The 71,193-nt window shown below is 41.3% G+C and overlaps 3 protein-coding genes and 1 long non-coding RNA gene across 9 annotated transcripts in view; 3 read left to right on the top strand and 1 right to left on the bottom strand.

Annotated features, from left to right (window-relative positions):
- Positions 1–2,892, top strand: part of GMFB (glia maturation factor beta) — a 15,137-nt gene extending 12,245 nt beyond the window's left edge. For both annotated transcript variants that reach the window (XM_019800096.2, XM_011225503.3), the window contains exon 7: positions 1–2,892. This exon is cut by the window's left edge and continues 823 nt beyond it. The gene's annotated coding sequence lies outside the window, so the exon portion shown is untranslated.
- Positions 2,893–13,811: 10,919 nt separating this feature from the next.
- On the top strand, positions 13,812–27,384 carry CNIH1 (cornichon family AMPA receptor auxiliary protein 1). Its single transcript, XM_002919646.4, has 5 exons — positions 13,812–14,023; positions 18,479–18,547; positions 22,756–22,868; positions 24,102–24,245; positions 26,464–27,384. Exons 1-5 carry the CDS (start codon positions 13,943–13,945, stop codon positions 26,489–26,491), a joined length of 435 nt encoding a protein of 144 aa, XP_002919692.1. The 5' UTR covers positions 13,812–13,942; the 3' UTR covers positions 26,492–27,384.
- A 4,928-nt stretch (positions 27,385–32,312) lies between these two features.
- Positions 32,313–47,627, bottom strand: CDKN3 (cyclin dependent kinase inhibitor 3). 5 transcript variants are annotated; one of them, XM_034648356.1, is made up of 8 exons: positions 47,525–47,627; positions 45,107–45,189; positions 43,487–43,542; positions 42,926–42,970; positions 40,207–40,429; positions 36,283–36,314; positions 34,573–34,676; positions 32,313–32,618 (listed from the first exon to the last, which is right to left on the bottom strand). In XM_034648356.1, exons 1-8 carry the CDS (start codon positions 47,531–47,533, stop codon positions 32,583–32,585), a joined length of 588 nt encoding a protein of 195 aa, XP_034504247.1. In that variant the 5' UTR covers positions 47,534–47,627; the 3' UTR covers positions 32,313–32,582. The 5 variants fall into 5 exon arrangements, with proteins under 5 accessions (XP_034504247.1, XP_034504246.1, XP_002919690.1 ...); XM_034648355.1 differs by lacking the exon at positions 32,313–32,618 and adding an exon at positions 32,642–32,879 and having other exon boundaries at positions 34,573–34,673; XM_002919644.4 differs by lacking the exon at positions 32,313–32,618 and adding an exon at positions 32,642–32,879 and having other exon boundaries at positions 47,525–47,626.
- Positions 47,628–47,724: 97 nt separating this feature from the next.
- LOC117797224 lies at positions 47,725–58,376 on the top strand. Its single transcript, XR_004622143.1, has 4 exons — positions 47,725–47,949; positions 49,538–49,737; positions 52,661–52,808; positions 53,289–58,376. It is a non-coding gene; the product is annotated as an uncharacterized LOC117797224 (long non-coding RNA).
- Positions 58,377–71,193: the final 12,817 nt, after the last annotated feature.

The raw sequence follows: 71,193 nt of genomic DNA, 5'->3' as shown, positions 1-71,193 counted from the left end.
ACCTCTTAATGTTGTCCTGTGAACACAAGTTATTTTAAATGTGTTAATACTGTGCCTTTGATTTGTTAGCTTTAAGGTTAGTTTAAGACTTTTACACTGCCAGTATTCCAGATTTGGTGAAATTAATACTTTTGTAAAGGGTCCAAGTAAAACAATTTTCTAATGTGTGTATCTGAAATTTGTAATAAAATCAACTTCATATTTTTAAAAATTCCAACTATCTGCTTGCACTGGTGAATATATGGCAGTTGAGAGTTATAATTTGGGGTGTATTTATGATGATTACCTTTGTGCCATAGGAAAAATTACTTATCTTAAAACCTTGGCCAGAGTTAATAACGTTAACATATTAATAGAAATTGCATCTTATATCCTAAATGTCAGGAGATATTCCGAACTGGATATCTGTCTTGTTGGCATCCTTGGCATAAAGCAAGGATTCTAATTTATAGTGTACTTTAAGAACACCATATAAGTAACTATTTAACATTAATTTGACAAAAGGTCTTGATACTGTAAAGACTAACCAAATTTGGTGAGCAAATTCTTATATTAAGAGTATCTTAGTCATTTCAAAACTAGAAAGGCATTATTTTATGTTGGCGTATTTTTCATTTATATATTCTTTGCATTTTTTTGAGGTTTCTGTGCCAACACTAATAAAGAGGTAAAGATAGTTGGAATTTTCACGATATTAAATCTTCTGTTGCCAACACTGTTTGGCTTCGCTAATTTAAAAAACAGGAAGCAATAGGAAGTTAGTTGGAGATGAGGAAGTGCTAGAGTGGGCATTTGTTTTGGTTAATGAATGGGAAGGATTCTTTATTCCAATTTCCAGAGAGAGAGATAGAGAGAACTTCACCCAGGAAGTTTACGAATTCTTTAAACAGCTATTTTGATATTGGAGAATAATGCTTATAATTCTATGGAAATGCAAATATAACCCAAGTGAACGCGGAGTGTTTTTAATGTTTTTAAATGAAGGAAATGCGATTTCATGTCACCATGTTTGCAGCAATAAGAGAAACTAGTGCTGCAAGAATGTATTTTTTAATGAGGTTCCTTATTTTGTCTTGCATGTTTTAGTTGTTTTGTTTCGTTTTTAAATTTGAAAGTCCTTCATATTGTCAGATGACACTGACTTCCATAAACAGAACTTAGTTCCCCTGTTGTCTAACAGGGACAAAGAGCTGTGATAAATCATGCTTTTTTGAGCTTGTTTGACTCCTTATCAATAACATGTATTTTGCAAGACAATAGATTACGATTGGGGAATCAGGAGAACATGTTTTGACTCCCTCTGTCCTATTGGGAGACTTACAAATCCTATGCTGTAGAGTGTTCTCAGACTTTTATATAAATTTCCCTTCCAGTAATCAAATTTTGCACTGTTCTTTTCAAGTATAAGTTCAGTTTGCTCTCTTTTTCTGCCTTCTCTGAAATAGTAACTCCAGATTGGATAATTCCAGTTTTTACATTCCATAGCTTTCTGGTGCAGCCATTCCCATTCATATCTTAATCTTTCCCTTTTGACATCAGCTTTTTTCCTGGGAACCTCCTTCATGGTCTTCTAAGTCAGCATTTGTTTTGAAATTGTTGGCCTTGGATACGTTCTGCATAGCATCTAATGTTGTCACAATAGAGCCGACTAGTAATCCTAGCATGTTTTTAGTATGGTTTTTGTGGCAACATAAATGACATATGAAGAAAACTGTTCTCAGGTTACTATGCTGAAATCCCAAAATGTCAGAGTTTTGAATAGTCTTCACTTTGTTCTGGTATTGAAGCAGTCATGTTAGTAGAAAGGTTGTTAGATTGTTTTTGTTTAATTGACTTCTAAAAGAAATGTTCAACTTGTCTATTTCTAAAAAGTTTACCATATTCCTAGTGCAGTTAAACATACTCTTGTTTAAGAGGGTGTTGCTAAATTTTTTATTATCATTACTAAATCATCTTTGTAGCAAAATGTCTGTCAGCCCTTTTCTCTCCCCTTTTATCTCCTATTTTCAGGAGTCAAAGGTAGCCATAAACTGTATCCTGGTCTGACACTTTAACTAAAAATTTCCATTTAGAGGAGTTTATTGCCAAATTAAATTTGGCTGTCTTTATTACCCACCTATATAGATAGTAAGGAAGGTATACTTTAAAAAATGTTTGGACTACTTTAAAACCTGAGCAATGTCATTAATCCATAACGTGGACTAGTGATGAATAGATATTTTCATAAGAGTTTAAATGCTGATATTTGGTGGAAGTAGAGAGTAACTTGTATTCTATCAATTCAAATATTCTTAGTATGGTTGCTTTCCCTATTTGTTCAATATACTGATAATACTGGAATCTATAGAATTTGAGCCTTTACAACTTATGTGAAGAAGTGTCTCAAACATTTCTGGACAAATCTTACTTTGTATTTCTGGAAGAATGTAAATATTCTTAGGCCACTTAACACCACTGGTCTCAAGTTGAATATTCTTGAGGAATTTGTTTCTTGTTGTGCCATTTGACATTTCAAATCAGTGACCATGTTCCTGTAATATTCAAAACAACTGTGTTAAGGTTGTGATAGAAACTGTGTTTTCTTGCTTTTTGGAATATAATTCATACACATATATTACTTGAATGTTGTTTGAGATCACTAACTTGCCAGGGCAGTTCCCGCTTATCTGGATGGTCCAATAGAATCTCATTCAGGAGGCTTGAAACAGTAATGGTTTAGTCTTGTGAATTTTAACAGTTCCCTGTCCTCGTTTAACAAACTCAACAACTGGCCCAACTTCTTAAGCTGTGATTTCAGGCTCTGCTAGTTCATACTCTGCATGTTTACTTTGGACAGTCTTCTGTTAAGCATGGTGCTTGTACTGGTTTAAATAAAATGTTAACATGAAAGGACTTCTGACTTTTCATTTTTTTCTCACCTCCTCTCCCTTTTTGGAGTTGCTGTTACCTGCCTGGCTCAGTTGTGGCCTTTTCGTGAGCCACACGGATTCAGCAGTTTATTTTCTCTGGAAAAACTGAGAGGCAAAATAAACAGGAATCACTTGGCAAAGATAGGATTGGGTGAGGGAGAATGTTAACAAGATTATAAAAATTCCTCAAGCTTGTTCTGAGGCTAAAATAATTTGTTCGTAGGGGCAGAGGGCATTATCTCAAATGAACCCTTGCTCTCAAAGGGAAAACCGTAAGTTAGAGGGGCTGTGTTCTTCCTAAGAAATCAAATTGAAGGATCTTTTATTGAATATAGTATGTCACTGTTTATTAAACATACATTGAAGACCCATCTTGCTTTTGTTTTAGGCTATTCTGTGTGATTTGTGTTTCCTAGCTATCTATCGAATGAATACAAGTCACCACTACTTAATTTTTAGAGTCTACCATACACTTCTTGTGATTGAATACGTGATAAAAGTCACGATTTGTTCATGTTTGTGAAAGGAGTAGTTTCTTGCCTTCTTGTCTTCATGAATCTCACAAGGAGAGTTGGCCAGAGCTTAGAAACATGTCTTATTTCTCAAATTTGTTCATTTACCTATTCAAAACAGCCAGCTCCTAAATTTTTTCATGTATATATATAAAAAATTTTTTTTGGTCCTTTTCAGCAGCAAAAAGCATTTCTAACCACTGAGTGTCACAGGGTGGGCCCATTCTCATTTGCAGGAGGACACACCCTGAGTGATATTGGATCCTTTCCGGTGATCTTTTAGTTTTCACATCGTCTCTTGTTCTTTGAGATCTGTCCCCAGGTGACATGGTAAACCCCTTCTCCAGTTACAGGAAAGAAAGCAGAATGCCTGTGTTGCATCGAAAAGCCATGCTGTAGTCCCCAGAGAAAGCGTGTGTACATGTGTGAGAGAGCGCGTGCGCGAGCGAGACGCTCCTTGTCACTACCACCTACATAATTAAGCACAGATTCTCTTCCTAGAATGTAAGGCCCTCAACGTCTTGGCCCACTGCTCACCTGTGGCGGACAGTCAAGCCTGGATGTGATGCAGCCCTTCGTTAGGTAGAAATGCCCCAGCCACTGCTCCTTGGCCTTGAGTCGCCGTGATTTGTCCCACATGGCTGTACTTGCCCGTCCTCAGCCCCTCCCCAGCCTCAATACACACAGGACCCTCGCTGCCAGCACCCCCTGGTTGAACTCTAGAGCCTCTCCTCTAAGATGTTTGCGACTGGTACCAAACAATGAGCTGGGCCCATCTCTCCCAGTGTCAGGCACCAAGAGGTGCTTCACAGTTCAGTTCTTGACGTTGGAAAGAGGAGCCCGTTCTCATGAAGTGGGAACTGAGCTCGGAAGAATGCCATTAGGTGGAGAAGAGGGAGAGGAGATGGGGGCTGGGGCCGAGTAGAAGCAGGCATGCCCAGCAGCCGAAGCACGCTAAAGGCGGAGCTCCACGCTGAAGAGCCACACACCCGCCCCATCCGTTCCGAGGGCCTCCTCTGACCCAGGGCCCCTCCTCATAGTTCCCTCTTTCTGAGGCCTGGTTGGTTGCTTTCTGGGTTCCTCTGCATGTCTACCCAGCCCCCCCCCCCGAAATTAAGTCAATGTGAACATGTCTGTTTACTTGGATGCCAGAGAAGCTAATTCTAGTAGGACCTCTGGTTTTACCTGCCACCATCCCCTACATTTACACCCCAGCCTAACTGAACACCCTTCTTTCATGCAAGCATGCTCTGGGCCTCATGGCTACAGACAGAAACACACTCCCCAGGTGGGTGCTGCCTGTCAAAATCAAGTCTTCAATAATTACCTCAAATGCCATTTATACCATGAAGTCCATTGTTAGTTGAGCTAAATATAGAAAAAAACCCACAAAACTTCTATTAAACCAGTGTCATTAGAGAAAAATCAGAAAATACAGACAAGCAAAAGGAAGAACATGTCTACTGCCCCAAGAAATCCATTGGGACGTTTTTGGTTATCTCTTTCCCCGTCTGTGGAGGAATTCTCCATCCCCATAGCTTTTTTAGGCACCCTAAAGAATAATGGAGTTACAATCATTTTTGCAGGTAATAAAAATTCCAACCTAGTCAAATGTCAAAACTTCAATATCTTACTTCGTTTAAGGCTCCCTCCCTCATCTCCCTCTTTCCTCTCACTCCACTTCCATCAAATCCACTTCAGGCTGGGAACCCACCATGGGGATGGGGATGGGGTGTGGTCTGTCCCTCATTATCCCCCTCCTGCCTTGCTCCTCCATTCACTAGTTGTCTCTAGGCCCTCTGGAATTGGCGAAGGGGGGCAATGTAAGGGAGCAGGAAAAGACTCATTAACCTGGTACAGATGTAATCTGGAGTGGGTGCCCTCTGGGCTGTGGCTGATGTCAAGTCTCAATTCTTCTTCCTCATTGCATGCTTCCATGAGTTCCTTGCCAATTCCCACTGGGGATTTTGGCTGGAAGCCCCTTGACATGGGTCATGTCTTCTACGGCTAGTGGCTTTACAAACACCCCTCCCAGCTCTTGGCTTCGGCTCGTCAGCTCTGTCACAGGCACCTCACTTCTGCAGACTGGCGTCTTGAGCTGTGTTCCCCGTTCAGCTCCCTGCCTCAGGGTTCATACTGGCCCACAAGAAGCATGCGTCTTTGCTTTGCTGCCATCAAGGAGGGGACAGTTTACTTCCTCTGCCATCGGGGGCAGCTCTCAGATCTAGCCGCTGCGTACTTCTCTGAACTCATTTTGGCCTATTCTCCTAGCCCACTACACCTGAGCCATGCTGGCCTTAACCTTGTTCTTTAAACACACCAAGCTGGGGAGTTCTCACTAGCTGTAGCTTCTTCCTGGGAAGATTGCCCACTTTCCCTTTTCCGCACCCACGTCCCCAGTGTTGGTTTGGCTGGCTCCTTTGTTCTGAACTGATCTTTAATATTGCCTCTCACAGAGGCTTTCCCTGATCACTCGTCCTACGGTAGCAACACCTTCACCGTCACACCCCCTCTGTTCGAATTCTCTGCCGAGCACTGACCACCATCCGATAGCTCTCTATTATGTCACTGGTCTGAAGAAGGACTCCCAGAAGGAATCGTGTAAAAACAATTTTGGGGTTGTTTTTCCGAAAGTGCTACCTCTGTTCCCCATCGAACCTCTCTTTTTTTCCTCCAGCTAAAAGGCTTCCTTGGTGATCTACCTCCGTAATAGTTCAGTCACTTACTTGTTACAAGTGACTTTTCCTGTTACTAAGATTCAGGTCTGTTCATTTTTAAAAATCCAGTCTCCTATTTGACTCAAACCTCTTCCCTCCTTCAGCACACTTGTGGCGACACAGTACGCAGCCAAACTTTGTGGCTCTGGGAGGGGCAGGAGGGAGCACTTGTCCTCAAGTTCTGCTGTCTTGTCTTGCCACTGGCGCTTTCCCGCCTGGTGCTTGGGACGCAAGGGCAAGACAGGAAAGACGTTAGCTTCTGTGCCTGCCCATGGCCAGGAGCCGCTAACCTCCCAGATTGGTTTCCTTTCTTGCATGTGCACGTGCTGCTGGTAGGTAGGCTGCTGTTTTCTGTGTGTCATTGCTTCTCTGTTGAACCCTGGGCCCCGAGTTCCCAGAGTAGGGCAAGACTTCAAACACTGGTTCTTTCCTAAAAGTCATCTTCTGTGTCTTTGGATGGCTTTGTAGGGTTTCTTCATGATTACCCTTTCTATAACTTTAGTTTTACTTGAATTAATAATGGTCTTTTGTCCCCATTTTCTTAGTTTTCAACTAGTTATTGTTTTTCCCCCCAAATACCTCCCCAAATACTCAAATGCCTAGCAATTCTTCCAAATGCTTCAACAAATAAGAAAATCTGCCTGTTCCAAAAGATTTCAAATAAGGAAGGAAAGTTGAAATTACATACATTTCCGTAATTTGTAGTTAAATAATAATTCTCAGTGAAAAGTAGAAAAGAAAATCTATCAGGTTTTCTTTCTTTCTTTTTTTTTTTCCTTCCTGGAGACCTCCTTCCCCAGCTTCCGTCCTCCCTCTAAAGTCTGTAATGACGCTCTGTAGGCATGAGTGTGTCATCCCGAAGCTGTCCTCGCTTGCTTCTCAGTTGGAGCCCCTTGGTTGGATCCCATGTGTTCCCCATTTTGTTAACCCATTTTGCTGAAGCCCATGGTATGTATTAAGCTTTCGTATTTTGGAAAATGTTTTTACTCCATACTCACAGTTGGCCTGTGGTTTGGCCGCTGTGCTGGGCGTCTTCTGTTTGCCTCTCCAGAATCACTCTCCACCCTTCTCCACCCCGGTCCCTGCCCCCAGGAGGCTGAGCTTTAGGCACTACATCAACCGGCTCCCTTGCCTCCTGGTTTCTTCTTGAGGTCAGCCAATCTCTAGGGAGGATGGAGAGGAAAGACAGGTACTTATTCTGTTTATCACCCCGTTAGGGGCTCAGCAGGCTATGGCCCTCCATTGAAAGCCATTCATCCACTCGAGACAGTCTTCCCTTTCTGAGCCACCCAGGCGCCCCTAAAAACCATACAAGTTTTATTAGTAAGATCGAACAGTAAACAAGGAAAACAAAATTTCTTCATAGTCTATAAAATATTTTATAAACACGTCATATCTTAACACAGGACTTTTATCTGGGAATAGGCAACGAACAGCAGTTCTACAATTAAATATTTTATAAATACATTTTAAAAGAAACTACAGGCGGTTAAGCCTTGGACTCTTGATTTTGGCTCAGGTCATGATCTCAGAGTTGTGAGATCAAGCCCTGCATTGGGCTCTGCCCTGGGAATGGAGCCTGCTTGAGATTCTCTTTCTCCCTCTTCTACTGCCCCTCCCCCACTCTCTCTCTCGCAAAAAAAAAAGTAAAAATAAATTTAAAAAATAAAAGAAATAAAAAATTAAAATGACACAATTGTGCATGGTTTAAAAAAAAACGTACTACAGTTGACTCAACAACACAGGTATGAAATGTGTGGGTCCATTTATACGTGGATTTTTTTTTTAATACAACACAGTACTATAAATGTATTTTCTCTTCCTTATGATTTTCTTAATATTTTCTTTTCTCCAGTTTATTGTAAGAATACAGTATATAATCCATGTACAATATGTGTTAGTTAACTGTTTATGGTATCAGTAAGGCTTCCAGTCAACAATAGGCTATTAGTAGTTAACTTTTGGGGGGAGTCAAAAGTTATACATGGATTTTTGACTGGGCAGGGGGTCTAACCTCCATGTTGGTCAAGGGTGAACTCTGTATTTGTGTATCAAATCATCCTGTTGTTCACCTTAATCTTACATGTTGTGTATCAATAATATCTCAATAAAACTGGAAAAAACATTTTATTTTATTTTTTTTTAAAGATTTTATTTATTTATTTGACAGAGACAGCCAGCGAGAGAGGGAACACAAGCAGAGGGAGTGGGAGAGGAAGAAGCAGGCTCCTAGCAGAGGAGCCTGATGTGGGGCTCGATCCCAGAATGCTGGGACCACGCCCTGAGCTGAAGGCAGACGCTTAACGACTGTGCCACCCAGGCGCCCTGGAAAAAACATTTTAATATATATTAATTTCCTTTCAGTCTATCTCCACATATAGAAGATAATTGTATATGTTATGTATCCAATTTTATGAGTAAGAAAATATATACATTCTTTATTTTTAAAAACTATTCATAAATGTAGCTTCATAATATTTTCCTGAGTGCATATATCATGGTTTACTCAATTCCCTTGTTGTTGGATATTTTGGTTGTTTCCAAAATTCCTGTTAAAGATATTTTTGTGCAAAAGAATTTTTCCATGCTTTGGATAAATTTTAAGAGGGTTATTATACTGAACCAGACTCCCAGCAGGTACGAACAAGGGAACCTTGCCAACGTTGAATACTTTTATTTATTTAAAGTACTGTCTTTTTAAATGAAACTTTTTAAACTAAAAAGCAGTGAGTTACATCACACACACACACACGTGCGTGCATGTGCACGCACGCGAAACCCCACCCAATCAACAGATTAAACATTGCAAATAAATAAATAAATAAATAAATTTTAAGACCATAAAATTAATAAAAGAGGAAACAAATATTCCCAGCAAAAAAAAAGGACAAAGGATTAATAAGTATATTGAAAACTCACTAAAATCAATTCTAAAAAACCAGCCGATAAATGGACAAAAGATAGGATCACACAATATACAGTTGCAGTTGATTAAAAAAAATATGAGAAAATATTCACGTCTCTCTAGTAATCAAGAAGAGCAAATTTAAAAATAAAGATAACCACTTTGTAAATTAAATTAGACAGTACTTTAAATAAATAAAAGTATTCAATGTTGGCAAGGTTCCCTTGTCCGTACCTGCTGGGAGTCCAGTTCAGTATAATAACCAGAGTGCATAATTTTGTCTAAGATCATTGTGCACTGAATGTGAGTACATTTTATTTTTTGTAATTCATACTTTAATAAAGTTGTTTTTAAAAAATGAAGGAATTATTGATGCATGCAGCAATGTGGAAGAATCTCAAAGAGAAAAGCCCCAAAACATTATGCTGAGCCAAAAAAGCAGACACACTTCAGCTCAGGGCGTGATCCCAGAGTCCCGGGATCGAGCCCCACATCAGGCTCCTCTGCTGGGAGCCTGCTTCTTCCTCTTCCACTCTCCCTGCTGTGTTCCCTCTCTCGCTGGCTGTCTCTCTGTCAAAAATATTAAATAAATAAATAAATAAAAAACAAAAACACAGACACAAAGAATGCATATGCTTCTATTTAATGAAATTCAAGAACAGGTGAACCTAATCTGTGGTACTGGAAAGCAGAATGGGTTGTGCCTGTGGTGGTGAGCATGAGGGAATTATGTGGGGTGATGGCAATGTTCTGTGTCTTGTGTGGGGACGGTTATCACATGGACTTATGCGTGTATTGAAAGTCCTCATACTCTTAAAATCTTTGTGTTTCACCATCTTTAAATCTTACCTTTATGTGATTAAAAAAAAAAAAAGACATGTGAGTAAAGGACAAGAACAATAAAGACATATTTTGCACACATGAAATTGTTGAGCTAGTCATTTCTGTACATGGATTCTTCTTGTAAATGGTTGTGTAACAGGTGTTTCCAGGGCAAAGGGCAAGCTGGATGCCACAGCCACCTGACACTGAGAAGCCACATCCTGCTGGACACTCCAGGGCTCTCTATCTGCACGCAGCTCTAACCCAACGTTCTAGAAATGTGTATAGTGAATGAAAAATAACACTGATAGCCATCAGCTCTGCTCTGTATGGAAAGCAACTAGGAGTCAGACATCACTGTGGAGGGCCAGGAGCTGCGTATTCCCTAAACCTTGTACTGGGAAGGGCTCCTCTTCTGAGCACATGGCATGGGGGGGTGGGCATGAACCCCAGACAAACCCCTGAGCTCCGCCACCAAGAAAGAAGTGGGCTGGCTTTGGGGGCGACCTATACTTCCTGCCACACCTCCCATTCCTCCCAGCTCCATAGTTATTCTTTCCAAGTCCCATTGTTGATGTCCAGATCCATGTGCCACCCGCAACCACCAGGTGAAATTGGTTTTCCTTCAAATGTGCAAACCTCTTCTGGAAGATTGAGAACCGTTGGCCTACAATTTTCTGTGCTCAGGGTTCTATCCTCTTGGAAGTGCCTCCTTACTCAAGGCCAGGGCCCAGATCCTCCCAAAGCGTTATGGGTACCATATGATCTATGTAACTAGGATTACAGTTCACCTATTTTCCCACATCTGTGGGAGAGCTCAAGCTGGTTGAGTGCAAAATCACGATAGTCCAGGAGCTTTCCCTGTTATGTTACCACCATATCTTTAAGTATCCTTCTTACTGCTCCCCATTGGGGAAGGGTGTGTGGTTTATGAGTTTCCTTGGCCATAGAAAGAGGACTGTCTCCCTGGCATGGGCTGGATAGGGTGCTGAACAGAGTGGCAAACATGACTACCACTTGGATGATGGATGTGTGAAGATGGCCTGCTGCTGTCTGGCAGTTCTCAACAGATACGGTGAGAAAGCAAGCTGAGCTCAGGGGCAAGGCCAAGCTGCTCCCTGGAGATGGACAAGGCTGAGCTTGATCCTGTGGAGGCTTGGAGATGTCTTGAGCTCACATTCTCTTAACTGCTCAGCACCTCCCCTTCCCCTTTCCCACTGCTGGCTTTCTTTATCTAGTCTAGGGGGCTGGAAAGTCCTTTCAGGTGTGTATCTGAACTTTTTGGGTCCCATTCTTAGACTGCATGCTTTGTATTTGTGGATTTTGTTTGCTAGTTCTCCAGTGGCTGACCTGTGCCTAGCTATTTCGGTTGGGGGCATGGGCAGTAGGTGGAGTGGGAGAAAACTGATGGAAAGATAAGTTGAACAAAGGCAGTCTGAGTGGGAGAAGGGGGGTGCAGGAGAGAGAGAGAGAGAACATAAGATTAATATTTCTTTGCCATATCATCCAGCCCCAGCCATATATACACGTAGAAGCAGGAGCTTAATTCAGTATGTACTACAAAATTACTCCCATGAAGTAAAAGGGCTAATGCAACTTCCAAAGAATACTGGAATTGATCGAATGAGGATGGTATAGATTACTCACTGCTTGTAATGGTTCTCCAAAATGCCAAGGTAAACCCATTATCTTCCTCACCAACTGCCTTGTCTATAGTCCGTTGATCTAATTAGCCCTTTGCGCTCACTAAAATGGGTGTATTCTCTCATCAATTACAGCTGTATAATCTTGTCTAAAGCAGTGCGAACAGCACTTCCTGCAATGACGGAAATCGTCTAGGTCTACGTCGTCCATTCTAATAGCCACCAGCCACAGGAGGCTAGTGAGCATTTGAAATATGGCTAGTATAGCCGAGGCACTGAATTTGTAGTTTTATTTAATTTTATCCAGTTTAAATTTAAATAGCCACATGTGACTAAATTGCTCCTGTACTGGACAATGCAGGTCTGCAATTTACCTGTGTGTTCTGGTAAAATGTGAAAGGGCTTCATACTGCCCCAGCTTCCTAGTGAATTGGTATTCTACACGACATAGAGTGGGGGCTCAATAATCCCTTGTTGAAATACCTAACACGCTACTCTTCAATGAAGAGGAGGGGCGTGAGTTTTATGTAAGAGCAGTTATGGGGGTTAGGGCAGACAAGATTTCTCTTGCCGAGTCCCTTCGCCTCCTCAGGTGAGATGCGGGACGTCCCTTCTAGAGCTAAGGATGGGTTCTTGGGAGGCACTTCTGTTTTGTGTAGTAAGTTGCTAGACATAGTTATCAGGTAAGGGACACATACATTTCAAGTGAATCTGGAGAATAGCTTGTTGCTAGAAGGTAGGAGGACCTGGAGGTTCTTGGTGAAGAACCATCACTTCCCAAAGTGTAGATAGGATTTATTTATAAGATCCAGGCTGGATCTCATGGTCTGGCTTAGACAATTCCCCGAAAACTCTTCCCTGACACTGGGAAACCGCATCTACCCCTCATTAGATGATGAACTCTCTTGGACAAATATTGCCCAAGGTTGTATTTTGCTAAGCTTCTGTGGCCTGTAGTACCGGACATCTTCATTGAGGCCTTCCTTTCTCTCACTACTGCATCTTATCAGTCCAGTCCTGCTGAGCTTATCTCTCAAATACTAGAAAACCTGCTCATTCTTTTCTCTCCTGGCTTCTGTTGCTTTAGCCAGAGCCACAGCAGCTTCTTCTGGGACCATTGCTCTGGACTCCTTCCTGCTGCTCTCACACTCCTCTAATCAGGATCATGGTGCACAGTTGGGCAGTTTGTATACTGCACACAGCCTGCATTCCTGTGCCCTAGTGTGGACCTCTGTTTATCTGGAGAGAATACCTTTGTGATTTGCCCGCAGGTGCCATATAATCTTGGTGGTATAGACCTGCACTAAGACAGTAGACACTGGATACACGTGGCTACTTACATTTTAATTAATTAAAATAAGTAAAATTTAAAGTTCAATTCCACAATCATACTAGGCACATTGAGAGTGCTCAATAGCCACGTGTGGCTAGTGGCTACCGTATTGAACAGGGCAGAAAAAAGAAAATTTCCACTATTGCCGCAAGTTTTGTTGGACAGCACTGGATAGACTCAGCTTCTAAACCCGTCTATACAATTTGATGGGTTGAATGATCTTTAATGCAAATCTAAATATGTCCCTCTCTTGCTTAAAGGCCTTCAATGATTTCCACTTCCATCAGCAACGATCGGTTTAGCAGGTGGTGAATCAATTTTGTGTGTCACAACCAGTGTAAGAACAAAACCAGGCTTATAAGGCCCTCCGTGATCTAAACCCTTGCTAACCCCTTTCTAACTCAACACCGTTTTGTGCTAGGCTCCACTAATTTAGAACTGCTGGGGTTTCACCTGAGACACTGAGCTTTTTTTTTTTTTTTTCTTTCTTTCATCTCTGTGTCTTCGCTCAAGCTGAACCCTCTGTTAGGAGTGTTGGTTCTACCTTCTCTTTGCCTGGACTTCTACTCATCACATAAGCCTCAGTTTAAAAAACAGCTACTCCAGGAATCCTGCTCTGAACGCCGCAGAACGGGATGGATGCCCTTCTCTGACCTTTCATCATGAGCTGCAGACTTCCGTTAACAGGGTTATAATACCGTAATGATTTATTTAAGTGTTCGTTTCCGGCACTATACTAAGTTCTTTCAGCGCAAGTCCTGTGTTTCTCATCTTTGTATCTGAAAGGATAATCAGAGTGCCTGAAACATACTAGGCACTCATTCAATAAATATTTGTTCAAAGAATAAACGAGGGAAGGAAAGAAAAATAAATCAATCAACTGAGCGGACAATGTAGGTGCATCGTACGATTCGGCCATCAGGGGGCGCCGGCGCACCTCGGCTGGTGCGCAGGCGCGCAGAGAGGGCGGGCGCCGTGGCGGCGGCAGCAGCGGCGGCGGTCGTGGCTGCGGCCGGGGGAAGTGAATGGTTTTACCCAGAGGGCCCTGCGCCGCCTTTCTCCGCTGGCACCGGCGCCGCTCCCTGCTCCTCCTTCCCGGCCATGGCGTTCACGTTCGCGGCCTTCTGTTACATGCTGGCGCTGCTGCTCACCGCCGCGCTCATCTTCTTCGCCATCTGGCACGTGAGTAGCCGGGGCCGGGGGAAGAAGGGCGAGGAGGCGGCACAGCTTCTTCTCGCCTCGGGTCGGCGGTCCGGGTGGCGACGGCCCCCGGAGGTCCGCGCGCCGGGGGATGGGGCAGAAGCGGGGCAGGCCGCGCGGCGAGGGCTCTCTGAGCCCTCCGTCAGCGGGCCGGGGGCTGCAGGTCCAGGGGGCTGCAGGCCAGGCTGCGGTGGCCCGATGGATGCACCCGCTGTGTCCCCTCGCAGGCCGCGCGCGCCGCTACTCCTCCCTGGGTGGGTGGGGCGGCCGCGGTCCTGCGGGGCCCTGCGGGACAGCGCTTCGTTGACGCGGACCTTGGCCGGCCCGGGGCTCGGCATGCCCGCATCCCCAGGGAGGATGTCAAGGGCGCACGGAGGCATGCTGCGTGCTTAGCGGGAATGAAGTTTGCCAAATTACTATTATTTAATCATATTGCCTTTCTTTTCGGGTTTCCGCTGGAGTATGGGCCAAATGAGATAGTATAACCTACTTTAGATGAATTTCCAACTCTGTTTTCAGCACTTGTTGGGTGCTTTTCGAGTAGAATGCCCTTTTTTTCAGATTCTGTTTCCTTGTGAACTTTGATGCAGATTGGATTGATCACTTTGTTGACTGCATCTCCGAACTTTTCCCCTAAATCATACTGTGACCGCCGGAGTTTCTCAAGAGACACTCTTCCTAGTCACCTCTGTATTCACGATAGCCGGATTTAGTATTAGAGGTGGTTTTAATTTGATTTCGAAAATACTTACAAATCTTAAACTTCCCTAGGGCAGTTTCCCCCATCCCCCCTTGTTTTCTTTTTTCCTTTTACTCCTGTCTTGCTGCAGGATAGAAGCACATCCCTACTGGTTCCTGTAAGGAACAAGTAAGTTCTCGTGACAGTTGTACAACAGATTTTTGAGCATTCTTGTTTCTCTAGCACAAAATTAGAAGCAGCCTTCTGGAAGTCAGCATTCATTAAAAATGTATCTTGTATTTGCTTCTGCCCTCCTCATATTCTTTTAGTGCCTTCTGGAATATTAATCTTCTTTTGAATGATTGGACATGTTCATTCATGTAAATTTTAAGTCAGGTTTCATCATGCCAGTAGCAAGGATTTCTTATGGAACATAACCTGGCAGAGTGGTTAAATGGCAGCAGTGTCTTGTGTAAGAAAAGAATACTCAAAAGTAGAATGATACCACAAATTATTCTCTTTGGATAAGAGTGTGATTATGTTCGTCATTATTTTAGAACCTAACTGCTGTGTAGTGGGGAATGCTTAGGTAGGCTGTTCAGTAACTGCTCCCTCAAAATGCTTGTCAGTAGGAACCAATAAATTAAGAGCAGTTTAGGCTCTTTGGGGGTAGAACAATAAATAAAGATAATTTGGAATGCAAACTAGCTCCACTTTAGTAAGCCTCTGGTGAAAGTGAAGTGTGTGGCTACCTTCCGTTTGTAGATATGGATTTAAGTCACTTCCTGCTTGATGGGTACTCTTTGTTTTTTGAGATGCTGAGGATTCTAAGAAAGCAAGCTGTGGATGACCTTGTTTACATTTTGAACCAGGTTGTTTGGCTTAAGGAAAATCTGAACTGCATTTTTAAAAAAATGGGTAATTTGGGGTGCCTGGGTGGTCCGGTTGGTTAAACCTCTGTCTTTGGCTCAGGTCTTGATCCCACGGTCCTGAAATTGAGCCCCTCATCGGGCTCCCTGCCCAGCGGGGGAGTCTGCCTCTCCCTCTGCCCCTCATCCCACTTTCTCTCTCTCTTCTTCTCCCTCCCTCTCAAATAAATAAAATCTTAAAAAAAATAAATTTAAAAAAAATGGGTAACTTAGTTTCAGCGTTGAATTGAGAATGTCCGGGTGAAGTAGGTAATTTTAAGTCCTATTATAGAGTTTTTAAAAATTCATTTGTACTCCACGGATTAGTGGAGAGCTTTTATCCTTAGGGATTTCTTCGTAGTTCAGAGGATTATACATCCTTTGGGAACAAATTGAAAATTCTAAAGTATATAATTTTTAATTATTCTATTAACTACATAACCTTCAGTTTATTTTCTTAGGTAGAAATTCAAAGACTCCTGTTTACATTAATCGTTGTAGGGATGATATTTTTTGTGCTGATGGTTACATCTGTCAGTTTAGTCCTAATTCATGCGATTGATACTCTGTGGAGAGTAGAGGTGGGAGCATAGGTTTATTTGAACAGAAGTCATTCCCTAAAGACATGCATTAAATTTGAAGGTATCCTGAATTACATAATTTGATATCTTTAGACATACATCTGTTTTGTTTTTGCACTTCTGTGGTAAATTTTGTGACCATCTTTGTCCAGACGCACAGTCACAAAAGGTATGAGAACCAGTAGGTTAATCTTTTCAAAAAAGTTTGAAAACTCCAGCGTATAGCACTCAAACAGAAGCTAATGCAGTAACATATGCATTAAAAGATCCCTTGAAATCATCTGAAGAAAATGTCCAATCAAAAGAGTTAGTTTTAAAACATAAGTTTCATACTCTGCCATTAAATTGGATCTTGTTATAGGAAAGTAATTTTATTTGCAATGACAGTCTTTATTTTGAACTTTATTACTAAGATGCATTGGGCATATATCACACAGCAAATGTCAGATATTTGATTAATAATATCCATAAGTAATCAGAAATTAGTATCTTCTAGTTGTACATTTATATTTTTAAGATTTTTAACATTTATATATGTTAGGTTTCATTAGCAAAGGCAAGTGCCTTTTGGTGAGTTGTGTATTCTTTTTTAAGCTAGCGCCCCCCCCCCCCCCCCCCCCCCCCCCCGCAGCCTGTTTCATTCAGGCCCAGGGACATAGCAGTGAGCAGAGCAAAACTGTCCTGGAGTTTACATTTTCATGTCAAATTATTTTCTTCTCTTCCTATTTTAGTTAGAATTTTTGTTTGGTCTGGTTGGTAGATTTTGTAAAAATCTAGAAATTAAAAAAAAAAAACCCAGCTTTTTATGAAGTGAAGAACTTTAACAGGGAAATAAACAGCATAGTAAAAGCTAGAAATATAGAACTCCATTGATTACCGGTAATACTGAGTAACATGGTCTCACATACGAAGATACTATTCCTAACCCACCAGAGGAAAGGCGGATTGAGTTCTCTATCCCCTGGATGACCAGTGACAGCAACTAAAAGAACTCCCCTGTAAACTTGGTGCCTTTGGCTTCTTATTTTGACATCTGACTTAATACCACAAAGTGGGGTGTTGCCCTTATTTTGATTTTTAGTACATTTTGACCTTGAAATTGTGTGTTGTGACCCTAAATGTTACAGCCACATTTCTCCAGAGTGTAGACAGAAACATTCTTGTTTCTGATCTTTCTCCCCTTATCAAATTTATATCTGTTTGACTCCTCATACCATAAGAAGCTGGTCTTACCTGGGTTACCCTTCTTCAGTCTTTAGTTTGGTGACCTCATGAAACCACCCGCAAGTGTAGGAATGTGCAGAGGACACAAAAGGAGGTTAGAGTGATCACTTTTACTGTGGCCTGCAACAGGGCTGCTCTTGCTTATATGGTGCCGTTAGGTGCATTAGAACAACATGCCTCTCGGGGCAGAATTATTAGAAAAATCCTCCCTCCTACACAGACACAGCCCCTCAGTGCAGAGCCTGGTGTAGAGCCGATGCCAGGGTGCGTGGTGGCAGGAGCATGGGCTGGCCTCCCTCTTCCACCTTGGCCGCGTGTCCCATGCAGAAATTGCACTATTCTATGTGGCGGTCCTCGCCATGTAGTTTAATAATCATTTGGTGTACCTCTATTCTGAGGCCATTTCTTGTATTTCCCTGTTGAAGCAGGACTTTGAAATGTGTGTGTTTGGGCACAGTGGGAACAAACTGAGGCACGTGAGTCCACAGAGTCTAGTGCCCCACTGAACTCTGTGATGGGGGCAGGGCATGCACAAACGATTAGAAATACTTCACCCTGAGGGGCACACAAACCTGTACACAGATACTCCAGTGTGAGAAATGCCATATTGGCAGCATTGTAAAGCCCTGTGCTCTGTGGCTATTAGACAGGTGTGCAGTTATTTCTGCCCCAGGGAGTCAGGGAAACCTACAGAGAGGAGTTGACGTAGGAAGAGGGTTTTTAGGATGACGAGTTTTGATAGATAGAAAAGATCATTTCAAGAAGAGAAAATAACTTGAACAGAGGCATTCAAAAATTGAAAATTGAAGATATTTATCACAGTGATACCAGATCATTTAAATATTAGTATAGACATGTTCTCCGTTCTTGAGATCTGATTTTAGTTATTTATTAGTACATAGTGAATTTACTATAAATTGGTACATGTGGTATTGGTATATATTTGCTTTTGTTTTGTTAACTTTATTCAGTTATCTTTTGATGGTGGGGCAGGTTTGTTGCTGCTTTTTATTAAAGGTCCTAACTTATTTTAACTTTATTTTAGATTATAGCATTTGATGAACTGAAGACTGATTACAAGAATCCTATAGACCAGTGTAATACCCTGAATCCTGTAAGTTATAATATAGGATTTTTCTTTAGATTTTTAAACTGTTTTTGCTTTTAATATAATTTGAAAATGGCCAATATTCTCAGTAGCATGATATATTTGTACTTTTTGAAGTGGGCAGAATTTACAAAAATATTCTTTTTCCTGCTTGACTATTCTGACTATTATTAATCTGCCAGTGATCTTGTCAGCTGTCATACTAACATTCTTCCAATCTGCTTTTTACATTGTCGGCCAAAGACAGTTGAAAAGGTCAAAAAGATTAAAAGAGTCAAAATTGCATTAAAGGTGTGTACTGCTTTTTAGTTTAATATTTTAATGCTACATTCATTTCATGGGGAGGGTTAGGGCATTTGTATTTGTAAAATGTTCTGTTCGGTGTGCTCGTTCATATGCCTGTTAAGGTTTATGATTTCATGAAATTTCACGTTTTATGCAAATGTTTGCTTGCTGGCCCAGTAAAGTAGGGAAAGCTGTTAAATGCTTATGCATTTTAAAAAATGTTATAGCCATAGGCACTTATATATTAAATTATTTGGTGCAGTGTTTGAAAGTTGGTTAACATAAAATGACTTTAATAGATGGTAAGATGGGGGCGCCTGGGTGGCACAGCGGTTAAGCGTCTGCCTTCGGCTCAGGGCGTGATCCCGGCGTTATGGGATCGAAGCCCCACGTCAGGCTCTTCTGCTGTGAGCCTGCTTCTTCCTCTCCCACTCCCCCTGCTTGCTTGTGTTCCCTCTCTCGCTGGCTGTGTCTATTTCTGTCAAATAAATAAATAAAATCTTTAAAAAAAAAAAAAAAATAGATGGTAAGATGATTCTTTTGTGACTTATTGGGAGGTAGTCTGAAAGTGGAGTCTTTAGTACCATGTCTGCTTTTATCTTTGGTTATGTCTATTTTGGAATTAATTATTCACTCTTTCAGCTGATGTTTATTCAGAACCTTCTAGGTGGATAGCTCTTCCCTTAGGTTCTGGAATCTTGCAGTAGTGCTGACGTTTGGACTCATGCTGCCAGAATTTTGTGGATAACAATTTGTATACAAATGTCTTCATAGTTATTTCTAATATATAGCCACTCGAAATTTCCAAGACAGACCTGTCTTACACTAGGTTCTGAGCTCCGATGGATTTAGTTGTAATGTGGCTCCATTGTGCTTAGGGGTTTATATATATTTTTGACTTCATTTAGTTTACTCATTTAGGAAGATTCTCCTTTCGCCTGTAGGTTTGATTTTGCCTAATTGGTCAGAAGCTGAAAGGTTGTTTGTAAGAAAGCAGTGGGTATGTGTCCAAGCAATAGAATACAATAATTCGTCTTAAAAAATGGCTTAAGATGAGAATTTGTGTAGACTTAAGTTGTGTAAAGCTGTAAGGCACTACCACGCTGGAGGGATTTTATTCAGAAAAGGGTTTATTAAAGGAATATGCTACTTTTATCATTGTTTCCTCGATAAATATGAATGATGGGAGAGATTTCTAGTTTGTCTTTAAAGAACTGCTGCAGTAAGACTTGATGTAGGTACAATTAAAAGTATTTACTAGCTGATTCTCTGCTCTTCTGAAACAAAATAGGCGAAGATTCTGCTTTCTCACTGGAGAGTAATAATGTTGATTGTAAAATACCTTAACCTACTGTTGAAACCAATTATTACCAAGAGATTAAGAAACCGAAATTTCTTTTTTTGACATTTGTTCATTAATAGTGTTCTATCTTCTTTGGCTTTTCATTACTTCAAATAACCAAATGGTGATGAGGATGTTAAGAGCTGATATCAGATGAGGGCTTTCCTGGGCACCAGGCTCTGTGCTAAGCATCTTTACTTGGCTTTTTCATTCAGTGCTCATGACTGGCCTAAAGGGTAGGTATATTGTTATTCTCATGAATAGGAGGATAGGCCGAGGCTTAGCAGGGTCACACAGCTAAGGTAGAACCAGCATTTGAACCCAGGCAGCTGGATTTTTACACTCAAGCTTTGCTATTTCCCTAATTTACTGTAAATTTAAGAGGGACTAATTTCATTTTTACATTTAATGTGTGATTTCTGACTCTTCTCCACGGAAGGAAATTCTCACTTATAAAAGACAGGTGCTTGGGACCTCCTAATGCTGCATAGATTGGAAGGAAGTTTTTGCTTTTAATTTAATATAATTTATACCAGCACAAGTTGCGTTGGGATAGGGTGCCGATAATTGGCTTGCTAGCAGCGCATCTGACAGTTTTCCCTATTTAAAATTTGTTTTGACAATTCTGCCAAAGTATGGGGGAAGACAAATATTATTTTTTAAAATGTGAACCTTAACTAGAGATATTATGATTTGCATGTTAAGTACTATCATTTCAGCCATATTTGCATGAGGAATATTTTGGATACTACTTTTTGTGTAAACATTGGTTCCTAAATGGAATAATTTTTGTGCCACTTACGGGGAAATTTCACCATTAAAGAATGATTGGAGTGGATTGGTTTTTATAAGAGATGAGTCATGAGTCTCTGGACTTTTGAGGAGAAGGACTGTGGCGTGTGCTTCATACTAGAACTGGAAGAGTTGCAGATTATCTGTATTCTCACTCTTACTAAAGCATATTGTTTAAGAGCAGTAGATATTGTGCTTTCAAAGTCGTTTTCTCCCCATATCTCAGTCTGGAAGTGTAGGATGAAAACTTGGATGATGATTTATATTGTTAGATATCACTTGGCTTTAGAGAGCTGAAATGGACTTACTGTATTGTAATGAAAAATCCTGTAATTTAAACTAGTATTATAAACAGCTCTAGCGGAAGTCCTAATACGACGTATGGTTTTCTTGGTTTGTCCTGGTTGTAGTCCTTGTGTTTCAAAGATTTCCTGTGGACATTTTCTTATTTTCTTGCAGATGTTTGATTTTGATTTTAATTAAATGGTGGCTTAATGGTTCGTGTTATTTACAAGTTTATATACATATGCAGAGTTTATCTTTTGTTATTTATTATATTAAGTTTGTGGAAGATATCTGTTAGTGATGTAGATTCGTTGGTTTTACTGGGATTTCATTTAAAATATTATTCATTAAAAAACTTTGCTTTACAGCTTTGAAATGGAAAAAGTGATTTGGGAGTTTTAGAAAGTGGGCTTGCGTATGTAGTACAACTGTTATTATTTCTATACCAGCAGTTTCCTCTCAGAAATGATCTGATGATGTTGAGGATTCATATAATTTTATTTTGATATGATGCAGACATTTAAGAAGCTGGCTTTGCATCTGGGACTCGTAGGAAGTTATTTAGCTGAAACTTGCAATGAAAAGTTGGGGACTTTCATTTAACAGGGTCATTAGGCTAAAACCTTCAGGATGAAAAAGATAATTAAAAATGAAGCATGAACTCTTGGTCATCGTACAAAAAGCATTTTGCTTGAATCAGTTTTTCTCATTGAGTACCGCCTACAATCAAAAAAATCATCTTGTTTTTGAGTTCTGATCTTCTCCTGGTCTGCTGAGTCTGTAGTAGTTCACTGGAAAGCAGGCTTAAAGAAACAGGAAGGCTGCGTAAGAATTGGAGCTCAGGAGCTGGGAAAATTCCAATTTTATGGTTCCGAACTGTCTTTTCCCTCCTACATTGCAGAATGCACATCGTCTGCATCTGTGTATATCAGTGTTCCTCCCCCCGACTGTGCTGAGATTATTGGCTTTGGCTTTCCATTGAAAAATGACTTTTGTGGTAATGTGATGTGGTCTGCTAAATATTGTTTATGTAGTATTCCTGGTTTCTGTTAAAAGCTTTAAAACACTAATGTGTAAAATGTTCTAAAGGGGAGTTTTGTTTTTGTGGGTTTTGTTAGATCATGCTGCATGTGATCAGATACCTCATTTTGTATTTTTGTCAGTATTGAATGGTGGAAAGAAAAAGTATTCCAAGTGATCAGCAAATAACTGAACCGTCTGGGTGGTAACTTTGTATAATTTAACCTGTTACTGTAAGAATTTGAGTTTTAAATTTTAAGTTCTGTTTATTCTTTTAGTGCAAGCTATAGCATCTGGTCAGTTTGCTTATAATTCTGCTTTTGGTAAAAAGTTAAATATGGAAACAGACCTCAGTAGCATCTTTTGTGCCTGATTCTAAGAAAACAGTGATTTTTTTTCATTATGGAAACTTGGTTGCCACCTGCTTTCCAAATTAGCATCTGACTTACTGCCAAGGCATTTTGATAACTGGCTTGTATTTTTCTTCCAGCTTGTACTTCCAGAGTACCTCATCCATGCTTTCTTCTGTGTCATGTTTCTTTGTGCAGCAGAGTGGCTTACACTGGGTCTCAATATGCCCCTCTTGGCATATCATATTTGGAGGTAATATTTAGATATATTTCTAATACTTTTCCTAATTATATTTTAATTATACTGTGGTTGATACAGTTATCTTGCATGCTAGTCACATAAATGAAAACTGAAAATTGGTTGGCATTTTATTTTATTTTATTTTATTTTATTTTTAAGATTTTATTTATTTATTCGACAGACATAGAGACAGCCAGCGAGAGAGGGACCACAAGCAGGGGGAGTGGGAGAGGAAGAAGCAGGCTCATAGCGTAGGAGCCTGATGTGGGGCTCGATCCCACAACGCCAGGATCATGCCCTGAGCCGAAGGCAGACGCTTAACCGCTGTGCCACACAGGCGCCCCGGCATTTATTTTAAAAATCAAGTAGATGAACAGATCGCTGTTTCAATACCTTTTATGGCCTTACTTTGTTACTCTTTAAAGGTGTTTTTCAAAAAGTGAGGTTTAATTTACATACAACAGTGTGCATAAGTCTAAAGCCCCATCCCTGTCAGTTACCCGTGCACCTCCCCAGGAGACCAGTGACCTCGGTCAACTTGGATTAGTTTTGCCCATCTTTGAACTTCACATAAATCAAAATGTGTAGTGTGTCTAACTTCATTCTCCATGTTTACTTTATGATTTTAAATTTGGTTGTTTATAAAATATATTCATATTTCATAACTTTTAAAAGTATGTCTGATCTATATAATAGAGTTAGAAGTGTGTGTTTTTTTTAAATAGGCATGTTAAAATCTCATTGCTCTTGATTTTAGGAAATATACTTAAGAAGTGTTTAGGTGTAAAGTGGTCTCACATCTGTAACTGAGTCTGAAATTGTTCTGTAAAAAAAATATGCATATTTGGAGCTAAAACAGAAAAGAGAAGGGTAAAGCTGTGTGGTTACTGTGAACATTTAGAATACCTTGAAGTATACTTACACCGTTTCTGTAAGCCTGAAATTATATAAAAAGTTAAAAGGAAGAAAATCTTCCTTTTTACAGTTATTTTGCTTTCCCTTATGTTTATGAAATTGTCGGGGAGACCAGATAGGACTTGTTTAACTGTCCTGTTCTCATATAGAGGCTCTTATTTTAAAATTAAGATGGTAAGAGGAAAGAACTCCACCCTAAAACTAATAGGAGGCTTCCCTGTATGGACCATCTCTCACTGCAACAAATGTTACTTGAGAAGAAAACCCCTCCTTCCCATCTCAAATGTTGTCTTCCCTGTTGCAGCGGCTAATCGACTGTGTGTATTGCAGGTATATGAGTAGACCAGTGATGAGTGGACCAGGACTCTATGACCCCACAACCATCATGAATGCAGACATTTTAGCGTACTGTCAGAAAGAAGGCTGGTGCAAATTAGCTTTTTATCTTCTAGCATTTTTTTACTACCTATACGGGTAAGTTTAAAAAATACAATGAATATATGATTTCACTTTGCTCCTGAAAAAGTTTGCAGGCATTATGGTCTTAACACCTTAAAATCCACTTGAAGGATAACTCAGCATCTCGAATGGTGGTGACTGGTAACGGCGCAGTGCACGCCAGCAAACGCACACACACTGAGTATGAATAAACTGGTACTTGTCAAGGGCGGCCAGCCGGTGTGCAGCCAGAGGCAGAAAGTGCAGGCAGGGGTGCTGCTTCCTAAATTTTCAGACACAGTCAGTCAGTGAAGGATAATCCTCATTCTCCTGGCAAAGTGATGGCCTTGAGAGGGTTGCAAAAAAGTGCGAGTTTACAAAGAACTGTGGCTTGGCTTCACTGTCTATCTTGAGATGATGTTTAATTTTTTGTCACTCTTTACAAACTGTATGCTCTACCCTTTATTTTCTGGCTTGCTTGACCTGAATGGGATGAATGAAAGATCTGTCCTATATGGTGGTGCAGTTCGTTCTTCTCCCTTTCTGCCATGATGGACTCACATCATTCCTCCCAGTCAGGGTTTCTCAACCTCTGCACTGTTGGCATTTTGGGCTGGATAAATGTTTGTTGTGGGGGCTCTCCTGTGCATTGTGGGATGTTGAGCAGTGTCCCTGGCCTCCACCCACTAGACGCCAGTAGCACCTCCTCTCCCCCAGTCACCAAAATGAAAAACGTCTCTGGACAGTGCCAAATGGCCCCCGTGGGGCAAAAACCAGCCCTGGTTGAGAACCGCCGCCCTAGGTGTCCTGTAGCTTCTGTATAAACGAGAAAAGGACACTTGCAAGTGTGGAATTATATTTCTTTAAGCTACATAAATACACTTTCTCATCTTTTATTGACATATATTCAACCAGAGAGGACATTCCACCTGATTTTCAAACAACAAAGACTGTATAAGATGGAATTGTAATCATTCTGCTTCTATTCCCCTCTCCTTTTTGTTACTTGCTAAGTACTAGATGGTAGGTTTATATTCTTATTTCTCTTTGTATCATACAAGTTTCCATTATGGAAAACGATGAAGTGCTAGACTGAGATTTATGAAAAAGGTATGTTTATGCTTTTAGAGGTTATAATTGTGAAAATGAGTATCCTTTAGTGCATTTACAGATGCTCATTTATGAAACAAAAATAATGGATACGTTCTGAAAAGTGAAATGCCAGGTGTCATTTTCATTTCCTGTTAACTTTCATTTTTTTCAGTTTCCTTAACAAATGTCTGGAACAGTGCTAGCATATAGCAGGCACTTCAGATGTATTTGTTGAGGGGCACCTGGGTGGCTCAGTCGGTTAAGTGTCTGACTCTTTGATCTCAGCTCAGGTCTGGATCTCAGGGTCGTGAGTTGAAGCCCCATGTTGGGCTCCATACTAGGTATGGAGCCTACTTAATTAAAAAAAAAAAAGACATACTTGTTGAAAGAAAGAATTGAATCATTGAATAAATGATAAAATCGGAGATGTACAGTTGTGGGAAAATGTTCACCAGGAGATGGTGGCACTAGGTCATTTCATTTCTGCCTTAAATTGTTTATCGAGTTTGCACAACCCTTTGCTTTGTATTTCCATTTAGAAATCCTTGCTTTTGAACCCTGCATTTCCCACATCACTCTGGTAGAGTTGCCCTGAATTAAATGGTTATTGTTTTTATTTTGCTCACTTGTGCCCTTTTTCAACCCTGTTGCTGTGGTCTAGAGCCTTTCTCTAATGGGGAAGCTTCTTAATTGACTATTCCCATCTGTAAAATGGGGATAGTAATGGTACGCACCTCTAGGACTGCTTGGAGGATTCAGCGAGGTCATGTACATAAAAGATCTAGCGAAGGGCCTGGCATGAAGTGAGCCCTCCGGAGATGCCCGCTGCTATTATTAGACAACTCCAGACCAGTGCACCGTTTGGATTGCTTCTCTAAGCTCTGATCCCCTATTAAGCTTTCAGCTGTGCTGTTCTACTTGCTAAAATTGGAAAAGGAATAGGGGACAACCACAGCATATGCACTGAGCCAAGTCTTACCTTAGGCAGAAGTCCATAAATGCGGATTAAGATCGTATCGTGAACTGGTCTTTGGTCTTTTCATTTTCTGTGGTGGCATGATACCATAAACCAGTTTGCTATGTAAAGCAGACTCAACGTTTTGGTGTTTTCAGTTTTTATAGTTAGGAATGTTTGACTTAATAGGCTTTTTCTTCTTTTCAGCATGATCTATGTTTTGGTGAGCTCTTAGAACAACACACAGAAGAATTGGTCCAGTAAGTGCATGCAAAAAGCCACCAAATGAAGGGATTCTATCCAGCAAGATCCTGTTTCCAAGAGTAGCCTATGGAATCTGATCAGTTACTTTAAAAAATGACTCCTTATTTTTTAAATGTTTCCACATTTTTTGCTTGTGGAAAGACTGTTTTCATATGTTATACTCGGATAAAGAATTTAAATGGAATTACGTATAAATTAATATAAAATGATTACCTCTGGTGTTGACAGGTTTGAACTTGCACTCCTTAAGGAACAGCCATAATCCCTTGAATGATTGCATTAATTATTGACTATCCTTAGTCCATTGGAAGCTTTTGTTATATATAGGAACTTGTAGGGCTCATTTTGGTTTTATTGAAATGCCATCTAATTATAAATTAGCTGTAGATGTCAGGTGCTTCTGATGAACTGAAAATATAATCTGACTTGTGGGAAACTTCATGGGTTTCCTCATTTATCATGTATGTGATTATATATGGACACATTTACAAAATAAGAAGAGTGGGATTTTTTTTCCCTTCAACTTGAATATTATCCCTGTATATTGCATGAATGAGAGATTTCCCATATATCCATCAGAGTAATATACTTGCTTTAATTCTTAAGCATAAGTGAACATGATATAAAAATATATGCTGAATTACTTGTGAAGAATGCATTTAAAGCTATTTTAAATGTGTTTTAATTTGTAAGATATCACTTATTAAGAAATTGGTTATTATACTTACTGTTCTAATCTGGTGGTAAAGGTATTCTTAAGAATTTGCAAGTACTTTAGATTTTCAAAACTGAATGAGAGAGAACATTGTATAACCGTTCTGCTGTTCCTTTAGTGCAATACAATAAAACTCTGAAATTAACTTATTTTCAGTGCATTGTTTTAAAGATTTCAAATAGCTATTTCTTACACTTGCTTAATCCATAATAAAGACATATTACTGTCAGTTTTTTAAAAAAAATAGTAGAGTATGACATTGTGTGTGTGCGTGTTTGTTGTTGTTTTTTAATACCCTGCCTGCATCTAAAAAGGAATATTTTTAAATGGCTAAGCACATTACCCTCTGTTGTCACTTGGCAAGATTCATAAACATTGATGGCACAGCGTCATCATTTTTCTTAACCGATGTAAAAAATTACTGTGGCACTTCAAATGTTAAATTTTTTTTTCCTCTTTGAAACAGAGGGTTTCAAGGAAAAATGACTTGTTACATTTGAGTTTTTGCCGCTGCTTGTAAGGCAGATAAATTATGGCTTGCATGTTTTGGGAAGGATTCTTGTGCTTTATTTGGAATGAGGTAGTTAAGGCAATTGAAAATAGTGTAAGTGGTTCAGAAGTTTCTTAAACGAAAGATCAAAGAAAGAAAACCATACCTAGGAATTCCATATAATGCTCAAGGGATTTTACGGATGAGTTCATGGAATTCTTACTGTAAGAGCTCCTTGAATTAGGTGCTGTTGAATTCTTGGCTAGTGAGGAAATGCTTCCCCACCTTTGGGAGAGTAGCTGTTAACATTTCGGGATTGTGTAACAGGGTGAGTGTGCTGAAGAAGAGGATGTGGAACCAGAAGAGTGAGGAGAGCCAGGCCATTTCATACTGGGAGACGCTTGAAAGACCTTACGTTTGATGGTCTGGAGAATACCTCGAGGGATCTGCCTGTTGGGTCAGTTCGTGCAGAAAATTACTGACCAGTTGCTAGGCACTGAAGATTCGTGCTCAGTTTGAGCAGCGATTCAGTTTCTAATCCAGCTAATTATGGCAGCACCCACTCCTCATTTTTCTTTCTGGTTCACAAGTACTTTTGATCATGAGAGATCTTGCCAAGTCCAGATAGGTTTCTTGGGGCTGTTCTTTAGCATTCCTGTCAAAGTATTTTCACAAGCCCTTGCTGTCTCTCAGCAAGCACTACTTTCTTTTATAAGTTTTAACACATCTCCTTTTAATAATGTTTTCCAGAATATTCTCCAAAATTCTGCAAGGTTTACTGGCTGCAATTTGTGGAAGCCACCTTCTCATGCTTCCGAACCTTAGCTGGTTCCTCAAAGGTGACTGACTGACTGCCAGTGAGGTTTACTCATCTCAGTGGTAGGTTGTTGGTTCCTAGGCATGTAAGCGATTAAAAGATTGAGTTCCTGGAAGCTCTCACAGTATCTACCCATCTTTACCTTCTCTGGTATTGTAGGAACTTAAATCAGGTACTTGCAGGGTACTTGCCTCAGGCAGTATCCTACTGGCTCTTTTCCTTGCTCGGAATCTGATTTGTGCCCCCCATTAATCTGCTTCGGGCAGCCCTCGCGCTCTGTTATCCCTGCAGGCCCAGCTGCGGCATACTTAGCCTGGGTTCCTAACCCTTCCAGCTTTCACCACACTGCTCCCTGTGCAGTGACAGCTGTTTCTTTAGGTAATTTTTTTTCCCTTGTTAGAATTACTTTTGCTGTTATGTGCCTTGATTTATCTTTGAGTTTTCTAACTTCCAGAAACCATTAGTATACCACACTGTGGTTGGTATCTATACTGACAAGTCTTTTTTGCTATGGTATTACAGATTCTCCTGAATTAAAAATCTTATATAAAAATGTAGCCTATTTAGCAGTTATTCTATGGGGTAATAATAGTATATCATGGAGTATGTCCCTTTAGTACCAAGGAGGTGTAGGGGTAGAAACTTATTAATGACGTTTGATGATTTTCACAATGCTTAACTGGTATGGCCCAGTTGTCCCATGGTTGAGGAGAGTTGGGTCCCAGGCGATGGACAAAGTGCTAATATGTTTGAAGTTTGAATTATTTTTCATGGGAAGGGGAAGTGATAGGAAATGACCAATCACTTTTGACATGTGTCTAGTATTACGAAAGCCTATGATAAGCCTCATGGATTACAGCATGAACTGCCTGACCTAGCAGTCAAGATCAGATCCCCAGATAATGTTCTTTCACACAGCAACAAAGCGCATGGTCCTTTGCAGTATGTGTCTCATTTAAAGCCCGTTCAGTGTATTTAGGCCTGAGGAGCAAGCACTCACACTAATAGCTCTTGTAGAGCTCTTCTCTGCTCTCCAAATCGACATATTTTGAAAATATGTCAGATGTGTGCGTAGAAAGGAGATAGAAATGTAGATAAGCTCTGAAACTAGAAAAATATTTTCCTTGCTACAACATTTCTCTTTTCTTCCAGTTATATGTTTATCAACAGTGTACATGGAATATTATTGCTATGGTGCAAATAATGACTTCTGTGTATCTCTTAGCCCCTGCAGCGGTGTGAGCTCTCATTTTAGGTGTGGCTACGTCATAGCAGTGTGGTGATGTTTCCCACCCAATTAAATCATCTGTATTTAAAAGTATTTGTCTAGTTTACTTATTTATAGACCATTCAACACTCACAAATGTGCATCTCTCAGTCAGTTGTACGGTATAATTGTAAATCAGAAATTTTGACAGCAAAAATATTTTAACACAACTCTGTTTTTGAAGGGGAAAGATAAAAATATTGATACCTGTCTAGCATTGTTCATAAAAGTACTTATATCCTTTTGGGAAACTGCTGCTAGTCTCAAATTATTTAAGCTCTTCTGCTGAAACCTGTCACTGCTCCGTGGTCACAGCGCAGCTAGTGAGTGTCTGGTACCAGGATTATAGCTCAGAAGATGATTCTGAACGAATACTTCAGAGTGATGCCAAGAGAAAAAATGTGGCTCTGTTTCTGGATATGTTGAATAGCTTTCTTAGAACAATTTCCCTTTGATGAAAATGAAGAGTCCTAAAGCTAAGTATCTAAAAGGAGTAAACAACTCTGCTGCTTGTTCTGCTTAGTTTGGGGAACAGTATTAACCGTATAAAGTGGCTGATCTGTGGGACTGGAGTGAAGGTTTTATCCTGTGTTAATTTTTTTAATGCACATTGTGGACATGAAGATGTAGAGAACATCTTCACATGGATAAGTTAACTTTATTGTACGATGTGTTTTCTCAACATTTAAATCTCTTTGCTCACCATGTTCACGGAGCCTGGAGAAGAAAAATTTCCTAAGTAATAGGTTGATGACCAGGTAGACCCTAAAACTCTGGAAGAAACAGAGTGTAGTTAGCCATCTGTGCTCATGGTTTCTTAAAGTCGGAGTTAACTGATTGGTGCTGTACCACTGCCCCGAAAGAAAATGCCCTTAAGCAGTCCTACCTTCTTAGAGCTTGATTTATTTTGCGTTTGTATATTAAAAACAAACCGTCTCAAATGTTTCCTTGTGTAGTTTATGGTTAATGGCTGAGTCTGTGTGTTAATTCAATTTCAGCAGCTAACTGGGCTTGTGTGTGACCAGGACTCTAGCTTGTCTCTCTGCCCCCTCTCCCCATTGTTTTGGGGGAGGGCTATTCCACAGGTTAGATAGAGAAAATACTCTTCCAACAGTGTGAAATTACTTTTTTTTGAGTAGCGCCATTCCATATTTCTCTGTTAACGGAATAATTGATGTTTTCCCTTGATACTTAGTGTTAAAGTAGTTAAGCATTTTAAACACGGAAGGCTTAACTAGCATTTGCAGTAATAATGAGGGAAGCATGCACTTTGAAAGTTCAGTTGATTATTAAAGGATTTGGTTAATCCATGCCAATATTTTCCCTCCCCTTTCTTTTTTTTTTTTTTAAAGATTTTATTTATTCATTTGAAAGAGAGAGAGACAGCCAGCGAGAGAGGGAACACAAGCAGGGGGAGTGGGAGAGGAAGAAGCAGGCTTCCAGCGGAGGAGCCCAATGCGGGGCTCGATCCCAGAATGCCGGGGATCACGCCCTGAGCCGAAGGCAGACGCTTAACGTCTGAGCCACCCAGGCGCCCCTTCCCTCCACTTTCTTAAGTGTTCATGAATACGCTCTATATTCATATTAAGAGAAAGCAATGTAAGATTTGTAATGTCAATTTCAGTCATTTCCTAAAGTATAATAGGGTACTGTGATTTTTAAATTGTATTTGGTTGTGATACTGAAACCATGAGGAAGGCCAACCTGTTATTGCAGCTTGTACTTATTTAAATTTTTTTTTTTCTGGCTGTAGCTTTTGGCATTTATTATCTTAGATAAGAAACCCCTAGTTTAAATATTCAGATACTGGTGGGATATGTGGTTCTCCCATCTTCCTTAGTAATTCTTATAAAATCTTAAATTCCTGAAGTAACGTATATATAAAAGTATTAAAATACTGATTTTATATTATGTAACATACTGGCCCTCTGGTCTGAAGATCCCTCACGGCACTAGTAATTGTTTGAAAGTATTCCCCAGTGAAATTAAAGTGGTTCAGCAGCAGCAAGAGGAATGTGAGACAAAAGAGAGCTTTTGGCAATTACATGGTAATTCAAAAAAGAAGTTTGATGTGGTGAAATTTACTTTCTCTTGTGTGGAAGTGCCCAGGACCCTTGGTTCACATTTGTGATTGCCAGCAGCCAAGGGACTACTGTGTGTAGCACGGAAGCCACCAATGCCTGTTAGAATAGCCTCGTCTCCAGTGCCGACTGCTCAACATTACAGTTAAAGACAAAAAGACGCATTCAGTAGCGTAGGGTGAGGTATGGAGCGAGAGATTTGGAGACTGTTAATCTGTGGGTAAGTGCTTTCTAACATAAATGTGAAGGAGGGATTGAATTTATTCTGTGTAGTCCCTAGGGTCAAAAAAAGTGATTCTTCTAAAAACAGAGCAGCTGTCTGACCCAGTGAATACCTCTTATCTGAAAATGTTCCAGCAAATGCTGGCTGAACACCTGTTGGGGGTGATCCAGTATTGGGTGGGAGGTGACCAGACGAATCATAGGATCCCTTGCACTTCTGTATGTCTATGAAGTAGAAAAAACCATGGGAGAAAATGTGGGAGGAGTAGAGGGTGAAAATTATTTGATTTTAGCTTGGGTGCTCAAAATAATTTTTATATTATTACTATGTCATATTCCACCCGGTAGTTACAAATAGTAAGATGAGGTACAAGTGTGGTAAATAATAAAAACAGGCAGTCAGATATTTTTCCATATGCTTGTTTCAGCATTACTTCCAGGTAAAACATTCCAGAGAAGCCAGTGCATTTCTAAAAAGGAAAATTGTACAGCAATTTTTCGATCTTTTGTAAGAGATGAGAGACACGACTGAGATTTGTCAGTACAAGCTTTAGGAACATCTGCACATACACGTGTACATTCAGGTTGGTAACACTAGTAAGTTTCATTTCAATACAAATTATGTTAAATAGCTCTTAAGTTTCAGACATGGTCATATATATGTTATTTGAAATTCTTTTTCATCTAGATACAGATCTTGATAATGAGTCTCTTGATGATAGATGTACAGCTAGTTTGTCCCGAAACTCATGAAGATAATTATATTGCTGAAAAAAGTAAAGATACAGTGAAATATATTGTAGAAAACTAGTTAGCAGAGTAGTCACAGTAGTAAGAGTCAGGAATCAAAAAATAATTGCTAAGAACAGTTCTACATCCTTTTAAGTAAGGAAGTGTTTGCATTATGAGAAATTTTTTACCTTTTCATAAAGGTGCATATAGTGTGAAAAAAACTATTGCTTTAAAAATCGGAAGGTAGCATTCAATACACATGAATGTTTTATAAATCTGTAAAATCCTTTCTCCCTTTACTGGCAGGAACAAGTTAAAATTAAAAATAATACATGAAGGCATTCTTTTTGCTAATGTATCTTCCTCTGGGGGTTACGTAGGGAGGAGAGGGTACTTTCTATAGCAATTAACGATTAATCTTTTTCTTAAATTATGGAGGCCCTCGATTTCTGCTTCTTGTGATGATAGAATCCATTTGGAACAATGTTCATAGTAGTCAATATTTAAAAAAATCACTAATCTTAACAGATAAGGGAAGTAAAGAAAACTTTAAATAATTTATTTGGAGTTTTAGTAGTTTCCCAGAGGATATTCTTATTCTGCCAATTATCTCATTTTTTATCCTTTTTGGCAAGTTGAAATTGCATACTGGCTAGCTCTATCAGCACAGAGATGGGCAAGCCTGTTTGGTACCGAGAGCCGAGGTGATCAACTGATAGCCCATGTAATGTGGGCTTAATTCTCTCCAAGATGAAATCGATGTAAAACACACACTCGGATATGTGGGACCATTTGGTTTTGTTTCAGAGAGAGACCTGAAAATATCTTGAATTTGAAGAATCACTGGATTTTAAGAGATAAGAAAGGGAATTCTCTACTTTCAGAACCTGTACGATGAAGTGGATCCTGTATGGATTGTTTTGAATGACCTGATTTAAGCCCTGAGCATCAGACTGCTTAGTGAATTTGTCAGTTACTATAATAATTCACATTCGTGGCCCTTGGGTAGACCCCTGACCCTGGGAAGATGGACTCGAACCCAGGAAGCCACTGGAGGCCAGGACTCTCATGCCTGACCCTCTGATTCAGTCCTAATGCTGAGACAGGGTACTTGGCAAAGGAAGGCAAATCGGCTTTACAAATCTAGAAATAAAGTGAAATTGCAGAATCTTTCAGGAACATTAATACATAATAATATCCTTGGGGCACTGCTACTGCAGAGATTTTTAAGTGTTAAGGGGAAAGTAGATGGCAAAATTGTCTCTTCAATTATCCACACCACAGGATAATTAGAACTGTTTTGCGGGGTTTTTTGTATTATAGTCATTTGTCTTTGTTAACAGTTTGATGATATGATAGGATCGTCACTAGTTCTTTCTGGCCGAGAAATTACCAAGTTTATAGGAATCCTCTCGTTTGGAAAAATTAAATATTAAAAATTTCCAAATTTTTCCAAAAGAGAGGATTCATTCCAAGAACTGAATGGGCAAAAACTAAACAGTAGTAGGTCCTGCAAGAGTAAACGGCAAAGTTCAGATTTTTCATTATTTTGTTTGAAACACTGTGAACTTTTTCAGACCTGCAGGTTAGATTCACACAGAAATTTGGAGCAGGTGATAGATGAATAACAGAATGCTCTGGGTTTCCATTGCCCTCGTGATGGCGGATTCCGCTGCGTCTGTGACTGCCCCCAAACCGCGAGCACACAGGAGCGGGCAGCCTCCTTACCTTGATGGTCTGTATTGCTCCAGACCCTCGCAGGTCTCTCAGGCTGTCCATGGCTTGCTGTGGTGACACTGCGTCAGACAGGTAGAGTAGGAGACAAGCGGCTACTAGCGGAACACGTTAGGAAAATAGTATATTACTACATAATTAATGATAGGGTAGAGCATTGTATATTTAATTAGACTTCTGGTGCAGAAGATGGGAGTTTAGTGTCGTGCAAAATGAATCCGAAGACTTTTAATATGTGTTTTTGACAGTTAAATTATTATTTTAAATGACGGTGGTTGAAGTTTAAACTGGCTTCATTCTTTTTAACAGCTTTCTTGAGTTCTATTTAATATACCACATAATTCATTCATTTAAAGTGCAGAATTCAGTGGATTTTAGTGTATTCACAGATAGGTTTCAGCCATCGCCACAGTCCATTTTAGAACATTTTCATCCCCGCAAAAAGAAACCCTGTCCCCTCTTGTCATCATCCCCATGCCCCCATTACCCCTGATCTGTGGATTTGCTTAATCTAGATATTTTATGTAAATGCAGTCATATGTGGGCTTTTGTGACTAGCTTCTTAGCATAATGTGTTCAAGACACATACCTGTTGTGGCAGGTAACTACTTCATTCCTTTTTGTGGATGAATAATATTCCATTGTATGGATTTACTTTTCGTTTATCCTCTGTCAGTTGATGGGCATTTAGGTTGGTTCCATTTTTTGGCTATTGTGAATAATGCTGCTGTAAATTTTGTTCCTGTACGAGTTTTACGTGTTTTCATTTGTGTTGGGCATATACCTGGCAGTGGGACTGCTGGGGCACACGGTGACTCTCTGTTTAACTGAGGAAGTACTGCCAGACCGTTGTCCAAAGCAGCGACACCATTTTACATTCTCTCCAGCAGTATATGAAAGTTCCAATTTCTCCACCTCCCATCGGATTTTTTCCATTTTTTGGATAACAGACATCCTAATGGGTATTGAGTGGTATCTCATTGTGGTTTTGATTTGCATTTCTATGATGACTAATGATGTTAGGCATCTTTTCATGTCCTTAATGATCATCTGTATATTTTGTTTGGAGAAATATCTATTCAGATCCTTTGCCCATTTTTTGATTTTTATTATTGAGTTGTAAGAGTTCTTTATATATTCTAGGTAAGTCCCTTATCAAATACATGATTTGTAAATATTTTTTCCTGTTTTGTGAGTTGTCTTTTCATTTTAATAATGTCCTTAGAAGCATAAAAGTTTTTAATTTTTTGATACTGTCCACCGTCAAAAGGAATAACTGTTACTCCAGTACACCATTTTGTTAACTTTTTTTTCCTAACACATTTTTAAAAAAATGAACAGTAATTGCATGAAGTAATTAACTTTGGTTTTCATACTTATGATGGATATTATTTAGAATTTACTGTCAGTATCGTAACACCTGCATAGGGAAAACATTAGAAAACAAAACAAAACGCAAGAATGCAGGTGTTAAGACTTTAGTTTATGTTTTGCAGAATCCTTCAAAACAATGTTGAAAATACCTCCCATTTGCATTCTAGAGAATACCAAATTAAGGGCCTTAAATAATTCTTTAGGTCTTAGCAGATTTATATGGTGTTTTGTCTCATTTTAATACAAAGTGAGGATATGGCCCAGAAACAGGATATCTTTGCCTACTTTGAGGGTAAAAAAAATACTGAATAATGAAAACACATTTCTTACCAAGACAGGATCTCCCAAGTCCTCCATAACAGCTGAAAGGGAAGCACATTTTTGAATATTGTACGTTTTCCTTCCACCCCACCACTTAGAACTAAAGACTTGCTCTTTCTGCCTTCTAGTTCTAAATCTAATAGTGCCTACTCTCACAGTGCCTGGCACACAGAGGTTAATAAATATTTTTAAATTAATCAAGAGCAAAGTGTGCTTATTTATTTGTTGGGAGGTATTCTGAACACCTCTCATGGTCAATGTAGGCAGGGCCTTTTTATCGACCTTTTGAACTCCAGGATCCACATCTGACAAGTGGAACATGTTACTAAATAGAAATCAGACTATTCTGACCAACTGCCAGTTTATTTTCCTCTGTCTTAACAAAACCTTAGTGTTATGGAACAAGCCTGTATGACGACTCTTCATTTATCTAAAAAGAGCACAGAGGTGGCGTGTTACAGAGGTTTAGAGCCTGGGTTCTAGAGCCCCACTGCCTGGGGCTGAATGGTGGATCTGTCATATGACATGTGTGAACCTAGGCAAGCGATTTACCCTCTCTGGGCCTCAGCCCTTTCACCTGAAACATAGTGACAGCCCCAGTACCTGCATCACAGTTCGGACTGAATGAGGTAACCAACATTTGTAAAGAGCTTGCAGCAGAGCTTGGCGCAGGGTAAGAAGTAAATGAATGTTAGCTGCTATAGTCTAGCCCTGTGAAGAAATCAGCAGTTCTACATAACTGGATTTTCCAGAAAAAAATCATGGTTAAACCTCAAAGCAACAAAGCCATTCATTCTAATTACTTTCAAAGATGCTTAAAAACTGCATTACACAATTCCTAACTTTCTTAGAGGGTTCCCTGAACCTGACGGGGTGCCGACGACGTCTCAGGAGCATGAGTGGGCATGGTGTACTGTCTGTGGATGCAGCGGGGGGAGGGTGTGAGCCAAGGGCCAGAAGCCGACTCCCAGAGTGTTCGTGAGCTTGCTTTCTGCAAAGTGCCCCGGATATAGGCTGCATCAGAGCTGAGGCTCCACCACAGAAAGGTAGAGGCAGTGCGCTTCGGTGGTCTTCTGCAAGATGAGTGCTGCTTTATGCCTATTTCTACCTTTGTCTTTCCTCCTCTGATTCCTGCTCATCCTTCAAAACCCAGCTCACGTGGCCTTTTCTGAACTGCCCTCGTGCCCCCACAGAAACCGCCGCTGCCCTTTGTGCTGCCTTGTATACGCCTTGTGTGAGCCTTACTGCACTTACGTGGTCGTGCGGTTAGCGTGGGCTCCCTGAGGGCGGGGACTGTGCCTCACAGTGCGTGAGTGTTTTGTATTCGTAGTGTTTGGTACACAGTGGGTGTTAGGGGTTGAATCGTATCCCCTTGGGGTGTGTTGAAGTCCTAATCTCTGGGACTGTGAATGTGACCTTATCTAGAAATACGGTCTTTGCAGATGTAATCAAATTAAGATGAGGTCACAGGGGTGGGCCCTAATCCAGTATGACTCGTGCCTTTTTAAAAAATTAATTAATTAATTAATTTATTTATTTACAATTTTTAATGTAGTTATCTGAGAGAGTGAGAGAGCAAGCACAAGCAGTGGGGAGGGTAGAAGAAGGAGCAGACTCCATGCTGAGCAGGGAGCCCAATGAAGGGCTCCATCCCAGGACACCAGGATCATGACCTGAATCCAAGGCAGAGGCTTAACTGAGGCTGACTGGTGTCCTTATAAGAGGAAATACCCCAAGAAGACACAGCAACACAGAATCATGTGACGACAGAGGCGGAGATTAGAGTGATGCATCTGTGAGCCAAGGAACATCAAGGAATGACGGCCACCACCAGAAGCTAGGAAGAGGCAAGGAAGGATTCTGCCAGAGTCTCAGAGGGAATAGGGTCCTGTTGACACCTTGATTTTGAACTTCTAGCTTCAGAACTGAGGGAGAGCAAGTGTCAGCTGTTCTGAGCTACCCACGTTGTAGTACTTTGTTTCGACAGCCCTAGGAAGCAGCACAGGACAGTAGGCAAGCTGTGTTTGCTGATTTTATATAGCAACAGAAATGCACAGGGAGAATCAGTGGGATAGCACTGGCAGACACAGGCGGTGGAAAAAATTTTCCCAGACCCAGTTTCTGAGGGATAAACTCCAGAGCCGTCTAGCAATGGGAGCACTCAAAGATGGCAGAATGGATAGAAAATTAGTCACTGTAGGACACCTTGGAAAGCTGTAGGACGATGAAAATTTCCACTCATCAGATGCTTTATTTTATGGGAGCCAGAAGCACTCAACATATGCGACCATCTTTCCATCCTGTTTGTATTCTGTTCAAACATCAGACAGCATTGGGCGTGCTAGAACCTGCTCGAGTAGCATTCGTTGAATTTCACTAATCTGAGCTAGTTCGATCTCTGGAAACTTTTCAGCAGAGGCTGTTTTCAAAGATGTATTATAAAAAAAAAATCTCAGAACTGCTTTGAAAAATGGGTCCCCAAATTGGAAAATATTTTTCATTAGCCACATGTAGTTATCTAATGCTATTTTACCTAGACTTATTAGAAAATTTAGTATAGACAACTTTATTCTAAAATTTTGCTTTTATAATTAGTAAAGCAATTAGTAATTGCTTACAATTACAGATTATGCTTTTCTCTAGAGGAAGGTTGGAAACTAGAATGTAGGATGGTTTCTCTGTACATCGGAGTTTAGTTCAGCCACAAAAAGTGTGTCCCCTCAAAGCCCCGTGCACTACTTGGTTTGCCTCCAGAATGGGAACTGTTGGCACGAGGCCCCCAGCTCTAGGTCTAAGGAGAGAAGCTGTCTGGGCTTGCCCTCTCCCTGGGTGCCCTGAGACCACCTGGTTATTTGGTATAGTCCGCATACTTTCTAGTTCAAATCAATGACTGTAGGGCTTTTGAGGTGTCGAGCTATCTATTACTCTATCTTGTTCCAGAAGCACAAGCAGCACAGAGAAGGACTAGTTTGCTCCCCGTGGCTGGCTCTATCCTCTGCTGTGCATCTCACTTGTGGCAGAGCCTCTACTGTATTAACCACAGCACCACTTCTAATCTTTGTATTGCTATTGTCTCCTGCTGATTGTCACTCCCTTTTTCCTTTCTCCAAGCTACTTTTCTCCTCTCTCCTTTTTCCCCCTGGGCTCATTTTATTTCATTTTAAAATTCCATACAAGCAGCTTGTGCATAGCCATTGACAAACAATGAGAGTCCCTCTTTCATTCTGGTGGCAAATTCCTATCATCAAATATAATTTTACAGTCATATTTTTAAGATTGCTCATTGCTTATGAATGATTTCTTTGCTAATTTTTAAAAAACTGACTTTTTAAAAAAGATTTTTAATTTATTCATTTGAGAGAGAGCACGAACAGAGGGGAGGAAGGTCAGAGGGAGAGGGAGAAGCAGACTCCCTGCTGAGCAGAGACTGCCCCCCCATCCCCACAGGGCTCAATCCCAGGACCCCGGGATCATGACCTGAGATGAAGGCAGATGCTTAACTGACTGAGCCATCCAGGCACCCCCCAAACTGACATTTTTTTTTGCTGTTAGAAGCAACTAAGTAACTGAAAGACTGACCAATGAGTAAGGGTATTATAAGAATGATGCCCCACCTTTTTTTGGGAGGAAGAGGGTCCCAAAATTATAAGTAAACTTCTAAGGCAAGAGGAAAGAATAAAAAGCCTGTAAGCCTGTTCTAAACATTTCCAAATCTACTCATTTTTTGTCCTTACTCTTCAGAAGTAATAATAGCAAATATCTGAGTGGTTGCCCTGTAGCAGACATTGTGCTGGTACTCTCCATGCCTCATCTCCTTTTAATCCTTGCACCAAGCTACAGGGTAGGTAATAAATGAATAAAGATGCAATAATTAGAAAAATCATTCCGACTAAGGCATTTCTTACATCATTTACAGAGAAGAGAGAAACATACTGTATTAAGGTTTTTCGGTTATTTTTAAGGCAGATTGCAAGCTCCTCCATTATTTCACAGCAGCTGGCTATGTCAGGAGTCCCTCCATCTGGGATTGGATGGTGATGAGTGATAATTCCATACTGATGGTAGAGGTCCAAAAGGTTTGGGACTCTGTATTTTGACAGTTCCCCTCTGGTGCAGAAAACAAATATGTCTTGTATACCATAGCTCTTTAGTTCTTCTGCCAATAAACCAAGATATGGATACACATGTATAAAATATTACAAATTTAAATACAGTCAAGACAGAGGATGTGGTGTTAAATTTCTTAAGCCAAACTAAGTAAATAACAAATGATAATCTATAAACTTGAAATACTTATTGATAATCTAAAACAATATTGATCTGTCTTCAAAGTAGGGTAAAAATCAAGTCACTAAGCACAAAATATGAATTAGAAACACCTGAACCAAAAGGTGATTAAAGCTGATCACCATAATAATAAAATTATACTATAATAATCATAACAGTATAATATAATAGCATTATAACATAATAGTTATAATATCATATTATAATAATTATATAATAATTATTATATTATAATCAATAACTTAATTCAAAATGCTTTTAACTGAATTTTAAGATTTTTCAACTAATTTCAACTATATCACTGTTCTTGAAAAAAACTTTTTTCAATATGGCTTTAAAAATAAATTTTAAAACATCTAATATTTTGAAATAAACTCTTGTGAAGAAACAATAGCATATTTCTTTCCCGTTTTCCTCTCACAAAATCCATGTTTGCTACTTTCCTCACTCTGCTGCTCTGTTTTACCCTAAGCATTGTAGATAAAATCCCCTGCATGCCCATGGTGCCTGAGCTCATGTTCTCCTTTACATTTGTACTGTGTCTTGCCATCATGCATTTAATTTTATGGACTAGGTCTCTAGGAAATAAAACGTTAGCTGTGTTAGTATTAGGTGACTTAGCTAATTTCACTATAATGAATATAAACCAAGCAATAGTACTATAGGCCATTCTATGCACTGGAACATCCTTATGGCAATATTCACTAGAGAGTCTTATGTTCAAAATGAATGATTAATTCTGGCTGATCTCAGCCTCCTTTCTCTCCCTGCCTCCTAAATCCAGGGACATTTAACTAAGCACCTTTTATCATGAACCTCCAGATTTGTACTTGAAATGTGGCTAGCCCAAATTGAGATGTATTGTAAATGTACAAAACACCCGTGTCTCATTAATAATTTGTTTTATGCTTAAAACCATTGAAGTGATACTATTTAGGCTATGTTAGGTTAAATAAAATGTATCAAGTTAATTTAATCTGTTTTTACTTTTTTAATATGGCAGCTACAAAATATAAAGTTACATACATGGCTTCTACTTGTGGCTCCCATCGTATTTCTATTGGACAGTGCTGCTTTAGATAATACTATTTTTTTTGTACTTCTAAAAGGATTAAAACTGAAATCCACATACTGAACCATTTTTAAGAGTAGATAATTTTCTGTCTGCCTCTTGCACACAATGGATAATTTCTATTGTACAGTGGTTTTCAAACTTTCCTAGAAAGGACTCTGAGGAGGGAAACACAGGGGCTGATGCAGGGAGATTCTAGGTCTCTCCCATCAGATTGTCATCTTTTATACACTGGATTCCATTGAAGATCTCACTGGAAAACAAAGGGTTTGGTAAAATATTGGAAACCCCTTTTATAGAAGATACTAAATGAATAGGGCTTTCCAAAATGTACAAGACTGGTTCTTGAACCAGTGATTTTCATTACAGTTTGCTTATGACCTAAATGTTCTCCAGATGAAATCTTCCTACCAAAGCCGGTATCTCTAAATCAGAGTATCTTCACAAATAATGCAAGAGTCAACTAACCTATTAGCCTCTGCAAGTCTTTTTTGGTAAGTAAGGAATAAATCAGAGAAAGCAAATTAATAAATTGATATTCCAAAACAACCAGGAAAAAATTTTAAGATTTCAAAAATTTATACTGGTCAGAATCAAGATATGCATGTGGTGTGTGCGTGTGTGTTTATTTATATTTATGTTGGTGTATTGTAAGGACATTGGTAGGACTATTAGCCTTGAGATACTCCAGGCCAACCAGGATAAAACGTTTTGAAAACCCAAGTGTTTTTGTACCGTGCGATATGGAAATTACAAATTGGGATGGGTTATTAGGGTATTTGTGATGTCATTAGACTTGAGGCTAATATCCTTGAGCCTGTGAAGATCAGACTGTACCCCATCTTTCCCACTTAGCTGCTGCCTCTCTAAATTTTCTACCCAGGATGGGCAATTTCACTACTGCCTCTGGGTTCTCAGCTCAGGCGTATTTCTACTATCATAATCAAGTCTGTAAGGGACAGTGTGTTCAAAGATCTGGGCAGTGAAATGGCAGTTTTCTATTTACATAGTTTCCTCCCTCCAACTTAAACATTTTAAACTCAAATGCAATTTCTGTGCGTAACTACAACAATCAGTGAAAAGCAATGCTATGTTTAGTAAATGAGGAGTTAGCTCTCTGTGCCCTTCGCAAATATCTCTGCGTATTAGAATAAGTCTACAGTTTGAAACTATGAAATAACAAACATTTATTTGGTATACTGAGCAGAGACTAATGTTTGTTCTTTTTGACAAAGAGATTTTCAGTGTTATTAAGAAAAAACTATTAATATGGTTGTTTCATGTTATACCTACCTGTATCTTTTTGGATATTTCTTCTAACATTTTTAAATTTACAACCTATAAGCAGTAATAAGGCAAGTGAAAAAGTCAGTTTTTGGTCACATATAACAAATATATTTAAACACATAACACAGCTACTTTACAAGGTCATACCTATATGATCATTTATATGTTTCGATTTCATTTTGAGTGTGGATTTCAATTTCTAATATTCTTAGGAATATAATTGCAGGGATTCATAGACCCCAGCTGAAGGAGCACCTCACCCAAAGAGTCTTTATTCTGTGTCCTTTTTGTAGCAAGTACCTGCCTGTTGCCTTCAGCCTTACCTTGTACCCCAATGTTGAAGTTTTATTAAGATAGGTAAATCAGAAATGCAGAACTGTGAATGGGTCTGGAAGTGTTCAAGAGTGATCTATGTTCTTTTAGATAGAGCTTATTAGGGCTTCCAAAAGTGAGCCCCCCAGGCTGATGATCTATGAAATTCTCTTCTTGCTCAGTACAATGATGTATTAGCTGATAAACAGATTATTTTAAGTATCTCAACAGGAAGCCAGTTGTAGCCTTACCTACCTGGAAGAGCACATAAACCAAGAAACTGAGAACAATTCACTCGTGACAGGGGTAGCCTGAAAAGAATAAAACTGTAAGCTTAGTCCAGTTTTTAAAAAGTTGAAAACGGAAATTCAATTTAAGAAATTTGTGCTTGGCACTGAACATGGGTGTTTTAAAGTTTTACCATAGCCACAAAACAAAAATGCATATGTAAATATCAATATGTTGTTCACAAAAAGGCTCAGAAAGCCTGGGAGTTTTAAAACAGGGACTGATCATTTGCTTTGTCACAATTTAATGCCTTTTTTTTTTTTTTAAAGATTTATTTATTTGAGAGAAAGAAAGAGGGAGTGCCTGCAGGAGGGGACAGGGAGAAGGACAAGCAAGATTCCCATTGAGTGCAGAGGCCAACACAGGTCTCACAGGGCTCCGTCTCACAACCCTGAGATCATGACCTGAGCTGAAATCAAGATCAGGATGCTTAAACCAGGCACCCCCGTCACAATTAACAGTGGCGAGTTAATTGAAACTTACCTTAAAAATAATAATGTCTCGATTGCCTATGGCTAGTATAAAGTAGAACATATTAAGTTCCGTGGTATGTTACCTGAGATATTTTGTATTAATAATCTTGGGGAATAAGCTAGAAAATGGCCTTCTGGGGATTTCACCCCAGCATTCAGTCTACGTTACTATTTTAAGATTTCTTGGTAGGCTTTCCTTAAACAGATATAATTTCATAGGATAAAAATCACAAGTCATTCCTTGTTGTAATGGATTTTGGTTAAAATAATTTCAAGAAATCATATTCCCATTTTGCAGTACTCAGGGACAAAGCAGGTAAAAGCTAACTTCATCCATAAGACAGAAGGTGAGTTTAGAGGAAAATGAGGGCATTGTATACATACCATGTGACTCTGAAAATTGGATGAGTTCTTGAGTTTTAAAGGGGGATATAGGGGAAATGAGAGATAATTGCTATTTGATGGCAGAACAAAAGGAACTTTAGGGATAACACACTCTTTTTCTCTTCCTGTAGTTGGAAATGGCATTTTCTTAGAGAGATTATTACATTAACAGGGATGAGAGAAAGCATGGATTGTTGTAGAGATTCTGGTGTAACAATAAGTCACTGCCAAGATTTGGAAGTTGATTCTTTATAGAAACATTTGTTTTTGCTCTTGTATCTATGGTAACGTGGCTTTTATCTTTAGCAGGGTCTGCTAATAGATGCATTATTGTGGCAAGTAGTTCTAGGATTTGACTAAATGATAAACAATTAAACATCTCATCCTATGTTTGGTATATCAGTCTTTTGTCACAAAAGAATAAGTAGGTTTGGGTACTGAATAGGAGATATTCTGATCCTATGTCAACTCCTTACTTACTTGTATCTACAATGGTTTTCTGAATGCATAAAGAATGACTTCCTCCTCTGCCCATCCCCACCCAAAAGAAAATCCTTATTCTATCATAGATAGTAAATAAACCATGGAATTAAAAGATCCCTTAAAGATTAGAATTACACAATTGGCAGAAGAGAATCACTAAATATTTTCAATATGTGGACTATGTTATCTACGTGGATTGTGATGTGCACATCAAATAATTAGCTCATTGATCAGAGTGTTAACATACCATGATATCTGAATTGGAGTCTGTTCATCTTCAACAGGCTCTTCGTCTGATGAGTCAAACTCACTTGTTTGCAATGAACTAGGCTTCAAAAGAAATTAGTTATGTTAAACAACTGTAAAGAAAAATATGTACATAGAAGCTGATCCTTGCTTAAACACACACTGAATGCATATTTGCAATTTATTCAATCTGGAATATCAGAATGATCAGTGATGTCAGTAATAAATTGTTGATTTTACCCTCCTATTATTAATTACGTGCTCTATAGTGGAAAGAGAGCTGGATTGGGAACAAACCAGGATTCTGGTTTTGGCTCTTACACTTACTATATAATCTCGGACAAGCAACTTCAGTTTATTCTGGGTCTCAGTTTTGTACAACTATAAAGTGAGGAGATCTGTTCATTAATTCACAAACATTTCTTAAACACATTCATTTGCCAAGCTCTGGAGATGCAAAGATCTATAAAATAAATAGCTTCAGTATAGTTGGAGAGATGCGTGCATAGATTATAAAAGAAAGTTGTAAGTGCTAAAATGGAAGCATAACTATGCACTTTATTTTTAAAGATTTTATTTTTTTATTTGACAGGGGGAGAGAGAAAGAGAGAACAAGCATAAGCAGGGGGAGTGGCAGGCAGAGGGAGAGGGAGAGGAAGCAGCAGATTCTCCGCTGGGCAAGGAGCCTGATGTGGGGCTCAGTCCCAGGACCCTGAGATCATGACCTGAGCCAAAGGCAGGTGCTTAAGCAACTGAGCCACCCAGGTGCCCCTAAACAATGCACTTTAGAGCGGACAAGGGAGTGACTGCTTAGAGAGCTGGAGAAAGCTTCAGAGGAGATATATTAGTTGGTTTTGAAGGATGAGCAGATTTTTAGGCAGATAAGGAAGAAGTTAAGGCAATAAATGCAAAAGGAGAAAGGGCTTGTTTTCAGGAACTGTGACATCAGAGCAGAGGCGATAAAGCCAGAGAAATAGTTTTAACTCCCCCTTTTCTCAAAAAATAACCCCAATATGGCCTAGCAGTTTGGTTGATAGGGGGTGGACACGTAGAATAGCATGCCCTCAACTTTGTGAATCACTGGACTAGAGAGATTGAGATGGACTTTGGGTAATGATCTAAGGAGTTAGAACTCAATCCTGTAGGCCTAATTTCTACATGAGAGACAGTTGTTTTATAGGACCAATAAAAAATACACCTTTCTTCTTATTTCCAAGTTGGAACCCCCTGAGAGATAAAACAATGGAGAGGCAAATGGAGATCAATATGTTAGTTTTATTACTGAGTGTCAAAGGGAGGATGTGGCTTTAAAGCTGTTGTCAAGTGGGCCTGTCAATTCCTCACCCCAGAATTGGACTTATCCACCCAGTCATGGGCAGCAATGGACAATGCACTGCAGAGAGAAGGGAAGAATGGGTTCAGCTATTTTGTTCAGCTCCTCCCAAACTAGGGGATCTTATCTTGCACGCTGTCCCTCCTGGGAACAAGTGGAAAAAGAGGCCAGGAGTGAAGGACAGCTGATGCACCTCCACATGGAAACATGGGCAGTAGCAAGTGTAACCAGCTACAGTTCTTTCTAGCTCTGAAGCTATATTCTATAATGGTCTTATTTGCTACTACAAGATCACATTACAGAACCATTTAGGCTAGGGATGTGAGTTGCTTTGGATCTCTTTGTGTTAATATTATCAACTCAAGAGAAGGTCTTTTAATATTCAATAGGTTGTCAACCCTGGTGGTAGGTGATTGAGCCAGGTGGGGCCTCAGCTCCTTGCGTCTGTTTTTCCTTTCTCTTTGAAGCGGTTTTGACGATTCAAGATTTTCAGAGTGAGTGTGGCTCCTTCACTCAGGCTCTCCCAGCCAGGTTAACAAATCCTAACAGAGTTAGATGTTTCCGCTCCCCCAGGCCCAGGGATTCTGTACCCAAGAAAGGGACGCAGTGCTAGTTGGCCCCGGTGACGCGCCCACAAACGGGGGTTGGCAATGGTCCTCCGTGGTTTTCCCCGCCTGCGGTGAGGACCGCTTATCAGCGGGGCGCGGGGCATTCCCGGACATCCTTTGGGGCAGACTGATACACTGAGACATCTTAGCTCTCCGTGCCTCAGTTTCTTCCGTAAAACCGAATTCAGCCCTCTCTGGCAGGGCTGTCGTGAGGCTTAGGAGACTTCGCAGGCGGCAGTTCCCAGCCTGTACACAACAGGTGCACAGCCAGTGTCCGTCGTCCCCACGTCAGCCAACGACCCTGTTCCTTCTCAATCATCGCTCTCCCCCGTCCAGGGAAGCGCCACCTCCCAGACCCAGGACGGTTACATTGCGAGTCCGGCCGCGACCAGGCCTGGGCTGTCCCCAGGCCCTAGAACTGGCCTCGGGGCCGCTTCCGTCCCTGCGGCATCGCTAGTCCAAGCTCGGCCCGACTCACCGGCTTCATCGCTGGCCGCCCGGCTTCGTCACCTGCTGCCGCCTCCCTCCAGCGGCACCGGCGTCTCAGCCACCGCCCCGCGCCGAGCCCGCCCCTTCGCTCAGCTCATTGGTACATCCTTCTGGGAGGTGGAGCGCGGCGTCCTCCAGGAACCAATCAGACCCTCTCCCTGTTTCTTCCTCCGGCCCCGAGGGCCCTGGCTCGGCCTTTAACCGCCCATTGGTTTCTAGGGGCCTTTGAAAGACGCGCGGGTGGAGGGCCCTATTGAACGTTGATTGGCTGGGAGGGCGCCCTCCTCCCGCCCTGGGGAGCCGGCGGAGGGCGGGAAGCCGGGAGCCGAGAAAGCATCCGAAGGCCGCCCCAACACTTTGGGGGACGCTGGAGAGCCTTACTTTCTCATGACAGGATCTCAGAGTGATACCAGGGTAGGGAATTTTGTTTCTTAAATTTAAAAAAATTTTAAGGGCCCAGGGGGAGCACCGTCCTGGAGCATCTTATGAAAACACTCCATACCCCGTAGACTTTATACTTACGGTCATCTCTACTCATATAAATACAATGGACACGACTAAAAATCCAAAATATAAACTCGTATGTTTGGTATTTTCGGTTCTTTACCGTTCTAGGATCTAGACAGGTCAGGGTGTAGATTCACTTTCCTGTTCACTAGGTATGAATGCCATGGTATTGTATGAAAGGAAGAGAAGTCTCCACATGATTTTAAGTGCTAGGGTTTGTACATAATCGGCTATAATCTTGAAAAACTGTGTTTGATTATCCTCTCCCCCATTCTCCCATCCCCATTTAGCTGCATGGAGGAGGAAGTCCTCGGGAGCAATATTATCTGCAGATATGTGGAAATTTCAGCTCCCTGACTCATGTCGTGAAAACCAGTGGGTATGGAGCTAATAGGAGGAATTGTTTAGTAAAGAAGATAGCATAGTTTGACTTGGAGTCTGTATTAGTCAGGGTTCTCCAGAGAAACAGAACCAAGAGGATATAGGCATAAAGAGATTTATTTTAAGGAAGTGGCTCTCCTAATCGTGAACGTTTGGCAAGTCCACAAAGTCCGACAGGGGAGTCTAAGGGACTGGAGACTCAGGAAGGAGTTGCAGTTGAAGTTCAGAGGCAGTCTGCTTTAGAACCAGGAGTAGCAGATTTTGTGGATGAAGTCCAAAGGCGGATTGCTGCAGAATGCTCTCGTCTTTTGTTCTAGTCAAACCTTCAACTGATTGAACGGGGCCCACCCACATCATAGAGGGCAGTCTGCTTCACTCAGAGCCCACCAATTTAAATATTAATCTCATCCCAAAACACCTTCACAGAAATATCCAAAATAATGTTTGACCAAATATCTGGGTGCAATAACCCAGCCAAGTTGACACATAATATTAGCCATCATAGATGTGTTGGGCTTGATTGATTGATACATTCATTTAAAAAATATTTATTGAGCACCTCTTGTGTCCTGGATACTATTCAAGATTCTGGGAGTGAGCTGGAATGAATTAACAAATATCTCTGCCTTTATGGGGCTCACATGCTATAGATGAAGAGAGTTAGGTAGTGATATATGCTGTGAAGAAAAATTAAAATAAGTAAAGCCTGATGAAGACTGTTCTAGATAGAAAAGTCAAGGAAAGCATCTTTGAAGAGATGTCATTTGAGACATCCAAATGAAAAGAAAGTGAACCATTTGAGTATTTAGAGGAAGAATTTTCAGTCTGTCTAAAAAGTAAGGAGGTGCAAAGGCCCTGAGGTAGGAATGTGCTAGGTATGTTCCAGAAACAGCAAGAAGGCCAGTTTGGGAGAAACTGAAGAGGCAGAGAATGGTTGGAAATAAAGCAGAGACTTCTGAAAGGCTTAAGAGCTTCTTTTCTAAAGGATGCAAGAAAGGGTCCAAAGAAATATTGGGACCTGGGCTCCAGGTACGTCCTGTCTGGTGGATATTCAATACTCCCTCATTCTCTAACCTTCACCTTCTTTCCCCTTCTCCCAATGTTGTCTTCACAGATCTCTTTAATCTTCAGCATCAGGGGTATCTTCCATTTCCTCAGAACATACCTTCCTCCTCAGGGTGGATGAAGTCCCAGCTCCATCGAGTGTTGTACAAGTTCTGCCGCCTCCGGCCTCAGCTGGATGTGAACACAGAATCAACCTGTTCTGGCCCCTGCCGATTCTGCAGCGTGGGGAGGATGAGCTCTAGTCCCATGGTAGGAAGGGTGTGGAGGGCTGGGGGTCAGCCGGGAGCATTTCAACTTTTGTTTGTTCTCTCCATCTGAAGGGCTGTGTCCGGGCTTTGTCTTTGTCTAAAAACAAACACATTTCACTTCTATGATGTAGTTTTTGTTTGTTTGTTTTTGTCTAGTCACAGGGTTGGCAAACTGTGGCCAATGGACCCGTTCCCACAGGCCTGTTTTTGTAAAGTTTTATTGGCATACAGCTGCACTCAGTTGTAGAAGTATTGTCTGTGGCTGCCTTTGCACTACAGAGCTGAGTAGCTGCAACAGGGGCTGTAAGGCCTGCTGAGCTGAAGATACTTACTGTCTGGCCCTTTACAGAAAATGTAAGATTTTACTGCCTGGCCCTTTACAGAAAACGTAAGATATTTACTGCCTGGCCCTTTACAGAAAATGCAAGATATATACTGTCTGACCCTTTAGAGAAAATGTTTGCCCAACCCCTGGTATATAGTCTATGAGACAAATGTATATTTCTCCTAAAAACATGATTTTAAGACCACTACTTGTGAAATAAGAGTCCTGGCCTTATTATGCAAAAAGATGTTCTCTGCTTGGTGTGGTCCCTTTCTTATGGAGGGTCCCACAGAAACTGACAAGGCCTTTGGCTGAGCCCTCTGGTTAAATGGCATCATAGTAACCTGGTTTCTCTCTAATCTGCAAGACTCTCCCCTGAGAGGAGGAGTGGGGGCTTGGGTTCAGCCTGCCACATTTGTAGTCCTCAGTTAATTTTTTGGTGTGTGACTTCATGGCTGTTAACAGAAAGGTATGTGGTCAAAACAATGTGGGAGATTTATCCAAACTGCCGGAGGGAAAAGTGTTAACACATGTTCATAGGCAGATGAGTATTTTGAGAGACGCTGAAATATGGTTGCTATCAGTAGTCGCACTTGGATGTATGTTTTACAACGAGATCCGTATTTTAAAAATATTTTAATGTTAATACTAATGGATTTGACATGTGTGTTAGGGGAGAGAACAATGGAACCTCAGAGCTGAATGCCACTTGAGAGAACATACTTCCTCATTCTTGATATGCGAAGTTTAAGAATTTCTTTTGTGATGACGACCGTCGGATACAGTCTATGACATGGCAGTACCCATGTGCTGTTTTCCCATTGCTTTTTCCTTTGGAGAGTTGCCCCTTTTCCATTTCATGTGATCTTGTTGAGCAGGTGGTTGAGACTGAACCATGAATGTATCCTATTCTTTTGGCCACAGTTATTGGTCCAGGGAAGGCACATGTCGCCGACTGGAGCAGCCTTTCTTGTTTTGTGTGCTTTGGTTGCTGGTGCTCTTATTTTCTTTACCTTCCTTAGGCTTCTGTTTTACCCCAGAATGATACTGAGTTCTAACTGGCACTGGATAGTTGGAGAAGATTATAAAATCTCTTTAAAATATTATTTAACATTTAAAGTGCTCTTCTATTTTACAATTGGAATGGGTATCACAATTTCACTCATCCCACATGCTCTTCTGCAATGTGACTTTGCCATGCTGCAGCGTAAGGTAGAACATAATACTCGTCCTCCTAAATATGGCTGAACGTAATGACCAGCTTGACGAATAGTGAGACATGATGAGCTCAAAAAGCACCCAGATCAAGAGATGGAATGTTACCAGCTCCTTTGGACTTGGGACAGTATTGGTTAATTTCAGTTGCTTGTATGCAAATGGAATATCTTATGTCTGGCTTTTTTGGTTTAACTTGATGTTTGTGAGATTCATTCATGCTGTTGTGTGTGGTTGTATGTGTTCATTCTCATGGCGGTATTCCACTGTATGAATACACTACAATTTATTTATCCAATCCTCTGTTGGCAGACATTGGGGAGTTTCTAGTGCTGGGCTATTATGAAAAATGCTGCTGTAAGCATTCTTGTCCATGTCTGTTCGTAAACATATGTATACCTTGCTGTTGGGCATCTTCGAGGAGTGAAAGTACATTTGTTCATTCTTAGTCTATGGTGCCAAACAGTTTTCCAAAGAGGTTACACCTATTCACTCCCACTGGAGCTGTGTCAGAATTCTCAACACCTTTGCCAACATTTGGTACTGTCTGTCTTTTTCATTTTAGCCATGGGGTGAGTGAGTCATTTTACTTCAAAGAGGTATCTAATTTCAAATCGTTGGAAGACTAACACTGATCATTTGGATGACAGAGGGAATCAGTAGATGTCAGTAGACATCAGTAGATGTCATTCTTCAACAGGTAGCAAAAGCTCATAATTTTTAGGAATTTTTGGAAAATTTTTCTGTATTACGTGTTACTAGATACACATATTTTTCTGTATTATTTTAGAAATGTATGTATCACTGCAACATATATATTTTGAGGGTCTGAGCCTACGTTAGACTATGAAACTACTGATATGAACTGCGTGGCTCTAAATTAAGAAAGTTCTCAAATTTGGACAACATCAATGAGCTCCTCAGGCTGTGGTGGAAGAAACAGTAATATTAATGCCTGACAGTTCATTGAATCCTCACGGATGACCGTCCATATGCTCTGAGATGTAGGAGTGAAGCACCCACCGTCTTTGGCTCTCCTGCTCTTGCTTGCTAGGGTAATGGGTCTGGTCACTGCCCAAGCCTGGAGCAGCAGCCATGCTGCCATCCACCAAAGGTGCTGTGACTATCCACTGCTGTCCCACCCAACTTCAGCGCCAACTGCTCCTTCTCTGTCACTGCTGCTGAAACTGCTGGGGAGGATTTCTCCTTGCATCTTCATGTTCTATGGAAATTTTAATGAGACAGCTCTTTTTATTTCACTGGCTTTTTAAAGCCATGGTAACAGGATGTTGGGTGTGGCCAACACACTGGGAATCATCCCCCCCCCCTCTTGTCTTGATGTCATGGAGCCCAATTCATGTCCTTTGCGTTTCTCTTCCTTTAGGATGAATTACTTCCCAGGACTTCCCTGGCCTCTCCTGTCACCAGTCCCGGCAAAATTATCTCACCCTTCGCCAGCTGTGCCCGGGGAACGTCTGAGTCCTGAGTGCTTGGTCTCGAGCTGGGGTGACCGCACGTCTGGGTCAGCCTGGGTTAGTCCTGGCTTATGACTGTCGTACTGGCATAGTTATTAACAGCTCTCTCTTTAATTTCACAAGTTTCTGGGTTTGGGTGGTATAATATGGTCACCCTCTGTCAAGCCATCTTTAGGGAAGTCTTTCAGAGGTAAAGCAGAATCAACAGCACATTTTAGAGCAGTCAAGACATAGACCATATAGAAGAGGATTCTGAACTCCCGAAGGCTGGTGTTGCCATTGCAGTGACCTGGCTCGCGCGCTGCCCCTGCTCCTCCTGTCAGCCCTGCGGCTGGCAGCCGCTTGGCTCCCCCTACAGGCTGGTCTCTGTTCTGGTCCCAGACGGTTTCCTCTTTGCACAGAGCTGGAGCAGAGTGCTCTGAAACTCAGTTGGAGGTTAATACTTGGGGTGGTGGGCTCACCCAGCACGCCCTTGTGGGCCCACATTTCCTAATCAACTGTGTTCCTCAGACAGTTTCTCTTCTGTTCATATTTTAGTTCTGAATGGGGCCCTGCTGATCTCTTGTCATTTCCTCCATCCCGTGGTGTGCCCTGGAACTGGACTCTGGCTCCTGACCTTCAGTCACATGGGTCCTGCTTTCCACTGCCAGCTTTTCCCATGGTCCTGTCCTGTGCCAGCCCTGGTCCCCCTAGCAGTGCCCTCTGCTCTTTGGAACCTCTTGTCACGCTTGTATGCTAGCTTTCCATCAGGAAGGCAGGGTGCTCTAACAGAAAGGGCAAGGCCATCGAAGTCAAAGACCTGGATTCAAGCCTTTGTTCTGCAATCACGCATCTGACCTTGGACCAGTCACCCAGCCACTTAATCTGAATTACTTTCTCCTCATCTGTTGCCTATGAAATGAAATTCCTGCTTGAAAATTGACGTCTGGGCTGAGACAATTTCCCAGTGAGTTTGGTATATATCAGTTATCGGGCTGGATCAGTCTTTGGGAAAATCAGACTTCTGAACTTGAGGAATCAAGGCTCTCCATAAAAGAAGCCGGGGAAGAGAACCTGGAACAGCCAAACTGATTTCCCACCTTCACGTTAGGAAAACATTTGGCCAGCTCCTGAAGCGGAGCTATTCACCTATCTCAAAACTGCTGCAAGCCCAGAAAGGCCTTGAATCAGACGGTTTCTCACAGGCCAGGGTGACTAGAACCTTTCCCCATCTCCTCTCATTGGTTTTGGGGAAACTACTCTGAGAAATTTGTCAGGAATGGAGAACAGTCTGATACTCTCAAATCTCTGTCTTTTAGTAACACTTAGTTTCCTTTTCAGTACAATCGAAAATAAGGAGAGAGTGTTATTTTCATCACTTTATACTGAAGTGAATTCAGAATGAACTGGAAACATGTATGTTATAAGCATCCGTATTAATGACCTAAAATATAAAACAGAAATTGGCAAGGCCAACCAGATAATAGTTCTGTTCTTCCTGGAATGGAAGGTGGCAGTGGAGAGAAGTAGTTTCAGTAAACATCTCTCTCCTGCGCAGAAATCCCCAGGGTAGGACGCAGATCTGATTGAATGAGTAAGGCTTACATTTATTACGGTATATTACAAACATTTTTCAGCATTCAGAAGTGACTAGTGTCTCTGTGGATTTGGCCAGTTCCTGGCAATTATGCACTTGGCTGCTACTATAAACCAGCATGCCAAATGCCTGGAATGACGATCCACATCTGAGCAGCTTTCAGTCTGGGAAGGATGTCGTTCAAACACCGCGTTCCTTCCCAAGGTGGCCAAATCCCGGCTACAGTTCTGTCCTTTAAATCTGTTTATCCTGAAACCTGACCAGAAAGGATATGGCCACATCCCTTGCCCCTTTCGACTTCCGCAGCACACACCTGGGGACCTTGAGTGGGTTTTACAGGGTCTGTCTGCTGTATGCCTAGTGCCTTAATCAGAAAGTAACATTTAGAACATAATGTGTCAGATGGATTATTAGAAAACACTAATTCTTTCAGAGACTGTGAAATCTGGAGGCCTGGCCCAATTCCAAACAAAGTAATGGCATTCTTTTTTGAAATGTCCTTCCAGTTTTATTTGAATGAGTATTAACCAACCTGTTCTCAGTGGTACCTGATTCACAGTTGTTCTTTGTGCCTCGGCCTTTATTTGGAGGAGAGGCTGTTGCTTGACATGGTCTGTATATAGCAGTGGAAGCTCGTGGAAAAAAACCAAACGCTTTTCAGGAATGTGAGCAAGGACTATGTTGGCATATATGGAGAGGACTAGAATATGCATTCTACAAGGCAAGAATTTTTGTCTTTTTTGTTAATGATTGTTAATGATATCTAGACCCACATCTGGCTCATAATAGCCACTCAGTAAATATTTGTTGTATGAATAATGAGTGAATATATAATTGATTATAAGCCCAGCCTCTTAATCGCACAGTAAATATCATTGTCCATTTCTTATTCTCTTTTATTTTTCTTACTTTGTTTATATTCAATTTAGACAGAAGGCAGTTACAGGCATTTCTCTACTAAAAGGGGGAAACTGAAAGTCAATATGGCATCTCCAATGGTGCCCTGTGCGCACGTGCCAGGCTTTTCACTTATTCCTGCCTCTCTTCCTCCCCTAGCCTTTCCCACTCTGCTCAAGAAGAGGCCCCCTTCCCCTGGCTCAGCCTGTGGCCTGGCCTATCTCAAAGGGAAATTTGTCTGTACCTATAACATGACATGGCCATGGCAATGCTCACCTCTTTTCCTCCAGTTCAAACAAGGCATCCCTTCCACACAAGACAGATCCCTTTCCTCTGTGGACTCTTACAGCATTACTGATTTCCTCCTCTTTTGCCTGCTCCTCATTGCTGGCTTCTTCAGAGTCCACAGAAGAGCGCAAGTTTCTCCAATATCAAACACACACACCACACGCACCATACACACCTACCACCGCCAACACGGTGATCCCCCAACCCCTCACAAATAGACCCATATCACTTTTACCATCACAGCCCAATTGTTCAATAGAAAGAGACTCCACTTTCTCACTTTTTTCTCCTCTCATCCTTTGCAAAACTAAACAAGAAAAATTTCTCTCAGAAGGAAAAATTAAAATCAGAAAATATGTCTCTCTCTTAAGAATAGAACTAGATTTTATTCTTCCTTGCTAGCTAGATTTCTTAGGATAAGAGCATAAGTCCCAAATCAAATCGCATTTTGTTATCGTGGAACTTTCTGTTGGCGAAGTCTCTGGACAACAAAAGAGAAAATTGCGAGAACAATCTCTTATTATAAAACTTGTTCATTATCCAAGAAGAAATACTCATTTAGACCCCATCTACTGGAGTTTAAGGTTGGTGGACTGACCAGGGGACAATAAATGATGGTTCTTAAAGTGAACCAGTTGATGTAAATGAATGAGCAGGATGTTTGCTAATCTTTCTTAAGGTGCATTCTCGAAAAGGGTTTCGAAAGGTCTTGTAAACTCCCCCTGGTTACAGGTAACGATTCTAATGCTCTCTTTAAAGAGCATTAAAGAGCTCTCTTCTTTAAAGGTAGAGTCCTTTAAAAAGTAATTTCTGATGTTTATTCCTGAATCCTAAACACAAGATACTGTCTTTTGCTTGACTCAGTATTATCTTCCACATCAACCACACTCAGGATTCTAGCCTGTATCTCTGGCATTCTTCTGATACACTCTGTGAAGTTTATCTCCTGATGACATCTACCTGTCACACACAGTGAACACTTAAGCTGAGCCTTCTGTGGTTTTTTATCCTGATGACTGATCCTTTCTCAAAATTCCTTCTTCCCTCAGTTCTCAAGGAGTAGGCTCTCCTAGCTCTCCTCTGATTCCCCCTCCTCTGCCTGCCATTCCTCAGGGTTCTTTCTTTGGCTGTCTTCTAACTCCCCATACTCTTCCTTGGCTGTCTTATTGATCCTGTGGCTTCAACTGCCAATAAGCCCATGAATTCCTAATCTCCACCTCTGGCTCTTACCCCTCTTCTGCGTTCCAGACCCATGTCCCCAGCTGCCTCGCACCTTCATGGCCCTCAGGCGGTAAAGCTCAACACCAATAAGGCTGGAATTATGATTGCTTTCTCAAACTTGCTTTTCCTCTATGTCACTGTAGCCCCACACCTGAGCGTCATCCTAGCTCTTTTCTTTCCCCCCAACTTGGTGGCCAGGTGTTGTCTTTTCAATTCCTTAATACCTTTTGTTCGGGCCTCCTTCTCTCTATCCCACTGCCGCTGCCCCAGATCAGACCTTATCAGTTCTCACCTGGAATATTGAAAGTTCTCACCTGCCTCCTTGCTTCTGCTCATACACATCTTCAGTGCGTTTTCCACATGAATCTTTTGATGATGCCAGAGGGATAATTTTGAGATGCCAATCTGATCATGTCACTTCCCTATTGAATACTCTTTACTAGTTCCCCACTGTAGAGAGGATGAAGTTCAAAACTTGAGCATAGTATAAAATATTGTTTGTTCATTGCCCCCCCCAACCCTGCATAAACTATGCATCTTAATTTCCTTATTTGCGGCCGGGGGTGGGGTGGGGTTCAGACTCAAACGCCTACAGTGAAGGGGATGGTGGGGACCAGATGTGGGTGTTGCAAATTGGAGAGTTCATAACCCCATCTAAAGGGGACATTCTTTGGCTCCAGCCTGTTGTTGCTGGGTGGGAATTTGGGCCCAGTCCAGCCAAATTAAAGATTTTTTTTCAAAAGAAGCTGGATTTTTATGTTAAACTTTCTGTTTATTAAATGTTGGAAACTAATTAAAAAAATTAAAAAACACTGTGTGGTAGTTCATTATGAAAGTGAAAAAGAAAAACACATGATCTGTGGACTAAATTAAACACATCTGTGTAAGATTGTGCAAGATTGATGCCTGTGTCTAGAACTCTCCCTGAAGTCTGCATCTTAGCTGCATGGAACTGCTTCCAGTGCCCTAAACATGTGGGATGCCTCCTCAGCTTTGTTTTTGCTGGCTTGCTTGGTTTGGAATGCCCTCCTTCCTCCTCATGCTCCTCCCACCCCACCCACCCTTCTCTCAAATAAATGCTGAGGAATTTAGAGTTTATCCTAATTTGTCAAGACTCCCCTCCTAAGTCCCTTCTCTCTGAAGCATTTCTTGGCATTCCTTCACTCCACTTTAGGGAGAACCAACTCACTTTCCTTTGCCCTCCAACAGGTTCTGTGGAACTCCTTTTGTTTTTGTTTTCTATTGGATTCCATAATGCAAACTCTAGACCTTAAGTTGCAAGGGGACGGTTTCCATGACAGATTTATCCATGCATCCTCAAGACCTAGCACAGTGATTGGTACATAATAGGCACTTAATAGATATTTGTTAAATGAATAAACTAGATGTGTACTTTCTAAAATCGAAACTCACTTTAATTTTTATCAAGAAATGCCAAAATGCTATTTTTATAGTTGAAAACTTAATGTCATTCCAAAATCCTCATAATGGATATTATGGTATTGGTGCCTCTTTTGGAAGCCAGTCCCCAAAGATGGCCACCAGAGAACATGCCTCCAAATATTCATGACCTTGTGTAATTCCCTCCCCTTGAATCTGGGCTGGCCCTGGGGCTTGCTTTTTGACCAATAGAATAAGGTGGAAGGGGGGCGCCTGGGTGGCACAGCAGTTAAAGCGTCTGCCTTCGGCTCAGGGCGTGGTCCCGGCGTTATGGGATCGAGCCCCACATCGGGCTCCTCTGCTATGAGCCTGCTTCTTCCTCTCCCACTCCCCCTGCTTGTGTTCCCTCTCTCGCTGGCTGTCTCTATCTCTGTCAAATAAATAAATAAAATCTTTATTAAAAAAAAAGAATAAGGTGGAAGGGACACTGTATGACTTCTGGGGCTGGATCAGAAGAGGTCTCATGGCTTCCATCTGAGTTTTTTTGGAGTGCTTGCTCTTTTTCAATCTCGCTGGCAACCCAGCTGCTCTGCTGTGTGGAGAGACATGAAGAGGCCACATGTAGGCCTCTTATGGACTCTTGTTGAGCTTCAAGCCAATAGCTACTAGCATCAACTGCAGGCATGGGAATGGGGCATACTGGACACCCAGCCCAACTGAGCCTTCATACTGACGTCATAACCAACTTTGCACTGTAACTGCATGATGCCTGCATGATGCCCCCCAAGTGAGATCTGCCCCGCTGAGCCCATTCAACCCACAAAACTGTGTGATGATAATAAAATTACATTTCAAACCAGTTAAGTGTTGGAGTGGTTTGTTAATACAGTGATGGATAGCCAGAATAAAATAAGCTTGGAATTACTATGTCAAGAATAGTTTAACCTGTCATGCTACAATAGATCTTGGAGTTCTGTGCAGTTTCCTTCACTGAATTATATACTACTGATACATTTATATATTTATCAAAAAATCTGAGTTAAGTTCTGTAACAAGCTCTTATCCTTCAAATTCCCTCACAGTGACTAATGTGATAATGAAAAATTGCCAGTATAAATTCCATCCTATAGTAGCAAGGGTGTTTTTCATTTCATTAGCATGGAATTGTAGAAAATATTTCTTATGGTCTTTTGTATGGAGCAGTCATTCTCTAGCAAAACAATCTATGGCAGATCGTAAGTCAACAACATTTATTGAGTTTCTAGATGTTGGAGAGCTCTCTTCCCCATTTTAAAATTAAGGTAATTTACATACAGTGAAGCACACCCTTGAAAGTATACGGTTCTGCAAGTCTTGACAAATGTAGGCAGCTTGCACTCAAGCTACAGAACAGTTCGATTTTCCTCTCAAATATCCCTGTGCCCATTTGTAGTCATCTCTCCCCTTTGACCATTGATTTTCTTTCTTTAAACAATCATGTATTGAGGTGAAATACATGGAATGCCATAATAACTGTTTTAAAATGAATAATTCAGTGGCATTTTCGTATATTCATAAAATTGTGCAGGCACCACTTCTGTCTAGTTCCAAAATATTTCTGTTATTCCAAAGCAGACTGCTTAGTTTTCTCTTCCATTCTCTCCTACCCCTAGCCCCTAGCACCTATCACTCTACATTCTGTTTCTGTGGATTTATCTATTCCGGGCATTTAATATAGATGGAATCATATAATATATGACCTTTTGTGTCTGCCTTCTTTCACCTAGCATAATGTTTTGGCTGTTCACGCTGTTTGTAACATGCATCAATACCTCATTCCTCGTTGGGGCTGAAAAATATTCCATTGTATGGATATGATCTGTTTCTTTGTCTCTCTAGTTTTGCCTTTACAAGGATGTCATATAAATGAAATCATATGCTCCGTAGCCGTTCTAGTTCAATGAGATCTTTTGATCTTTGTTTTAGAGGTGTGGGTGCCTTCAAAAGTCTTTATCACTTGTTAAACTTTTCTCCCAGTGGTTCTGTTGAAGCACGGTATTTTGGGGTCATAACTTGTGTGTACTCTCTGCCCCTATGCTTTATCAAACTTCCTCATTTTTACATGGAGGCCCTGCCCAGAGCGTGGGTACCTGACATTAGTCACCATTGCTTTGGGAAAGGTTGTAGGTGTGAAAGTAGAGAACACAGTGTCTGACCCTTCACTTTAAATTCACAAAACCAACTCTGGGAAACAAACTGGGGGCTTCAGAGGGGAGGGGTGGTGAGGGATTGGGCTAGGCCGGTGATGGGTATTAAGGAGGGCACGTATTGCATGGAGCGCTGGGTGTTATACGCAAACAATGAATCATGGAACAACACATCAGAAACTAGGGATGTACTGTATGGTGACTAACATAACAATAAAAAATTAAAAAAAATAATTTCAAAAACCATTTTATGGGTATAAGTAAGTTTTGTGAAGAATACTTAAGGAGTCAGGTTTTTTCCCCATGAGCCACAGAAGTGAAAAACTATGGGCTGGGGTTGGGAGGGAGATAGCAAGATGCAGAAGTAAAGGTATTAAGTGCTGTTGTGTTCTTGGGGAAAGGAGTGCTTCTACTCCCCACCCCCTCCTTGGAGAGCATGGTTGGGGGAGGGGGAGCATGCCAGGACATTCAGCTATGTAAGAGAATATGAGGACAGACGGAACTTGTGATTATGTTCCGAGTGGGGTCTGGGAAAGCAAGGCAGACTCTGGAGCTTCCCTATTGCACTGGTGAGATGTCCCTGAAGAAGTGTAGATAAGGCCGTGGAATGTGTCAACACAGAGAGGGCCTCAATGGCCCGCCTGGTTTCCTGGCTGAATGAGCCATGGGAGAGCAGACACAGTTTCACGTTGAGAAGGACTTGGAAGTTAGCCAAGAGGCAGAGCAAGAGCAGGTGGGCCTGAAGGGGTCTCTTGGTAAGGAGACCAGCCGGGGTGAGAATATATGTATTGTGTGGCTGGAGACCAGATGGGAACTCAGACCCCTCAGCAAATGCTGGCCTGGAGGGTAATCCATCAGAGCCAAGGGCTGACCGGGGCTGAGCATCTCAGCAGAAGCCAGTGTAGTACAGATGATGGCAACAAGGGACGAGATGCCTTCTGCAGGTGTCATGATGCTGCATGAGCCCAGGAGCCTGGAAACCACTAAGGGGAAAGGAAGGGGAGGAGGCACTCCAGAACTGATCTTCAACTTGAAATGGCTTAATGTACTTGGAATTAGCTAGGAGTGTAAGTTTTGCCAGCACGTGGAATGGGAGCTTGAGATAGAGAATGTGAGTGGTAGACTGACTAGTCTCTCTGTGCCTGTCTTTTCCTCTGGCAAAGAGAGGGGCAATCATAGCATCTCCTTCATAGAGTTAGTTTGTGGGTGCGTACAGCATGTAGGATGGTGTCTGACACACAGCAAACAATAAATTTTAGTTCTCGTTATCTGTAAAATACATACATACATCTATATCACAAGCAGAGAAACAGAGAGTGATAGGAAGATAAAGACATTGTTTGCAAACCTTACCTATTGTGGTTCTGTGCCATTGTACAAGTGAGCCAGGAAATCAGAGTTCCTGCCCTTTGGAGTTTTTTTTTTCTTTTTTAAAAAAGATTTTATTTATTTATTTGAGAGCTCGAGTGAGACCACGAGGGGTGGGGGAGAGGCAGAGAGAGGGAGAAGCAGGCTCCCTACTGAGCAGGCATCCCCATGTAGGGCTCGATCCCAGGATCCCGGGATTATGACCTGAGTGGAAGGCAGGTGCCTAAATGACTGAGCCACCCAGATGTCCCTGGAGCTTTTAATTTAAGGCATCATCAAACTTCCGAAGGTCCTTACTGTTGTTGCTAAAGCTGAATTATCAGTCAGTATTGACTGCACGGTGTGTGAATTTAGCTGACAGCAGCAAGACTGGATGGTTGTTTCAGGCATGACTTTTAGGGTCTTTGCATCTGGGAAGTCACTTGGATCTTGCTCTCAAGTTTGTGCCTTTACAAGCTTAACTTTATCAATTTACCCGAAGTGTGTATTCTTCCTATGACTCTTCCTGTTTTTCTCTACATAAAAAATATAAAAATATTTTCTTTTTAAAAGGTGTATTGGTCCATTTTATAATAGCGTATTATTATTAGTGTTATTGCTAGGAATCAGTAGCCAAAATATAATATGTGATATAGTTTTCCTTGTGGCTCCCTTGCTCATTCTTACTTTGCCCATCCTAACATTTTTAGAATTGTTAAGCACATTACTCCTTTCATCCTTCACAGTCCTGTAATCGTGGTTGGTGTCTATTGACGTCTATTATGATCCTGCCCTATTGGCTTGCAGCTGGTCAGTTACTGTTGGATTGGTTTTCAGACCACTGGCTGCCTTCCCCACCACGGGTGGTAGCCCTTCCCCTGCTCATTCTGCTCTTCTGTTCCTCACAATTTCCAGGCAGTCCAGGTCCTCTTATTTTGTGCTCCTTATGTTAAAGTTCAAAACTTAGTCCCATGAAAAGGGCGGAGGGCCTGGTCTGATTTTCCAGCACCAAAACGAAATAAACAATTAACACGTTAAGTCCATTAAAAAAAAAAATCTACATTACATTGGGGAAAAGCTTTTTCTTTGATTTCAAGTCTTCTCCAGGAAATCACTAGGCCCGAGGGTCCCACAGAGCTTGCATTAGAACCTTATTCAATAATTGAGATTGTATTTCATTGATTTGCGGTAGTAACTTCAAGAGTTCAGATGCTGCTGCTTTCTGTTTTAATAGGGGGCCCAAGATTGCCTTTTCTTCCAAACACTTAGTTTTTCTGACATTTAAAAATTCATTCGTGACTCAATCATTACAGTGAAGTACTTGGAAACCTTTTGATTCTGGAGAGTTCTGGGTACAGGTACTTCCTACAGTGTGCATTAACACCAGGCTCCAGGGAAGAAGGGTGCGCTGGGTAATGAACCAAACAGTGGGACTCTGGCAGGCTCTCGTGGCTCAGACAGAAGCAAAAGCAAGGACACAAAAGGAGCCTTCCAAAGGCCACAGCAGGTTGCTCTCTGGAAAAGAGAATCACTTGTTTATTTTTAAACAACCTCTACCAGACAGTTGCCTTTCCTTTCCTTTCCCTCCCCAGCTTTATTGAGATATAATTGTCCTTTTTCTTTTAAGCTGTTTCTGGACCCCTCACCACTGTGCAATTGAAGTGTAGGCTACAAACAGCCCAGCTTCATAAGCAAATGTAAGTGAGAACCAGTGAGGAGGAATTAATGTGCTTTTTTAGTGCTTTTCCTCACGTTGCTTCCCAAATTGCCTTTGCTTAGGCAGGAGAACCAGTGTGAGCAAGGTCCCTCCCGTGGCTCGCTGGGCTGTGGAGTTCAAGGCCACTGGAACGCGGTGCTGTGCAGCCGGGCTGCTGGGAAGCCCCGAACAGCTTGCTGAATTATTACTTCATTCTCGGCCCAAGCAGCGGGAGGCGAGATGATGAGTGAGTGAAAGAGCCCGTGGACTTCAATGTGGGCTGAGGGAACCAAAACAAACACAGAGAAGACAGGCCAATATTTAAATCTGTTTAAAGGATGGAGCAGGCAGGAATGTTTGACTATATTTTGTCTAGTGAACAGATTTCATTTTTTAATGGTTGTGTTAGTCAGCGCAAAGCAGAACTGTGGAACGGCATCTGTTTTTTTACCCCCTCCCTTGGGCCCCTGGCGGCTCCCAGGGACATTTGCCTGTTCTGGGTGTACTTAAGGTGGCCTGGAAGTTTGAGAGGGGGACCCGTTCTGAACTCACATGCTGGGCCCAGATGCCCAGTACGGTCTCTCCTTCCCAAATAAAACTTGCCTGAGAATGCTGGGGGTGAGGAGTAGACCATGCGTGGAGTAACGATGGCATTTCACAGATCGCGCTGTCCCGCCTTCCAGGCTGCTCAGCTCTGGTTGAAGGGCATCCATCTCCTGGACACAAAGCCCTTCCCTGTCCCCTCTCCTGTTGTTACACTGGGTGCCTCTCTGAATATTCTTCTTTGATCCCCCCCCCCCCCCAGGATATTCTTCTTCTTCTTCTTTTCTTAATCGCCCCACACCAGATTTTCATGTTTGCTTTCATCTTTCCACTTTGTCACTGGAGGCCACCCTTCTGGGTGTCCACTGCATTTCCAGCATGTTCATGCCATTGTTCAGCGCTGTGATTCCAGTTCTTGCCCCTGGCCTCCTGCCATTGTCACTGGCCCGGGAGGGTCAGTCCCTTACCTTGTTGCTCTATTGTTTTATGGCAAAGGTTTTCTACTGACTTGAAACCAAGTATTTTGAGGAACAGAGGATGATCATTTCAACACATGTTCTATCCTTGCAATTACATAATGAAGCAGAATATTAGAGTGAGAATATATGTGTACACACACACACACACACACACACACACACACACACACACACACACACACATTCCCTCCTTTTGGTCTATGGAGGGAGAGCATATTACCAAAAGGGCAGACAGATGAATCTGTATTTACATTATAATTGTCCAAGAAAACTGCCAATTTCACTTCTTTTTTATATTCTTCTCTAGGTTTCAGGAAAGTGTTGGAGGATCTAGCTTGCCAGGGTGGCATGGGCTTGGGGGATGCTAATTTTTCAGTCACAGTATTAATGAAAATACCTTTTTCCAGGCTAGGTTTAGCAGTGAGGCGCAATCTGGGCTCCTAGCTGTAGAGGGCGCGCGTGTCTCAATAATAGCACCGCCATTGGCTCTAGAAAAAGGAGCCAGGGGGTGAGAATATCTTTTTCTTACTAGATATTTTATGGGAAAGGAGATTAGGTGCATTTGGGAATAGACACTAAATCGTATTGTTTTCATATTACTTTTAAAAATATTTTTCTTATGAATAAACCCATCTTCTAATTTGAAACCTTTGGTGATGGTTTTGTTAGGAGTGCGCAAGCCCCACCCAGTGAGAATGAACCTCTTTAAGGTTTTCTGTCTTGTGTTGGTCCTGCCACTCCGAAACTGGTGCTGTGTGTGCAAGGAGATATAAAGAGTTTTTCAAACATGGCAATTGGAGCAGGGCATCCCTCAGCATAAAAGCCTTCGGTGGTTTTTGATCTCATTTAGAATGAACCCCACCTCTTAACTGTGCGTCTCTGCACCTTCAACCTTGTCTCTCTCTCTCACTTCCTTCCCCTTGTCCAGGCTAAATCTGAAATAGTTTATCCAAGGTGTCGAGCTGGTCTGCATTCAGTGTTCTCTGCGTTTTCTCCTGCATCAGCTCAGCGAGCCTGTCCACATGCTTTCCAGGGGCCAGCTCCTTCTCACTTCTCAGTCCCTTGCTTTACACAAATTCCTCAGAGTGGCTTTCTTTTTTGTCAGTGGGGTCTAAAATAGGCCCCTTCCGCATCTAGATTTTTTTTTTTAATTAGAAAAATTTTAATTGTGTTCTAATTCACATGACAATGTTTTACATAGCATAGAAGTCACCATTTTAAAGTGTACAATTCAGTAGGTTTTAGGATATTCAGAAGATTGTACAATCATCACCACCATGCAACCTCAGAACATTTCCATTACCCTAAAAAGAAACCCCATACCATTAGGAAGTCACTCCCCGCCCGCATTCCTCCCAGTCCCTGGCATTCACTAATTTACCTTCAGTCTCTGTGGTTTGTCTATTCTGGACATTTCACACCCACCTCTTTTGAACCATTAAATACCCTGTTTGTTTCCTTCCTGGAACATACACATTTGTTTGCTTACTTACTTATTGTTTATTCTCATACTCCATGAATAACTTGCAGAGTTTCTTTCCAATTCAGTCTGCCTAGCAATGATGTGAGGTCAGCCTCGTAGGGGGGGAGTGAATCACTGGGGGTTCCAGGGTTGTTGGGCAGGATGACCTCTAAGAGCTCTCCCAGTTCAAAGTTTCCACATTTCTGCACAACATCTTCCCATTCATTACATTTCCAGTAACGACTCTTTGGGCTCCAGGTCTTCCCCAAGGGTTTTCCGTTCTTCACTTGCAACCCGCAGAGTCATAACTGATTTAATCCCGTTTAACCAAGTGCTATGTTGTGCTTCTAGAAAACTCTTTAAGGGCTGGGACCATGCCATGGCAATCATAGTAGTAACATTCAGAGAACATGAGCCATGTGCCAAGCATGGGGATGTGTGTGCTACTTGCATTTTTTCATTTATTCCAATGGTCTTCTTACAACCTAGTGGGATAGGCACTACTATTATCATCCCGTTTTGAAGATGCGAACATTGTGGCTTAGGGGAAAGGACACATTTTACTCAGCTGGCTTGTGGCAGAGAAGGGATTTGAGTTCTGGCAGTCAGCCTCCAGGGCCACTTTCTTAACCACATCATTCTTTATTCGGCTTCGTAGGTTTCAGCCACGTGTTTGCTCAAAGTGCTAGTGTAATGTTTGCCTGCAATATATGAATTAATATTATTGCACTGTTAAGATTCTTTACAACAATGAAATCACAGATAAAGAAATATTTCTTTCAGTTTTTAGCATAGTAGCAGAGGAGGAGTCTTTGTTATACGGGATCTCCGCTGTCCTTTGCGCTAGAGAAGTGACCAGCTAGTGTCCTTTGGCACATCTAGGGGCTATGTAAGCATCTATGCATGGCTGAAGGGAAGAATTCCTGTCAGCGACAGCAGCTCATGCATCCAGAGCAGTTGGCACTTGGAAGAGTGTGTTTTCCTTCAGGAAGGTTAAGCTGCAGGAGAAATGCCTCTGGATGGCTTAGGTAGTGTATTAGTCAGGGTTCTCCAGAGGAATAGGACCAATAGGACACACACACACACACACACACACACACACACACACTACATAAATGGAAAGAGTTATTCTTTTTTAAAATAAAATCTGCAAGGGGACTGGAGGGCTGGAGATGCAGCCATGAACCAATGCTGCAGTTCGAGTTTGGAAGCTATCTGTTGAAAAATTCCCTCTTACTCAGGGGACGTCAGTCTTTTGGTCTAGTCAGGCCTTCGGCTGATTGGATAAGGCCCACCCACATTAGGGAGGGAAATCAGCTTTACCCAAAGTCCACCAGTTTAAATGTTAATCTCATCCAAAAACACCCTCAAGAAAATCCAGAATATTGTGAAGCCAGCCAAGTTGGGCTCATAGAATTAAGCATCAAAGCTGGGTTCTTGGTGCTTGGGTTCAACCTGCCCAGGGCCTGGGCTGGAATACAGGGGGTCAGTATTGGAGGATGTTTCACCTCCTATGTTGTAAGGGGAGTACCGCTACCAGCTACTGTAAGGTCCTACCAACTGGCTCTCCATGGGAGGTGTGGGTGGGTAAGGATGTGTCTCAGGCACTTTGAGGTTTGCCCAGAGAGCAAGCACTTGCTTGAGACCCATCCTTGTGTTGGAGGGCCCATGAGCAGATGGTTTCTATACTTTCTAGCTGTGTAGGCCTCAAGGACATACTAATCACTCACCCAAAGAAAGCCTACTTGTTGTTGACTTTGTCACCTCTGGATCACATTTTTTAAAAAAATTGAAGTGTAATTAACATACAATGTTATATTAGTTTCAGGTGTACAATATAATGATTGAACAATTCTATACATTACTTAGTGCTCCTCACGATAAGCGTACTCTTAATTCCCCTTATCTATTTTGCCTAGCCTCCCACCCACCTTTCCTCTGGCAACCACCATATTGTTCTCTGTATTTAAGAGTCTGTTTTTTTTTGTTTGTCTCCTTTTTTCTTTGTTCATTTGTTTTGTTTCTTAAGTTCCACATGTGAGTGAGATCATATGGTATTTGTCTTTGTCTGACTCATTTCACTTAACATTATACCCCCTAGGTCCATCCACTGTTGTTGCAAATGGCAGCATTTCATTCTTTTTTATGGCTCAGTTATATTCCATTTGTGTGTTGGTGTGTGTGTATATACATCTCTCTCTCTCTCTCTCTCTCTCTATATATATATATATATACACACATATATATGTGTATATGTGTATGTGTGTGTGTGTGTGTGTGTGTGTATACACCTCCCCCCCCTTTTTTTAAAACCGTGTCTTTATTCTACTCATCTGTAAAAAGACACTTGGGCTGCTTTCATAGCTTGGCTATTGTAAATAATGCTGCAATAAACATAGGTGTGCATCTATCTTTTCAAATTAGTGTTCTCATTTTCGTTGGGTAAATACCCAGCAGTGGAATTACTGGATCATATGGTAATTCTAGTTTCAATTTTTTGAGGAAACTCCATACTGTTTTTCACAGTGGCTGCAAAAGTTTGCATTCTCACCAACAGTACATAAGCATTTCTTTTTCTCCACATCCTCAACAACACTTGTTATTTCTAGTCTTTTGATTCCAGCCATTCTGACAGCTGTAAGGTGATATGTCATTGTGGTTTTGATTTGTGTTTCCCTGATAGTGATGTTGAGTATCTTTTCATGTGTCTGTGGGCCATCTGGATGTCTTCTTTGGAAAAATGTCTATTCAGGTCCTCTGCCCATTTGTGAGTTAAATTGTTTGGATTTTTTTGGTGTTGAGTTGTGTAAGTTTGGATATTAATCCCTTGTTGGATATATCATTTGCAAATATCTTTTCCCATTTAGTAGGTTGCCTTCTCATTTTACTGATGGTTTCCTTCACCACCAACCCTTTTTATTTTGTTGTAGTCCTAGTAGTTTAATTTTGCTTTTGTTTCCCTTGCCACAGGAGACATATCTAGAAAAAATATTTCTATGGCTGATGTTAAGGGAATTACTACCTATGTTTTCTTCTAGGAATTTTATGGTCTCATGTCTCACATTTAGATCTTAATTCATTTTGAATTTATTTTTGTGTATGGTGTGAGAAAGTGGTCCAGTTTCATTCCTTTGCATGTAGTTATCCAGTTTTTCCAGCACCATTTATCGAAGAGATTGTCTTTTCCCCATTGTATAATTTTAGATCATTGATTCCCCATTATATACTCTTTTTTTAAAAAAGATTTTATTTATTTATTTGACAGAGATAGAGACAGCCAGCGAGAGAGGGAACACAAGCAGGGGGAGCGGGAGAGGAAGAAGCAGGCTCATAGCAGAGGAGCCTGATGTGGGGCTCGATCCCATAACGCCGGGATCACGCCCTGAGCCGAAGGCAGACGCCTAACCGCTGTGCCACCCAGGCGCCCCCCCATTATATACTCTCACGTTATAGATTAATTGACCATATAAGCATGAGTTTATTCCTGGGCTCTCTCTTCTGTTCCATCGGTCTATGTGATTTGTGGATCAATTCATTCGTTCATTCATTCATTCATTCATTCATTCAACAAACATTTGTTGAATGTCTATTATGTGCCAAGCTCTTTCTAAGTACTGAGGATGCGATGGTGAATAACCAGACAAAAATCACTGTTCTCAAGAAGTTCACATCTGGGAAGTGATGAGATACAGGTATTTATAGAAAATAAGTAAAAAAATAGCAGATGGTGTTAAGTGCCACGGAGAAGAGTAAAGGTGAGAAGGGAAATAGGGAATGCTATGGTTGGCAGTGGGTGGGGTGTTGGTGGTTTGCATCGTGAAGTAGTGGGGAAGGAAGGCCTCGTTGGAAGAAAAGGTGCTTTTTGAGTAAGGATATAGATTATATGTATAGATCATGTCATCTAGATAACAGGAGGAAGAGAATTCTGGGCAGAGGGGATAGCAAGGGCCAAGGCCCCGAGGAAGGAGTGTGCCTGGGATGAAGTAAGAGAGGGAGAGTGATGGGAGGCATAGCTAGAGAACTAACAGTAGGCCAGAGGGATGGAGGCCTTGAAGGCCACTGCGAGGGTGGCAGGTTTTACTCCGAAACAGCTGGAAGCCACCAGAGGGTTTTATGTAGAGGAGTGACATGATCTGGCTCCTCTCTTGAGAACTATGGGGTGTGTGTGTATGCATGGGGGTGGGGGGAGTGTCTTAGTCCATTTGGGTTACTAGAACAAAGTACCATAGACCAGGTGGCTGATAAACAACAGAAATTTCTCAGAGCTGTGGAGGCTGGAAAGTCCAAGATCAAGGTGCTGGCAGATTTGGTGTCTGGTGAGGAGTGCTTTCTGGTTCATAGAAGGCTGACTTCTCGCTGTGTTTTCACATGGTAGAAGGGGTGAGGGAGCTCTCTGGGGTCTCTTTTAGAAAGGCACTAATCCTTTGGTGAGGGCTCTGCTTTCATGACCTAATTAACTTCCAAGGGCCCCACCTCCTAATACCACCACCTTGGGGGTTAGCATTCCATCATATGAATTTGGGGGACACAAACATTCAGACCATCGCGGGGAGTGTAAGGGAGATGCACGGAGGCCTGGCCAGAGTTCAGGGGAGAGGTGGTGGTGCTGTGGAGCAGACAGCGGTGAGAAGAGGCTGGGTTCTAGATGTGTGTTGAAGGCCAGGCCAACAGGATTTGCTGCACATAGCGAGGCCTCTGTGAAGTGTGTGTGGGCTGGAGAGTGCTGGGAGAGACGTTTAACGTTTACATTTCCATCCAGCCCTCTTTTGTACATTTACAAGATGGCCTTGAGATTTTTAGGATTCTTGTCCTCAGCAAGAGTGTCTGAGGACTACCTTTGGGGCTGTTTCAGGATGTGTGACCAGTTTGGTCTTAATGGGTGAGAAACCCCTTCTGTGGCCAGTCTCCATGGCTGAAAGTGGATTGTCTGACTGCCCATCTTCCTGGTCCTTCTGCGCCGTGGACATCCATGGTCCAGTGGCCTTTCAGAGGAAGTGACCTCATAAGCATGCCTTTCAAGCCACACAGGATGGGTCCTTGTGCGACATTCAGCCGTCTCTCTGGTTTACACCAAATTCAACAACTTGTGGCCTGCAGATACTCAGTATAAATAGCTGGAAAAGCCTGACCTTGACAACCTCATTTCTCATTCCTTTCTTGTTACAGGTAATAGAGCTGAAAATGTGGTTTTAATTATAGCACTAATGAAAACTGAAAATCCAGACAGACACTTGACGAACTCTGCTGTGCTTTATATTACATTTGTGCTAACTACAAAGTGCCCAGCTGGGTGTAACATTATCCCCCTTTCCTCGAGCATCCGCCTGACTGAAGCTGTATAATTGATGTGTACTTTGGCAGGAGGTC

Source organism: Ailuropoda melanoleuca, chromosome 20, assembly GCF_002007445.2.
Source record: "Ailuropoda melanoleuca isolate Jingjing chromosome 20, ASM200744v2, whole genome shotgun sequence".
Lineage (NCBI taxonomy): Eukaryota > Metazoa > Chordata > Mammalia > Carnivora > Ursidae > Ailuropoda > Ailuropoda melanoleuca.
Note: the sequence above shows the minus strand (reverse complement) of the source record. Positions and strands in the feature narration are given on the sequence as shown.

Bases quoted from the DNA above. Each gene is read 5' to 3' on its own strand.
- CNIH1 (XM_002919646.4), top strand. From the start codon at position 13,943: ATGGCGTTCACGTTCGCGGCCTTCTGTTACATGCTGGCGCTGCTGCTC. The intron at 22,869-24,101 runs GTAATATTTAGA...TGTGTATTGCAG, and splicing joins TTGGCATATCATATTTGGAG to GTATATGAGTAGACCAGTGA. The intron at 24,246-26,463 runs GTAAGTTTAAAA...TCTTCTTTTCAG, and splicing joins TTTTTTTACTACCTATACGG to CATGATCTATGTTTTGGTGA.
- CDKN3 (XM_002919644.4), bottom strand. The intron at 40,430-42,925 runs GTAGGTATAACA...GTTTATTGGCAG, and splicing joins AAATATCCAAAAAGATACAG to AAGAACTAAAGAGCTATGGT. The intron at 34,677-36,282 runs GTAAGAAATGTG...GTGTTCCGCTAG, and splicing joins ACTTGGGAGATCCTGTCTTG to TAGCCGCTTGTCTCCTACTC.